General features: G+C 37.7%; 2 protein-coding genes and 2 long non-coding RNA genes across 6 annotated transcripts; 1 reads left to right on the forward strand and 3 right to left on the reverse strand.

Moving 5' to 3' along the window:
• Nucleotides 1-7,501: 7,501 nt before the first annotated feature.
• Nucleotides 7,502-10,120, reverse strand: LOC110915800 (low-temperature-induced cysteine proteinase). The gene is made up of 5 exons (XM_022160552.2): nt 9,580-10,120; nt 8,618-8,853; nt 8,392-8,532; nt 7,838-8,287; nt 7,502-7,738 (listed from the first exon to the last, which is right to left on the reverse strand). The coding sequence occupies exons 1-5, from the start codon at nt 10,052-10,054 to the stop codon at nt 7,664-7,666; spliced, it is 1,377 nt and encodes a 458-aa protein (XP_022016244.1). The 5' UTR covers nt 10,055-10,120; the 3' UTR covers nt 7,502-7,663.
• A 23,082-nt stretch (nt 10,121-33,202) lies between these two features.
• On the reverse strand, nt 33,203-34,727 carry LOC118488110 (protein ALP1-like). Its single transcript, XM_035985244.1, has 2 exons — nt 34,222-34,727; nt 33,203-34,125 (listed from the first exon to the last, which is right to left on the reverse strand). Exons 1-2 carry the CDS (start codon nt 34,721-34,723, stop codon nt 33,257-33,259), a joined length of 1,371 nt encoding a protein of 456 aa, XP_035841137.1. The 5' UTR covers nt 34,724-34,727; the 3' UTR covers nt 33,203-33,256.
• An 8,662-nt stretch (nt 34,728-43,389) lies between these two features.
• Nucleotides 43,390-46,459, reverse strand: LOC110917802. Of its 3 annotated transcripts, none has more exons than XR_002580864.1 (5): nt 46,310-46,459; nt 45,483-45,553; nt 45,103-45,194; nt 43,848-44,003; nt 43,390-43,637 (listed from the first exon to the last, which is right to left on the reverse strand). It is a non-coding gene; the product is annotated as an uncharacterized LOC110917802 (long non-coding RNA). The 3 variants fall into 3 exon arrangements; XR_002580863.1 differs by having other exon boundaries at nt 45,483-45,573; XR_002580862.2 differs by lacking the exons at nt 45,483-45,553; nt 46,310-46,459 and having other exon boundaries at nt 45,103-45,398.
• A 19,574-nt stretch (nt 46,460-66,033) lies between these two features.
• Nucleotides 66,034-67,885, forward strand: LOC118488111. The gene is made up of 3 exons (XR_004883768.1): nt 66,034-66,359; nt 66,875-66,941; nt 67,740-67,885. It is a non-coding gene; the product is annotated as an uncharacterized LOC118488111 (long non-coding RNA).
• The last annotated feature ends 4,204 nt before the right edge of the window (nt 67,886-72,089 follow it).

Here is a 72,089-nt window from a genome sequence, read left to right on the forward strand (position 1 = left end):
AACCTAAACCTTACACTTCAAGGATTCAACAAAGAGTTAACAAGAAAATGGGTTACGGTTGTGGTTATAATTTCCAAAAGAAACTAAACCATAATTGTAATCTCAAAAAGAAAGGTCTTGGTTTTAGTTCATCAGAAAATTATAAAAATCAGAAAATTTATAAACCAAAAACAAAATTTGTTTTAGGAGGAAGCTCAGAGGATGAACAGAAGAAACCATTCTGGAAGCAGTCAAATCAAGAGTTTCTTGCTGAAGTGAAGAAGAATGTGAGAAAGTTTGCTGAAAGAGTTGACAGAAGAACCTGTTTCAAATGTCAAGAAATTGGTCACATAGCTTGGAATTGCCCCAAGACCAATTACCAAAAACAGGGAGTTTCTTCTAACTCTAATTTGAAAAAGATTTGTATTGATAGAAAAGAACAATTGGTGAAAAATGGTAATTTGTTTGAAAATTCAAGTTCTGAAAAAGGTGAAAGTTCAAAACGTTTTTACAAAAGAAGAGGTGATTTGAGTAAACAAAAATGGATTGTAAAAACAGAAAGTAGTTCTGACAATGAATCTGATTCCATAAAATCAGAGGAGTCAACGGTTGAGAAAAGAGTTGTGGTTTCCGTTCCAGAAGTGAACGATGAGAATTTTCCTCCATTGTCAAAGGAAAATTTGATGAAGAAAGTGGGAAAAGTAGAGATCTCAAATCAATTCTTCGCTGATAAGGGAGAATTTGATGTTGAGAAAGCTTTCAACGGAAAAGTCAAGCACATTTTCGGGAAGATGGTTGATAGGAAGGTTAAGGGTGCTAAAGAGTTTTATAAATGAAAGTGTTGGTGGGACAGATGTGTTCCAAAATCACCCAAGGCTAGTCAGGCTTGGGTGGATGTTATGTTTGATTAAACACCTGACTTGCCGGAGATCCCAAGTTTGTAATCATGGATCAGGAATCGGCATCTTTCATGTTTAAAGAGGTTGTTTGAAAGTTGTTGATAGTGTTAAAATTTTACAGGTTGAAGGACTATGCCGGAGCTTCCAGGTTGGTAAGTGCGAAGCAGGAATAGGCATCCTGATTGGTAAAATGGTTGTGTAGATGTGATATTCCTACAATTGGTAGTGTGTTTTCTTCAAGTGGTACAGAGGTTGTTTAATTGCAAATGGTAAATCAGGGACATTAAATTGTACTTGATTTACTATACATGATAGATAGATGAACAAGATGATGAACCATATCCCCGTGCTTAACAAGTGGTAAACCTACAAATGGTAAAAACAAACTCATTTTCCGGAAAAATCATTTTGATTAAAACAAACTTAAGTGTTTTGAAATCTAAATGAGAAAATGGTTTGCTGTGAGGGGGAGTTCTGATTGTTTATGCAAAGTGGATGGCGATTTGAAGTGATTTGAAATCAGTTGTTACTTTATTTGTACAGTTTGTTTTTGATTTTGTTTCTTCAAGTGAGTCAAGAGTTTAGATAGTTTTCAAATTTTTCGTTAATGTGTTTGCATTTTAGGGGAAGTAAAAATTTTCAGAAAATCCAAAAAACATTAGAAAATTTGAAAAAGCCAAAAACATGATAAAATCAAAAATGAGTTTTGTTGTCTAAAAGAGGAAATGATAGTACATCAGTGGACGATCACAGCATGCTAAAGAATTGGAAAATTAAAATAGTGATAAACGGTCTCACTGATGATGTGTCAGTAGGTTTTTGCACATTTAATAGACTGTGACGAGATATAAACCTAAACTTCAAACTTGCTTAATTCGTGGGTAACATCTCTCGGATATATGGGTAACCCCCGAAATCTAGTTTGAAAGGTCCCTTATTCTGAGATACTAGGTCTTTATGCTTAGTGATATCTGGGGTATTATCCCGGGACTTCTGCTGTATGGAAGTACTGACCTAGTCCCCGGATAATACTTTCTGCAAATGCTTGAAAAAGCGCCGCCCTCAGCAAATCGATGAGACAATAAAATTGATAGTCATTGCTGTTGTAAAAAAGATCATCTAAAGGGGACCCACCAAAAGTCGAGCCGTCATCTCTCTGTTGAACGGAAGTTCTGACCTGAGCTCTCACGGTTTCGCACCTAACCCCTTACAGATATCATCTAGGTATACTCACCTGTAAGACTGAATATTGGGATCTGGATACGGGAGTATATTCTGAGGTGGGACATGTGATTAAGTTTAAGTGTTTAAGACATTAATCTCGTATCTCGAAACAGTTGAACTTTGTGTGAAAATTTAAAGTGGACCAGTATACTGACAATCTAAGTGAATCGTTTAAAACTTAAAATGTTTAAAGCTTAACGGTGTTGATGATTTATCTCAAAAACTGATATGATCCTCTTACACAGACTCACAAAATATTGTTTGTAAATATTTCATTTCTGTTTTCTTCTGATTCTACAAGTGGTGTCTTTTACTTTCTTTCATAAAATTCCAAAAAGATTTTCAGTGTGTTTTAGCATAAAATTTTGAAAAATCCAAAAAGATTTTTGACAACTGATATTGAAGAGCTGATTTTCAAAATTCCAAGTGCTGAACATGATGAACAGGTTTGGGAGAATTTGATTGAAAAGTTTTTAGGTAAAAAGAAATTTGTTAAATGATCAATGTTAAATATCTGATTGTATATTGATTGTAGAGGAGTCTGTGTTGGTGCATGAAATTTGATAATTTGTTAAATATCATATTCTTGTGAATCTTATGTTTTGGGTAGAGAATGTGTAGGATTTCTTAAGCTGGATAAGAGTTATGTTCTAATACCTGAGGACTATGTAAAGCCAGGTTGCCATTCTGATGTTGTAAAAGTCAGACTTTGATCCCAGCATGTTTTTAGGGGGAGTCTGTTAGAGAAAGAATTTGAAGATGCAAGAGATAGATAGAGACTCTGGATGCCCGAAGACTGATCAAGACTGAAGATGTGAAGACTCGACACTTAAGACTCGTCAACATCTGAGGGGGAGTCTGTTGGTGCATACATCTGTCGACTTCGTCTTGTATCGAGTCTTAGTCTTAGAATGTTAGATTAGGGCACGTTGTACGAGAAAATACATTGTAATAGGTCTGATTTCGCTCGTAATGACAATATGTCATTTGGAGCGAAATCACAAGGTTGTGATTTCGCCCGAAATGACATAAGGTCATTAGGAGAGAAACCCTCTCACCTATATATACCCCATGAGCGAAATCAGTTATAGAGAGATCTTGTTTCCAGTAACGAACTGCTGCCGAAGTGCCGTTTGACTTGTAATCAGTGTGAAATCAATATACAAAGCAAGATTTAGTAGAACGTGCTGTTTTTCAAGTTTGTTTCTTGTTATTCCGCACCTAAAACGGATTAGAACACCTCCGATTGACTCATTCGGGTCAGCACGCGATCCTACAGTTTGGCACCCTCACACCGTACCGGGGAGGACGATTGTGAACTAATGACCCAGTCGGGCCCAGTGTTTTGATAGGAGCACTGGGGAACGGGCAAAACATACATCAGGAGCCTTCTTGTTCAGTATCGAGATATTATCAATATTACTTTTGCATTTGTTAATGAACTGGAATAAACACTTGGTAACAAACGTTTTCATAAACTGTGAACTCGCCAGCTTTGTCTGATACACTTGTTGCACGCTCGCAGGTTGTTAGGTTTCATGGATTGGGATACTTGCTGTCTGGAGTAGTAGAAGTGATCATGGGTCGTTTGGAGTGATTGATGTGATTGAATTCTTGATACTATACTTTGTTTTAAACAGTTTAACTTTGGTTCATTATTTGCTTCCATTGAACATATTGGTTTTCGTATAAACTTATTGATGGTGGTTTATTAATGATTGAGAACTTTATTTTGAAACTTGTATGGGTTCAATATAATTAGTGGCTCTTTGTCGGTACGTCACACGCCTATCAGGGACACTCCCTAGGTGGTATTTTGGGGGTGTGACAGGCGCCGTAGTAACTGACAAGCGATTACACGCGCGCGTCTACCAAGACCAATCAAGCATTTTTTCATAACTAGCACTTTTCTTTAAGTCCAGAGCTCCAACCACTTACTCCGCGCATGGTGCAGCACTGGACTGGGGGACTTGAAGGGGTATGGTCCCAAAAAGCCGCGCAAGCCGTCTAAAAGGTCGCGCGCGGGACCATACTCCTAATTTGACAAGCGGTTCAATTTCAGACTCGCGCGGGTTACTTCACCAAAGATTGACCCCGCGCGACGTCCAAACAAGAAAGAGCACCAACTTCAACACTTAGCATTCTGAATAAGAGCCTTCAACCACCCATACCCTGTGCGGGCTAGTTACGTGTTCAGCAAGGTTCGCGCAGGACTATGGCGCAGGGCCACTTCAGAAGGCACACAAAGGTACAAGTGGCAGAAGAAAGGGGCTGATCAGCGTCCTCTAGGCTCTGCTCAATCGTGCTCCACGATCGTCTGACGTGCAGGGGTCAGAGAGTACACAAGGACGCCTACATGGCACCAATCACAGGGCAGAGACAACTACCCCACGATCTCCACTAACCTGCTGATGGCAGAGGGACAACAAGGCCGACAACAGTGACACGTGGCTCCACTCATGGTGTGCCAGCACCGGAGAACTTCTAGAAGCCACTAACGGTCGACACCAGTAAGACAAGGAGCATATCCTCTATGTTGTCACCTTCCGGCCCAAGGCCCATCAGCCCACATCCTCTTACACCTCTCCGGCTATAAATAGAGACCTCAGTTCACAGGTTAAACATCCTATATCCTCTACTCTCACTCTTTACACACTTTAATCTCCTCAAAGCAGATACTTATTCTCACGCCGGAGTCTGGTTAAGAGGGAAACCCCCATATTCCCCTCTTAACGAGCTAACGGTGTTTTGTTTTACAGGATTAGTGGATCATTAAGAAGCTCAGAAAGTGATAAGAAGAATTAACCCATATGGTAGAAACATAAACCAAACTAATTAACTACCAAATTAGTTCTGTGTTTCTTCAGTATGTTATTCGTGGTTTTAAATTTGTGCTTTTGATTATGGGAACGCTGGTCGGAGAAGGCAGTGAGGGTACATAATTTAGATGGTAGTGTTTGTTAGAGGTTGAGATTGTGGTGTTGGTCAGCAAAGACGGATGAAAGGGAGGGTGATGGTCGAATGATGTTGTGAGCGACGATGGGAAGGGGAGGTTGATGGTCGAGTGATGTTGTGAGCGACGATGGGAAGGGGAGGGTGATAGTCGAAAAGTGATGCAGTCATGGTGTAGAATTGTCGATATTGGTTATTGAATTTGGTGGTGGTATGCTTTCTTGAAACAAGCCAACTTCTATATAAATATAGAAACAAACAGGCCAGCCAGATGTTGGAAACCCATACAAAACACCTTATACAATAATGTCTCGGATGTTAAACTCACACCACCGACCTCAATCTAAGCTCTTATACATAGATATGCTATTCACCCACATGTGATGGTGGAATATTTAGACCATGCGTAGTGGGCAAGATCCTGGGCGTTTCCCCCCCCCCCCCCCCCAATCACGCCTGAAAACGCCCTCCCCCGACCCCCTCCGGCATGATCCGGCGTTTTTTCGCAAAAAAAAAAAAAAAAAAAACCTTACCGGCGTGCTTTGAATCACGCTAAAATGGCAAATTTTTGGCCAATCAGATAAGACCATGTGGGTTTAAAGAGATAGAGATGGAGATAGCTGGATTTTTTGCCGGAATGGGCCGAATTCGAGTCGGAATGAGTCTTGTGGTTAGCCGGAATTGTTGCCGGAAAATCTGTATAAAAAACGAAGAAGAAGATGAAATGAAGAAAAGGTTTTAAAAGTTTTGAGTTTTGAGAACTTTCGTCCCTGTGGTTTAGATATGGTTTTAAATTTAACTTTTGAACTTTTGAATTTTGTTCCTTGTGGTTTAGATATGTAATGTTTTCTATTTAACTTTTGAATTTTTTTTTAAGAATGTAATGTTTTTTATTTAAATGAAATTTAATTAGTTTTAATTTAAAATTTTAATAATTGTGTAATGATTGACGGGGCATTATTGGGCATTATCCCACTACGCCTTTTTTGTAAAAACGCCCAATAATGCTCCGTTGCTGACTGGACTGTCACATGACGGAAAACGCCCAAGGGTAGAGGCATTATTCACTAAATCACTACGCATGGTTTTAGGAAACTACAAAATAGGGGCGAGGCGAAGAAAACGAAAGGGGTTGAGATAATTATTAATTTTAATAGTTTGTTTAGATAGATTTAAGGTATTTTTTACCGAATAAGACATATCTAGAAATGACAAGACACTATTCCTTTCGAAACTCCATGGTTAACAAAGCGTGTACAATACTATTACAAAAGATATTTTAAAACTAAACACTATTACTATATGATACAATCCATTTAACTTCAAATGAAGGAGACAGGTGATAAAGACCCCTCTCTTCCTAATCTGAAGAAGGTAACATGAGAGAATGAAATTCCTTTCTCGACGACTTCAATTTGAAGAAACATAAACGTGCGTTATAACAACTTGCCAACCATTAACACCTCATTGACCCGCTTATTAGGCCTTTGGATATACTTTAACCCATCTTAACTAGGGCTGGCATATCGTGTCAAACCGACCTGTTCCCGAACACGATAAGACACGAACACGACTCGAAATCTTATCGTGTCAAATTTTTTAAACACGAACCTGATAATAAACAGGCTACAAACGACCTGTTAAGACACGAAACATTTACCAACGTATCATACAACCTGTTAAGACACGAACACGGCCTGTTACTACATGTTTGATGTTTAGCCATTAACAGGTCTTAACATGTATTGTATAATGGTCTTAAGTCTTAACAGGTCATATCGTGTTTGACATGACCTGTTAAGACACCAACACGACCTCTTAATACACGAACACGAAATAGGTAAACACGAACACGACACGAAATTAAACAAGTTTTATCGTGTCGACCTGTTATAGACACGAAACCTGTTAACTTCGTGTAGGCTCGTGTCGTGTTATCGTGTTCGTGTCAGAATTGTCAGCTCTAATCTTAACTCCACCTAAGTGTCACGTCAACATTTCTTCCTCATTGCACTCTGCCTCACTCCAAGGAAAATGTTTAATCCAAGTAACTTCAATTAACCCTATTTTTTAGTGGTTTTTGGTTTAGAGGAAAAAAAAAGAATAATTAATTCAATTTCCTAACATGAGATAATATGTAAACATATAACCCCTTTAATGTCCCTTAACAGAAGGAAGAAGTGAGTTAACATGTCATATCAATGTTAATTGTTAACACCTCAAATGTACTATACTATAGTCATACAACCCACAACCCATTTAACTCGAGTTCAATAAAGGGATCACAAGGATCATGTTCTGGTTACACAGTTTTGAACGTATCCGTATAGAGATGATGTGAGCGACACATAAATATATGGGTCGTGGTCAAGTTCATCAATTCAAGTGTCGTGGTCAAGTTCATCAATTCAACTTGTCAACCGAAGAGGATTGCAACCGACCCAATAGGATTGCAACACACCAAATTTATAAAATTAGAGATCTTTAATTAACGTGTTCAAATGAAATACTGGAATTCAAATGCAAATGCAACAGTATTTACAAATAACAAATCTGATAAGCAAAAGTATCCATCAGATTTGGAGTAAATCATCAAATGTGTTTCCCTCTTAGTTCCTCTTCAACTTTGTCGGTGTCGCAAGAATCCTCTTGGTTGCACTAATCTCCAATGGGCTGTTCCTACTCTGTAACATCCATAAAAAAAACAAAACAGTAAACATCAAATCAAACCGCATATACATCAAACACGCCCTCAACGTGAAAACAAAGCATCACAAACTCACCTTCGAGCAGGTACCACGGCGCACATTGCAGATTGGATAATCATGTGGGCAGCAACTGTAATGATCATCACAGCAAGAAGCACCCTCTAACGGACAACATCCCCAAGCGAAACAGTAGCCATAGTACTCATAGATGCAGCAGCAGGTTGTGCTTTCAGGGCAGGTGCTGTATTCATCACACACCACTTCGGGTGCAGCCGGGGACGGTGGAGTTGGACCAGGGTTTGGTGGGTTATCGCCGTTCTTAATAGGGTACGATGCCTCCATCGCGATACCACATTTCCCTGATTTGTCAGCAATGTTTCTTTCCATCTTCAAGTAACCGCCTTCTCCCCATTCCGCTCCCCATGAGTTCTTCACAAGCCAGTAATCTTTACCGTCTTCCGTCCCGTATCCTGCAGCTAACACCCCATGGTCCAAAGCTGTTCCACATGAACCGGTGAAAATACCCTGCAACAATTCAAAATAATTCAAAATAAATCAAAATAATCAAAAACTAGCTCGGATTCTCAATTCGTTTATAATGATATGAAACATGTAAACGAGTGTATTACCGAAGTGTAGAACTGGAAATCCCTGCCACCGGCTTCAATCGCAACGGCTACAGGTTGGTTTGAAACCGCCTTTTTAAGCGATGATTCGTCGTTGACTGGAACATCTTCGTAACTATCGATGGTAACAACCTTTGCGTTTTTCTGCACAAACCAAACAGATATAAGAACTGTACAATAAAACGAATCGAAAAGAATCGAAAATTGGTACAAACTACAAAGTACAAACCTTGTTTTTATCGCACTTGCCGTCTTTGCCTGTATACGGGTAGTCTTCTTCGGTGTCGATACCACCGTTTTTGATGATGAACTCAAAAGCATAGTCCATAAGACCTCCATTGCACCCTTGGTTGTAAGATGTATCACAGTTCACAAGCTCCTGTTCAGAGACAGAGATCAGGTCTCCGGTCACAATCTTGTTGACCCCTTCTACAGATCCTGTGGTTGAGAATGCCCAACAACTTCCTGCAATTCAAAATCCAGTTAATCACACAAATCTCACCTCGTGAGCTATTTGAGATCGACTCACTAAAGACCGATCGGGTGATGCGGGAGTCAACCCTAAATTATTTTGTTTTATTCTTTTAAATAATATATTAAATAAATGGATAAAAAGACTAAAATACCCTTGGGTGACAAGATTTAACAAGAAAATCTAACTGGATTAAGCCTAAAGGACAAAACGTGCAACAAAATTCCTTGTAAAGGACAAAACTTGTCAAAATTCGTTAAAAAGAACACGTCTAATAAATGGTATCAAGACAGAGGACAAAACTTGTAATTTTTCCAAAAAATTATAAGGTTTTCTCTCTACAAATTTTTTTCCCATATATTTTCTTTCTCGTCCACACACTCACACCTTAAAACTCTCTCACATATTTTTTGGGTTTTTATTGTGAATGCTCTTACACCGATAACCAATGTTTTAGAAACCGGTTCAAACCAGCCAGTCAACTTCAACTGAACCACTCGATACACCTAATTAAACTGTTTCTAAACCAAATCCAATAAGGTATAAAAACCGGATTTTAAAACATTACCGTAACTAAATCTTACCCTATCAAATATCAGATTTGAAAGACACGCAGTCCGTACTAATAGGAAAATTAGTTATATACAGATATATTTTTCCATCACTAAAAACACAATAAAAACAAATAAATAAATAAATAATAAAACCAAACAACTTACCGCAGCTTCCTTGATCTTTAACATCTGTTACCGCACCTTGTTCTCTCCAATCAACAAACTCCGGCAACGCATCACCCGATCGGTAAGCGTACCGATCACTTTTCATCTTCGACAACTTCTTCTTATCATCAATCGTCTTAATACCCGTATACGTCATCCGGTATTCTTCATTCGTCAGATCTGCAAACTTATTCAGCCCAAGCTTATACGTATGGTCACCCGAGTTATGTTCATCGATGAACCTAAGGTTATCTTTAAAGATCTGAAACCTCCGGTCCTTTTCGCCGAGAGCGTTGTAGGTTTTACCGTGTTTCACGAGCCATGACTCGTATAGAGCGTTGACTTCGTCGTCGGTGCGCAACGGGGCGGAGGAGGTCATGTGGGTGGCGTCGTAGTTGATGATGGACATATCCATGGCGGATATGATGGAAATGAGAGCGAAGAAGGATAGGATAGCCATGGGAATGAGCTTCATGGTTGCAGATGGGGGTGGGAGAGAAGAAGGGGTGAGTGGAAATGGTGGGGGAATAGATTGATTTATAAAGGGAAAATGGAAAGGGGTGTTGGGATATTTTTTAATTTGATATTGAAAAAGGAGTATGATTGGATAGATTTATATATTTTTTTAATCTTTAAAGTTTAAATTTAAATATCTCTTTGAGATTTTTATTTTTTATTGTTATATGTTGGCTGCTTAGAATCTTTTCAATCGATAGTGTTCACATAAGGTTTAGATAACTTTCGTTGCGGATGTCATGAATTTTTTTTTTTTATTATTGTAACGTTTATTCCTTGACAAATAAAGTTTTTTTTTATTATTATTATTTGAACTTATGTGGATATATATATTTTTATATACTAATTATTTGTTACTTAACAATGTTTATAACTTTAATAAAGTCTTTGTACATTTGATTATAGATATTTATACCATTTTTTGTTTTTTCATAGATGAAATTCAAAGTGTATTTTCATTTGTTGTTCATGATTATATCATCAATAAGGCTGGAGAGTCTAGTATAAAGTCTCACGCCACATCAGCGTCACATTACACAGAGGGCTTTGAAGTTCCTTACTTAACTTGTATTCAATAGTTTAAAGCCCATATTATCATTACTTAATTATTTATTTTTATTTAAATTAAAACATTATTTAATTTTGATATATTAATTTAGAACTCATAACTTAAATAAAAAATAAAATGCCATAATTTAAATAAAAAAATATAATGTCATAATTTAAATAAAAAAATACAATGTAACTTAAAAAATCACTCGTCGTCTTCGTCGTCTCCTCCTTGTTCACGATAAAACAATAGGTGCTAGGTTAGATCAGCTCGAAGGTTATGGTGTGTGTCTCTGTCACGTATCCTCGTTCGGATAACTTCTTTTTCAAAGTATGTAAGTAGTGGGTTCGTCGGTTGGTTACTTTCATCATAACTTTCTACACAAAACGCTCTGCCCAAGTCCTTAAATATCATGTTATGCAAGATGATGCACGTATACATGACGTTTCTCATTTTATTTTTTTCAAGTATCATCGACGGTTGGGCAATGATAGACCATCTCTTTTTTAACACACCAAAAGCCCGTTCGATATCTTTTCCTGCTGACTCTTGTTTCTTCTTGTAATACAGTCTTTTCTCGTCATCTGGACACGAAAGAGTTTTCACAAACGTCGTCTACTCCGGATAAATATCGTCTGTGAGATAGTACTCATACTTATACTCCATGTCGTTTGCATAGAATGAAGTATCTGGTGCAACACCATATATGACATAGTCTAAAAGATTCGAAGATTGTAAAACTGTGATGTCATTGTTCGTACCGGCCATGCCAAAGTACGCATGCCAAATCTATAAATCTTGAGACGTGACCGCTTGTAATATTAGGGTAGGACCATTGTGGTCACCACGATGGTTTTGCCCTTTCCAAGCGGTTGGACATGTCACCCACTCCCAGTGCGTGCAATCAAGACTACCCAACATCTCAGGAAACCCGTGTATCCGCTGATGGGCCTCGTATAAAAGTGGAACGTCAGCAGTGGTTAGCATCCTCAAATATCACCTCCCGTACAGAAACATAACACCTAATAAAATAGTGTTAATGAAAAAATAATAATAAAAACAATAATAATAATAATAATAATAATAATAATAATAATAAACTGTAAATAAAAATAATAATAATAATAACAATAGTAATAATAAACTATAAATAAAAAAATAATAATAATAAAAATAAATAAAAAATACCTTCACAAAAATTTTCAAGACACTCACGACAACTTCTGGCCGACATCCTTAAATATTCATCCCACGACGCTAGTTGCCTAATTGCGGCAGTACACTTTTGTATTTTAGAGAAACCAATTTTACGACTAGAACTTTCTCTTTGTGTGAAAAAAAGGGATTGTGTGTTTTTTGTTTTTGTTTTTTTAATTTTTGACCGTTCAACGGTATTATTGTTTTTTAATCTTTACCCCATTATAAATACACACATATCAAACCATTTTTCTAACAAATACCCAACCATACATACACTCTCAAATACTTTCAAAAAATGGCAAGACGACCATGGAACGTAGATGAAGAGTAGCCTTGGTCAACTCTTGAATCCACTTGACTGATACCATTCGAGGAAACGTTCGATTTAGTATAGCCTTGTTTGAAGTATTTTGTCAATATGTAGGTGAAACCAATCACACATTGGACCAAGTTAACTCAAAGTGGCATGTTTTTCAAGGAGGTTTGCAAATTTCATCAAGTCTACAACATGATGATGACCAAAGGTCACAGCTTAACGGAGGTACAAAGTGTAAGATTAAATATATTATGTTTACTATTTAATCTATAGCCATTATAATCATTTACATAATATAGATCAAAATATATAATAACCTATTAAATAATTAGTTGGTAATTGTTGATGGACCATATTACCCTTATTAACTAATTAGGTTTCCTCTTGGGTGCTTATATAAGGAGAATTATGTAGAGGTCAAAAGGTTACACATTGAGATAGATAACCTAATAACCGTAACATCATCATCATCGACCTCCCTCTCCCATAATCGATCCCTTTTGTCGGTTTTCTTAGTCACCATCATTAGTCAGCACCCTAAGGAGGAACTAGATCACACTGACAACTATGTCGAACTCGATGTCATCTTCTCTGACTGGATTCTCCACTGCACTATCTGCTGTAACAGGTATGTTTTCATGTTTTCCATTATGATTAAACAGAACTGATCCGACATGTGGTATCAGAGCATATGTTGATTAGTCAGTTCTGTTTTCTATCCATAAATCCGGGTTAAAACTGGAAACAGGTTTTAAAACGATAATTAAATTCGTTTTCTACCATTCGAAATCATTAACTGTTCGATTTCTGTCATCCGGAATGGCATCTCGGATGACATGTTCATTCTTATGTTACTGTCCGAAATCATAATGTTCAAGTATTGTTTAAATGATTGATAAATTCCCAGATTTCGGATATAGAATTAAGGTTAATTTTATTTAGGGTTCATCAAATTCTTAGTTAAAATTCGAAATTTCCTTTATGTTTTGGAATATGATTTGAATTGTGGAATGTTTTCCTATTTTTGATCAAATTTTATCTAATAAGGTTTTCGAAATCTGTTAATAGGATAAACAGATTATGATTTTCGAAATTTTCTGACAAAACTAGATCAATGATAAAATAGGAAACTCTATCACAATTCCTAAGATTTTGAATTTTCTGTTATGTTTTCACATTAACAGCTGTAACAGCTTGAAGAACACATTACGGATGATCATTCCGGATGAACACTGTTCGCCCATTACGGATCAGCAACCGTCTGATCATTCCGGATGAACATTGTTCGCCCATTACGGATCAGCAACCGTCTGATCATTCCGGATGAACATTGTTCGCCCATTACGGATCAGCAACTGACCATTTCGGACTAAGCATCACGGATGATCAAAGAACTGACCATTTCGGATGAATCTCGGACTAAGCATTACCATCCGAAATCCATCACGGATCATCAAGAACTGACCATTTCGAATGAATCTCGGACTAAGTATCATCATCCGAAATAACTCGACTTACGCGTCTTGGACACATCTGAAATCATTCGAAATCATCCATTTCGGATAGTCTGAAATGATTCGAAATTAGTCATTTCGGATGAATCCAAGACATGATTCATCCGAAATCATGAGTGTTCATAAAATTTGGCAGTTAATGTGAACTAAAATTTGGCTCGGGGCTCCGCCCCGAACCCCGTGCGGGGGCACGCTGTCCCCCTGCAACCCCCAGCGAACTCACCGTGGAGTTCGATCCGCGCTAACAGGTGGTTTGCTATTAAATAATTGGTTTTGTAATTACTTAGTTAATTAATCAGAATCAGATAATGTTTTACAAAAACAAAATGGCTTAACTTGAATGAGCTTTTGATGTATCATCTCTGGCCAAAGCTGACTTGATACATCTACTTATCATCCAAGAAAGCTATGTTAAGTGTGCATCATAAACATGAATGTCTTAATATCTGGCCAAAGCTGATTTAATTCTTTCATAGATGGCATACTTAACAAGTGCATAACTAAAGTGATTGTCTCAATTTCTGGCCAAAGCTGATTTGTTACAACCACTTTGCGCATATGCTTAAATGATTACACTTCTGGCCAAAGCTGATTTGTCTTCGTTTAAGTATAATTTTAATTAAGTCTGTTATTTTGATGTTAGTAATAGACAATATCACAGCTTCATAATTAAAATGGTCATTATTTATGATGTGCCCTTAGATCACATTAGGACTTCTTCCTTAGTATCATAACTTGCTCATCTTATTTCCACTATCAGCACCCAATTGCGGGATTCCACCTTTGACTGGTGATAACTTTGCTGCATGGAAGGATGCTCTTATGCTAACTCTTGGGCTGCTGGATTTCGATTATGCCTTAAGAGGGGGGGATAGTGCACGGTCCTCCCAACCGCCGGAGTGATCTCACTCCGGGAGTCGCTACCCGACCAAGCTAGCTCCGCGGTGACTTCCCCATGCCGAGTTCTTACCCTGGGCGACATATGCCACTCCCAAGACTCGAACCCAGTACCTCTGGGAAGAGGTGGGTGTCGGTGGCCAACTGGGCTACCCCATTTGGTTATTATGCCTTAAGAGAGAATAAGCCAGCGGACCTTACTACTCAAAGTACTGCTGCTGAGCAGTTAACTCATGAAAAGTGGACTAGGTGTAACCGCATGTCTCTCATGTTTATGAAGCAGTCCATCAGCAATGCAATCAGAGGAGCTATTCCTGATTCTGAAGATGCTAAAACCTACTTGGAACATGTGGAGGCGCAGTTCAAAGGGACCTCTAAAGCACACGCTAGTACCCTTATCCTCAAGCTGGTGACAACTAAGTATGATGGGAGGAGCAGCATTCGCGAGCACATCATGATGATGAATGACATGGTCAATAAGCTGAAGGGGCTGGAAATGGAGATCAGTGATGGTTTCCTTGTTCATTTTATCATCACTTCGCTTCCTTCATCCTTTGAAGCATTCAAGATCAATTACAACACTCAGAAGGACAAATTGTGACAACCCTCACCAAATCAGGTATCCGTACGAATTAATTAATATTTAATTAATGCTTAATTACTGTGCTTGCTTACAATTGCGGTTAAACTGCTACGTGATTTCTGATACATACATATACATGCATCATACTTTATTGATGTCACTCCATTTATTACACACAAAACTATAGTGACAAACTTGATGCACAAAAGCACAGTAGCACAATGAGCGGATAACCAGTAAACATGCTAACATTACCAGCACTAGACAGATACTATCTCTGAGGCCATTATGAGCCGGGAATAGATTACTACACTAGTGGTGAGTGTAGGGAGATGAGGATTGTAAAACTGCGTCACTAGGTGGTAGTTATAGTGCTGGGAAGTGCCTAAAACATATTTTAACTGCAAATTTCTGCACTTTTAAATAGAATTCAGCATTTAAATATGTTAGTATAGTGCAAAACGGGGTAAAATAATACTAGACACTTTCCAAAGTGTCGGGAATTTATTGTGTCACTAAAAACACTATTAAAGACACTTTAAACGCTTATTTAGCACTTTAACGGATCAATATCCAACCGAACAACCAGACTTTACTCGGAACATAAAAATAGTGTCAATGACATTATTTATCCTTTTCTGAGCTAGTTAGGGTCCCCCGAACACCCTCACACCCGTTATAATACACTACCCACTAATAACTTATTTAAATTCCTAACTAAACTAACTAAGATCTAACTATATCATCCAAATCCAACTATAAACCCCCCCCCCTCTAGTCCGATCGGTTTCCCATGAGGGGACACACCTCTAATTCTTTGATTATTTTATTAAGCTTGCTTAGTATCTAGTAGACATATTGGATGGTGGACAAAGATTAGAGATGGGTTATAAATAAGTTCACTAGTTTACCACTCTCTTTCATCTAAGCATCAACAACAACCATCTTCCTCTCTCCCTTTGCCTATCTTCAGCCGAAACCATCCACCATCATCCACCCACCATTCAAGTCTTGTTCACTCATTTTCCATACATACAAAGGTGCAAGTGATCATACAACGAAGCGTGGTGTGTTCGGAAGCTCAAGGACCTCTCTCGTTTTCTTTTAACCACCACATTTCTTCACTCGAACTCTCCTAGCTTTGTGCTAGTGGTAAGTCTCTTAGATCCATTCATTTTACATGCTATGAAGGTGGTTAATAGTTAAAGTATGATGAAAATCTATGAACACTAAGAGATCTTACACTTAAATCTCAAACATGAAGCTTTACATAAAGATCACAAGATAAGAGATGATGGTACATGGTAAATCTGAATTAAATGAACAATAATCTGCTATAAATAACCTGTGTTATGAGATAAATCGTATTAGAAAGGATGACGATCGTATGTGTGCGTTTTAGTAACATTTAACCTTGAAACAGCATGCTAATTTGCACATTCAGCCGACTTTAACTGGCTGTAAACAAGACATAAATTAACGAAAAATGTGTTTTCTGAAGTCTGGGTTTATGTACTATGAAATATGGTTCTAATGGTACTGGAATCATAATTTTTGGACTTCGTTTACTATTTTTAAAGCGTCGATTTGTAACAGCAGCTAAAGCTGCATTTTTACAGCAGTAAATGAGAGTCATATTTTCAGTCATAACTTGAATTCTGTGTAGAGTTAGATCATAAAATTTATACTGTAGATGGTCACTGTTGTCTCCGTGATCCTCCAACTGGAATTTCGTAAATCGGACTCTCGGTGAATTTTAAATAAAATATTCCGTGAACTACAGTCAGAAAAAGGTAAATCTGGATGCAGTCCAGAAAATTGATTTCTACAAAATATTGGTGATGATTTGGACCACGATGTTTTTACACAATAATATATGGGTCATAGCAGACATTCTGTAAAAATTTGAGAATTTACGGAATAAGGTAACTATTTTATTAAAATAACCGAAAACAACCCAGTTTTGTGTTTTAAAACTGAGTCGATATAAGTAGTATTTTGCATGCCTAAATGTCGGGTTGGTTATTCGAAAGCGATCTAGCAGGTTATATGTTAAAGAAAATGATACGCTCGTAAGCATGGACACCTCCAGTTACAGAAGAAACTCTGGCGAAACTTTTCTAGAAATATAACACTTAAAAATATTTTTGGTGACAAGTGTTTATAAATATATTTTCAACTTGTTTTCAAAATATAAATTTCGTCATGGTTTTTATTACAAAATAACCAAGTGTCGGAGGTGGATTTTTGTAAAGGAAACTTGTTAAATATATATTGAGAATATATATTTCATAATAAAACGCTTGTGTGGTTTTATGATTATTTGTGAACTATATATATATATATATATATATATATATATATTATTTTTAGAGTAAAAATAATATAACTTGAATACACTACGAAGTTACGACTCCAAAATAATACTAACACCTTTACAAATAAATATCTAAGTTACACCGGTATTATTATTACCACCCGAACTTTAAATGTAACTTATGTATTTTCGGAAAAATATTATTAAATGTGTATTTTGATAAAAGTATTATTTTAGAAATTGTATGGAATGAAATATAATATTTTTGGGAAAAATATGCATATTTTGGAGATGGAATATTTTAGACAAATGAATTAAAATATATTTTACTAAGTGAGACCTAATAATATATTTTTTTGGAATTATAAGAACGCACATGTATAAATACTCCCGTCCTTGGGAAGGAAATACGCATATACGATACTTGAGAAGTATAACTCTAAAATGGTTGTCTAACTACTATTCCAGAACTAAATACAATTATTATAAGTTGGAATAATACCAGAATCGTAACTCAAAAACACGAATACTAAGACAAGGCACTACCCGTTCGTCTGATAGACAATAGACCATTGTAGGTAGTCGGGATTGCCGTGGAGATTTGGGTTACGAGTACGAAGACGCAATACTGTGAGTTCATGTCCCCCCCCCCCTTTTCTCTTAACTGTTTTCAGTTTTTATACTTCGGGGGTGAAATACATGTTACTATGATTAAGAATACTTTTTACATGGTATGGTTAGCGTAAGGAAGGTTACTATTTAGATCATGTGAGTGGGTAGGCGGGAACTGAAGGCCATTAATCCTCAGTGTAGGACCGAGGGTCATTAGCGGTAGATCTATCTGGGTGTAGCGAGCCCAACCCCTGAGTTCGCTGAATGAGCCAGGTGGTGACTTTGAGCCCGACGCAAAAATCTGCTAGGTTTGAGTCTTCCTACTGCACTTCACACATATCATTGGCTTTGCAACCCAATGGTGATCTCATTTTTCCTTATTTGCTACATATAAGGGATTTTTATACATACAGACATTTTTACAAAGGGTTATACATACCCACCTACACATGAACTCGCTCAACTTTACGTTGACTTTTCAAACTACATGTATTTCAGGGAACTAATGGATCTGGCACGGTATGCACGTATTTTCAAGCTGCATTTGAATAAAGAAGTCATCCAGGGTTTAGAAGGTGTAACCTCTTCCTGGACGGGTTACATATCTCTAAACCTAGTATTGTTTAAAGTCTTTTGCTAAGTTTTTACGAACTCATTAAATCAAGTCAAGGTTTGTAACTTGTTTTGTGATTGATGTATTAAGACGAGTATAAAGTGGGATTTTTCTAAACTTTATTAATGGACGAATATCTCATGTTTTATCATATAGAATTGTTATGATTGTTGCTATGGTATTAAGAAGTCATACCAAATAACCCACGCTTCCGCAAAGCCAGGGTGTGACACAAATGGACGATAAATGAGCTGGTCACTATGTGCGTACAGGAGGAAGAGCGTATGAGGATAGATCGCCCTATTGATGTTGCAAACTTCACCACCTCCAACTCTAAGAAAAGGAAGAACAATCATCAGAGAAAGGATGCTTCAAAAGTCCAAAGGCCTAATCCTAATACAAGTGCACCCTCCAGCTCTAAGAATTCCTTAGGCAGAATACGCTGCAAGTTCTGTAAAAAGGCAGGACATACGTAGAAGGAATGCCCTGACTTTAAGGAGTGGCTGGCTAAGAAAGGTAATGATTATTTTATGATACTTGAGTCCTATAATTTAAGTCTTCCTGCTAACTCTTGGTGGTTTGATTCTGGTTCTATGGTTCATGTTACCAATTCAACTCAGGGATTCCTTTCAATCCGAAAGCTGGAAAGAAACCAAAGAACGCTTAAGGTTGGGGATGATCGAGAATTAGAAGTGAAGGCCATTGGAACATTACAATTAGTTATGAAAACTGGTTTATGTATTAAACTTTATGATACCTTATATGTTCCTGAGGTAACTCAGAACCTTGTATCAGGACCAAAGTTAGACATGGACGGTTTTATTGTTTCCCATGGTCATCGCAAACTCTCTATCCTCTATGATTCTGTTCTTTATGGTACTAGTGTTCTGGATGGTGGTCTCTATAGATTAGAACTAGATGATGGTTTTTCCAAATCTTTGTTGTCATATAACATAAATGAATCACTCACAAAGATGAAAGAGAAACGAGACTTAGAGACTTCATCCATGTTGTGGCATCAACGTTTAGGCCACATCTCAAAAGAACGATTAAATCATCTTGTAAAGGATGAAGTCTTACCTCCTCTCGATTTCTCTGATTTTGGAACATGTGTCAAATATCTTAAAGGTAAAATGACATTAGCGAATAAGAAAGGTGCCACTAGGAGCTCTAATTTATTAGAACTCATTCATACTGATATTAGTGGTCCCGACCAAATCGCTGGCATAACAGGACATACTTCATTTATCACCTTCCTTGATGATTATTCTCGTTACATGTACTTGTATCTTTTTAAGGAGAAATATGAATCTCTAACAACTTTTAAAGATTATAAGGCTGAAGTTGAAAAGCAATTAGATCATCAGATTAAAGTTGTGAGATCAGATAGAGGCGGTGAATATTATGGAAGATATACTGATGTGGGTCAAGCTCCTGGTCCATTTTATGAGTTTTGTAAGGGCCAGGGGATTGTGAACCAATACACCATGCCTGGTACACCTCAGCAGAACGGTGTCGCTGAACGAAGAAACCGTACCCTTATGAACATGGTGCGCAGTATGTTAGCCAACACTAATTTACCATTATTCCTCTGGACTGAAGCGTTAAAAGCAGCTGTTCATATACTCAATAGAGTTCCTTCTAAGTCTGTCCCTAAAACTCCTTATGAACTTTGGACAGGAAGGAAACCGAGTCTTAAATATATGAAAGTATGGGGTTGCATTGCTGAAGCAAAACTTTACAATCCTTTCCTATGGAAACTTGACCCTAAAACAGTTACCTGTTTCTTTATCGGGTATCCTGATAATTCAAAGGGTTATCGTTTCTATTGTCCTTCCCATGTCACCCGTATTGTTGAAACCAAGCGTGCTGGCGTTCCTGGAGGATTTCAAGGTCAGTGGGAGCAGTACCAAACCTTACGAAGAATTGCAAGAAGTACAAGACGCGGGGGGAGAGACTCGTCGCTTACCATTACTCCGATTACTCCTCTTGTACCCAATGCAACTACTGCACCTGAAGCTACTGCACCAACTCCAAATTCACCGCTACAGTCAGAACCCATTATACCTCATGACGAAGGCACATCAAACGCTCAACACCAACACAACGCTGAACCCGATAATCCACTCAGGAGGTCATCTAGATAAAGAAGGCCTACTAATTGGGATGATTATGTTACCTACCTGACTGAAATGGATCCCGGAAAGCTCAATGATCCTATCTCTTACAATGAAGCCATTAGCAGTGATCAGTCTTCTGAATGGAATAAAGCAATGATTGATGAGCTTGAATCCATGAAGAAAAAAGACGTTTGGGATTCGGTAGAATTACCCAACGGTGTCAAACCAGTAGGATGTAAATGGGTGTTCAAACCAAAACTGGATCCGAATGGGAACGTTGAATGCTACAAAGCGAGATTGGTTGCAAAGGGCTACACTCAGAAAGAGGGAGATTATCAAGAGACGTTTTCACCTGTCTCTCATAAAGATTCAATAAGGATCGTCATGGCCCTAGTAGCTCATTTTGATTTAGAGTTGCATCAGATGGACGTTAAGACTGCTTTCCTTAACGGAGACTTAGACGAAGATGTTTACATGAAACAACCTGAAGGTCAGGAGCATCTAGTCTGTAAGTTGAAGAAATCCATTTACGGGTTAAAACAAGCATCACATCAGTGGTACCTCAAGTTTGATGAAGTCATGAAGAAACAAGGTTTTATGAAGAATCAAGTGGATCAATGCACCTACCTCAAGATGAGTGGGAGCAACTTTACTATACTTGTCCTTGTCCTTTACGTAGATGATATTCTATTGGCAAGTAATAGTTTAGACATGTTGCATGAGTCGAAGCATTTACTCTCGCATAACTTCGACATGAAGGATCTCGGAGATGCTTCTTACGTCATTGGCATCGAAATCCACTGAGATAGACACAAAGGGATCTTAGGATTGTCTCAAAAGGCTTACATAGATTGTGTCCTTACACATTACAACATGCAACAGTGCAAACCCTCCGTCGCTTCAGTAGTTAAAGGAGATGTTTTCGGTTCATTCCAGTGTCCGAAAACAGAGGTTGAGAAGGAGTAAATGAGCCAGATACCTTACGCGTCAGTAGTCGGGAGCCTGATGTATGCTCAAGTCTATACTCGCCCAGATATCGCTTATATTGCTGGAATGCAAGGCCATTATCAGACTAATCCTGGCCTAGATCACTGGAAAGCAGCTAAGAAGGTACTTCGATATCTGCAAGGGACAAAAGACTATAAACTAACTTATAGAAGAAGTGATCATTTAGAAGTGGTGGGCTATTCTGATTCTGACTTTGCCAAATGCAAAGATGACAAGAAATCCACTTCGGGCTATATCTTTATGTTAGTAGGCGACCCTATCTCATGGAAGAGTCATAAACAACAGTTGACCACAACTTCCACACTGATGGCAGAGTACATTGCTATTTATAACGCAACATGTCATGGAATGTTGCTTACAAATCTGATCACTGGACTCAAAACCATTAATTCCATTTCTAGACCATTGAAGCTTTACTGTGATAATTCAGCTGCCGTTAGCTTCTCGAACAGTAACAGTTCGACTGGAGCTGGTTTATATCTCGATACAAAATATCTGTTTGTACGTGAACGAGTTGAGGAAAATAATCTTTGTATCGAGTATATTAGTACTAAAGATATGCTTGCGGATCCGATGACTAAAGGTCTCCCTCCTAAGGTTTACGAAGAACATGTTCGGAATATGGGATTTAGTAAAGACCTTATTTAAGCATATTGTACTAGCTTTATGATTAATGAAATTTCCTCAGTTTGATTTTGTATGTCTCTTAGAATATGTTCAACCGGTATAATGGCATATAAGCAAATAAAGTTACAAATCAAACAAAGGGCTTATGCGCATTTTGATCATAACGATTAGGTTTTAAATTAAGGCTATAGTATAACTAATGGGGGTCCTGAGTCGCATAATGATTCAACGGCTGTATTTCTCTGCTATAGTACTTGTTTAATGCTAAAATGAGTGTTAACTCCTGATCAGGCTTATCTAATACTCATAGTAAATGATTACTCGGCTAAGTGGGAGAATGTAAGATTAAATATATTATGTTTAATATTTAATCTATAGCCATTATCATGGTTGTAAAACAAGGTTTCCAAGCCCGAGTACTCCCCGAGTAGTCGCTACAAGGCAGGCTGCCGAGGCGACTTTCTTTAACTCCGCTTGATTATTCGGAGTCGGTCAAACGAGATCAACCTCAGCCAGAATTGGATCTACTAGGTCAACTCGGGCCTAGTTTGACTTAAATAATAATATAACATAATTTCTATGCCTATCAAATTAAAGAATTAAAGAATGAATATCATTTTCACGTATTTTGTTATAAATATTAGTAAAATTTATATTATTTGACATATATTTAATCTCCAAAAAGTAATTTCTTTATAATTTAACATGTCCGAGTACTCCCCGAGTACTCTCCGCGTAGACCGAGTACTCTCAACTCCCCGGTCGACCGACTACGGAGCGCCTAGCGACTTTTGCAACCATGGCTATTATAATCATTTACATAATATAGATCAAAATATATAATAACCTATTAAATAATTAGTTGGTAATCGTTGATGGGCCATATTACCCTTATTAACTAATTAGGTTTCCTCTTGGGTACTTATATAAGGAGAATTATGTAGAGGTCAAAAGGTTACACACTGAGATAGATAACCTAATAACCGTAACATCATCATCATCGACCTCCCTCTCCCATAATCGATCCCCTTGTCGGTTTTCTTAGTCACCATCATTAGTCAGCACCCTAAGGAGGAACCAGATCACACTGACAACTATGTCGAACTCGATGTCATCTTCTCTGACTGGATTCTCCACTGCACTATCTGCTGTAACAAGTATGTTTTCATGTTTTCCGTTATGATTAAACAGAACTGATCCAACACAAAGGATTACCCAAGCCCGTCATGAATACCATATTAGATTTAACAGAATATTTGCTTACATCGAACCTTGGCGATCACTAAGAAACCATCCATGTATGCCAGAACCACATGTGTATCCGGATCTCGACTCCGACGGTTCTTCAGGCGTTGATGATTAGTTTATTTAGTTTGTTTACGTTTATTTCTCTACGTTGTTTACGTTTAATTAGTTAGTATGTTTAAGTTTAACTATTTATCTTGTATCCATTTAATTATGTAGGAGAAATAAAACAAGACAAAGTTTAACGAATGAAGAATATAGGGAGACCATCCAGACAGATGGAGAATTGTCCATCCGGACGGATGGAGCTAGTGAGCTAAAGGAGCTTTCATTAAGTGTTCCCTATAAATAGCACTTGTTATGTTTCATTTACAACTTTTTTGCCACTTTGTATCTTGAAGAGCTTTGAAGTCTAGAGAGAGAAAGTAGCAAACAAAGGTGATTCAAGGTGTAAATATTGTCAAATCATCGAATAGAATCATTGTTAATTACGTTCTTGTGTTCGATCCACACACGTGCACGGTTTTCGCACGTCGTACGTGTTCTTTGCAATCGTTCGGGAGTTCAAATCGATCCTAAAACGCGTTCACAAGTGGTATCAGAGCAGGAGATCGATTGCACAGATCTGAGATGCAAGAATCTACGTGATTTCATCAGATTCGGAGTTGAAATTGGATCAGATTTGTCAAAATTTCTCTTCATCTCATTTTTCTTCACTTTTGAACTTAAAACTCAGATACAAAGAGATTCATGGTTAAAAATTGCTAGATTTTTTTATATTATATGCGAAATACATAAGTTTTCAACCTTACAAATTTTCATAACAAAATTCAAAGTTTTTAAGGTTCAAGTTGATCAAAAATTGTTCAGAAAAAAAGGTTGTTCGTCATAGTTACTATTCATTCGGGCGATTGAAGGTCTCCATCTGGACCAAATTACTCATCCGGGCCCAAGTGCTTTAACTCACCCGCTCGGATAGGGTTTTCTCTTAGTCCATCCGCTAGTTGTTTAGGTCCATCCAGGATATTTTTATTGCTTAAAGTTCATTTGATGAAAAAGATGGTCCAATAAGATACTATGTTCATTCGGTGAGAATATATAGTGGGCCAACCAGAACAAGTATTGTCATTATTTGTATATTCAAGCCCATCTGAAAGAATAAGAAAATAGTCCATCCGCTCATATGAAAGAAAGTTCATCCGATAAGGTGTTGAGTCCATCCGGGTCCAGTCCTTGATACGTCAGCTCATCGGACTGAAGTGGTTTAGTACATCCGCCCGTATAGATATAACAGGCCCATCCGGATACAAGAGTGTCCATTCGGGCCTTGAAAGCCCATCCGCCCGGTTGAAAATTCACAGCCAATAAAGACTCACTAGTCCATCCGGATCAGGAAAGTTTGTTATTCATTTGCTTTGTAAACTCATCCGGGGTAACAGGTCTGGACCAAGGCCCATTCGAACATCAGTTTACACGAGTCCATCCGGGTAACAAGTCTTTTAGCTAAATTTGGCCATTCGGACTCACATAACCATCCGGAAGCCCACTCAAAACTTATAAAGTCCATTTGTCCATCCGGGAAGTTTAAGAATCCATCCGTGAGGCCCAAGTCCATTAGGAATTTTTGAGTCCATCCGTGTTTGAAAGTCCATTTGAACCCAAATAGAGTTCATCCGTATCAGAGGGTTGTTATTAAATTCCATCAGTGTATAACATTCAAGTTCATTTGGGAATTATCAAAGTTCATCCAGATCACATAAGTTGCTTTTGTCAAACAGGTTCATTCAAGAAATTATTAATTTGTTAAAATCAAGTATTCATCAGGGTCATTTTGTGGAGTCCATACATATTCTTGGGAATTCACAATTGTCCATCATTCACACGCTTCAAGTGGTTTAAGTGTTTGTTTTAAAAAAAATCTTCGCTTAAACGTTTTCTTTGTTTGTTTGTAGGTGAAAATCAAGGTGAATAATCAAGGAACGATAATCAAGGCGTGATTCGAAAATGTCGAGCATGGACGAAGAATTTTACAACACGTTTTACAACGCGTTTACATCCGAAACAGCAACTGAAGCAACACGCGGAACAAAAACTGTGTCGAGCGTTATTTATAAGAGTCTGAAGTATGACAACGTGTACGGAAATCATCAACGACCACCAAAACTAATGAATATTGAAGATTACCATTGGTGGAGTATCAGATTTGAAAACTGGGTGCAGGCTTATGCTTACGAAAGCTGGGTTATGTTAATTTTTGGATATGAAAAACCATTAAACGATAAAAATGAATTGCTTGAAGTTAAACAATTTTCTGAAAAAGATAAAACAAATCACTCTAACGAACTAAAAATGGTAACATTATTACAACAATCTGTTAGAGAGGATATCTTGTTTTCTCTTCAACATGGTGAAACCTCCAAATCAATGTGGGAAGCACTGAAGCTAAAAGCTAAAGGCGGTAAAGACATCAAGAAAAACAAATTTCTCTGTTGAAAAAAGAATTTGATCTGTTCGGATGCATGAAAGGAGAAAATGTCAAACAAATGATTGAAAGATTTTGTCATCTGAAGGTCGAGTTAGAAAGGTTTGGAATCAAGAAGGACAGAGAAGAAATTATTGATAAACTCGTCGAGGCATTACCACAAGTTGATGACTGGAAAACGTTTGTGATTGTTCTGAGGAATGATGCAAAGTTTGATGAATAACATTGGATGGTTTAATTGAAAAACTTGAGGGACATGATCTGGTGTTACAAAAACAAAACAAAATGTCCAGTTCAAGTTATGAGCAGAATGTTGATCTGTATTACCGGGGAAGCATGTTGCTGAACAATCAATCACTAAAGGTTGGTACAGCCTTCAGTACCGACAATGCTGGTGAATCATCAAACAACAAATCTCCAAGCTATGATTCTGGATATCATTCATCTTCTTCTTCATCAGCCAAATCCAATCAAAACCAGAATTGGAAAGATTCTCTGCATTTGAATACTAATTTCGCTAAACAGCACATGAGTTTCTTAGCTTCTGTTCTGGAGTCTTATGAAGGTTTAATCGCAGGAAAGAACGGAAATCCAAATATGACAAAGGAGGATTACGATCAAGTAGATCTGGAAGAGATGCGGCTCATGGATATTCGCTGGTGTATGGCGAGCGTAATCAGGAGAGCACAACATTTCATGGAGATTACTGGGAGAAAGTGTCTGGAAGCTCCCGATATGAAACTGGGATTCGACAAAGCAAAAGTCGCTTGCTTCAAGTGCAAACAGAAGGGACACTTCAAAAGAGAATGCACAAACCGTCAAGCTGATGATAATGTGAATCCTTTTCATGAAGATTACTACAAAAAGGCCATCTATCATCGCAATAATGAGCAACCATCAAGAACAAATCAAAAGCAGATTGAAGAAGGGTCGTCATCAAAAGAGAAGAAACAAGCTTATGTGACGATTCAGGATGACGAAAAAGAAGGGTTTGACTGGAGTAAATATATAAAAGAAGAGAAAAGAGCGAAAAAGGCATTGGTTGCGAAGAAGAAAATCATGCTCGAATGTATTTGATCGATGTGTATAAGGCTTACACAGAAGCACAACGGGCAAATAGATGGAGTGAGGAGAAAGAATGTTTTGTTGATCCTAAAAGAAACCCAACAGTTGATCCTGACAAAGTAGATTTTGAAGCACTTGTTGCTGCTATTCCAACTGTGGGTGTTTAGTGCAAAGGGCTTCAAGAGATTCCGAATTACAGACAGAAGGTAGATGGAGGACATAAAGAAGGTGATATATGCCAGTCTAGAGAAGAAGAAGAAGACGGTAGTGGAGATTGTTGATGAAAGCAGGAAGCTGAAAGAAGAAATTCTGAAGAAGACGACTAACAACACACCAGAAGAAGATCACATTGAGGTAACAATTCAAACTGAAACTACTAAGTCGTCTGATAATGCTGAATCAATTGATAAAATTGATGAAATTGAAGAAAAAACTGATCAACAGTGCAAGAAATGCATGGAAACGTGCAGGGCTTGTACTGAAAAGGATAAAAATCTAAGATCCAGAGACATTTAGTTTACTAAAATTGAAAAGATTTTTAAAGAAAAATGTAATAAAATGCTTGAAAATGAAAGTTTTTTGAAAGAAAAAGAAAAAGAGCTAACACAGAAATGTGAAAATCTTGATAAAGAAAACAAAACTTTGAAACAAAAGTGTTTAGTTGATTGCAACAAATGTGTTTAAAAAGATAAAACTATTCAAGAGTTGCAAAAAAATATGATGGAATGAAATTGTCATATCACACGGTAAAAGAAGCTTATGAAACTTTGAAAAGTAACGCCAAAAGTCTGGATGATAGATTGTCGGCTTGTCAGAAAACAACTAAATTTCTTGAAGCCAGGTATGAAGGTAAACAAATGGTTCTAAATTAATATATTGATGATGTCGCTAAACTTAAACAAGAACTGGCTGAAAAAGAGAAATTGGTTAATAAACTTCAAAGTTATCATGCTTCTTCATACATTTTTGAACGTGTTTTCAACATCACACCCGATGGAAAAGAGTCTGAAAAGAACAAAAAGGGAATTGGGTCAGAATACCATCAGGTTCCACCACAGTTGAAGAATAACTATACATTCTTTGATGGCGAAAAGGTGGAAAAAGCGATAAACATGGTTGACCAATTACCTAACAACATCAATGTGACTTACACCAAATCTGATAATCTTGGTGATTCAGAGGTGGTAAGTAAGGTTGTTGAAAGTGTTCTGAAAGAGGAGTCTACCAAAACAGATAATTCTGAATCACATGATGAAAATGAGGGAAGTTTTCATGAAAGTTATCTTAAAAATTCAAAATCTGAGAAAAATGCGAATGATGATATGATAGGATTGGCTTATACCATGATTGGATCGGACAAGTTATTCTCAGATATTGAAGTTCCAATCCATAATGTGATTTCGGAAAAGATTGACAAAGTTTTCAAATTGGTAGAATAGAGAAGTCTGAAATTGCAAAATTTGCTGGAAAGAGCAAGAAGTCTTTTTATAACAAACCTAGTTACAAAAAGAAAAACATGAAGGCTGTGTTGGGTTATAAAAATAAACAAAATAAAAGGAAACAATTTGGAAAGACAAATCTTCATAAACATACGAACTTTATTCACGGAACAAGTTCAGAAGAAGAGAAAGAACTCCAATTTAGGCGACAGTCTAATGAAGAGTTATATGCTCAAAAGAAACAACAACAACATGTTAAAGATGTTTCCAGGAGAACATGCTTTAAGTGTGATCAAATTGGACATCTTGGTCGCAAGTGTTCAAATCCGAAACCTGTTGATGTTGACAAGAAAAGGAAAGATGAGACATAGAAGTCAAACAAGTTTGGATCAAAATAAACTTGGAAACCGAAACCAATGACACCCAAAGTTGTGCCACAACAGATTAGGAAACAGAAAGTAAATGTTTCAGAACCAAAACAAATCTGGAAACCAAAAATTGATTTATCAAAACAAAACATTCAAAATGATTCAAGATTTTATCGAAGGAATGTTTCTAAAGGGCAAATTTGGGTGGTCAAGCAACAACAGGTTTTTGATGATGAGAAAATTAAAGAGAATGTTTTTGAGAAAAATGAACGAAATTTTCCAGTTCTACTTGGGAAAATATATGTTCAGCTACCTGAGTTAAAGCAGGCTTGGGTTGCTTTGTTCAAGTAATTGCATTGTTTGAATGTGCTGGTGCTCCTAAAGACAGACGAATGTCAAATCGGAGAAAAGAGCAGCCTGGCACAGGAGGCTGCAGGTCCCTGCAAGTGAAAAACAGGGAGTGTGTTTGATTTTGTACATATATAAACCATAAATCAAAAACCCTAAAAATAGAAAAATTTAAAAACCAAAAATATGTTTTTATTTTGTCAAAAATTGAAAAAATGAAAAAAAAATGTGTGTTTTCAAATTTTGTTAAAAATCTAAAATTTAAAAAAAAATGTTGATTGAATATGCCGAAACCCTCACGGCTGAACAAACATGATTATTTCACAAATGATTAAATGGTTTTAACATTGTTAAGAATCAATGTGTTGTAAATCATGGGGGTAATTTCTGCACAACAGAGCATGAAAAGCAGAAATGGATGACGAGATGAAGCTATCTGCATCGAGTTGTCAAATTTTCTTTAAATGTTTTGAATTTTAGGGGGAGTAAAATTATTGAAAATACAAAAACATTTGAAAATTTGAAAAAGCCAAAAACATGATAAAATTCAAAAAAAATTTGTGTAAAAAGAGGAAATGATAGTACATCAGTAGACAATCACAGCATGCTAAATATGGAAAGTCAAAAGTGATAAATGGACTCACTGATGGTGTGCCAGTATGTTTTTACACACTTAGTAGATTGATTTCGAGATATAAACCTAAATATCAATAACTTTCTTATTTCGTGGGGAACATCTCTCGGATATATGGGTAACCCCCCGAAATCTCGTTTGAAAGATTGCCTAATTCTGAGATACAAGGTCTTTATACTGTTTGATATCTGGGATATTATACCTAGTCTTCTGATTTTGCGTTAGCAATGGCCTAGACCTCGTATGATACTTTACGTGCTTTAAAAGCTTTCCCTCTGCATAAAAATTGAAAAAATATCGAAAGATATGAATCAAGTGCAGTTGTAAAGAAGATCCCTAAGTGAGACATACCTCAAAGTCGAGCCTTCATCTCTTTGACTGCACGGTAGTTCATACCTGAGCTCTCAAGGCCTCGCGTTAACCCAGAGTACATATATCAATATAGTATATTCACATGTAAGACTGAATCTAGGGATCTTGATACAGGAGTATATTCTGAGGTGGGACACGCGAATGAGTTAAGTTCTTAAAACACTAAATCTCATATCTTGGAACAATTGAACTTTGTATGAAAATTTAAGTGGATCAGTATACTGACAATCTAAGTGAATCGTTTAGAACTTACAGTGTTTATAGCTCAACGGTGCTAGTGATTTGTCATAAACTGATATGATCCTCTGACACAAACTCAAACAAAAATATTGTCTGTAAATATTTCTTTACTGCTTTACTTTAAAAGAAAAATCACAAAAAGATTTTCAGTATATTTTAGCATAAACTTTGAAAAATTCAAAAAGATTTTGTTTCTACTTTATTTTCGACAACCGACGTCCAAAAGCTGAGTTTCAAGATCTAAGTATGCTGATCTTGTTTCTGAAAATAAACAAGTTCATTAATTTGAAACTTGAAATTTTACATGAAAATAAAAAACAGGTTGTGAAATCTCCAAGGTCATTAAGTTGGACTCGGATGTTTATTTGATAAAAGTTTTGGATACTTTTAACTGTTATATTTGATGCTTAGAGTCAGGGTTTCAATCTTAGTATACTTTGAGCCAGGTCATCAATTCTGTATAAAATACAGATTTCTGTAAACAAACGATGTCCTGTGCAATCATATATTTGAAATGCTCCAGCTTATCCATGTTAAATGTTTAGAGCTAGATTTTCGATTTCTGAACTTAAATTGTCAAATATCTTACAAACAGTTTGAGATGTGCAGATATTAAGCCAGATTACAATCTCGATAGCTGAGGCTAAGGGGGAGTCTGAAGACGAGCTCGAAGCAAGGGGGAGCTTGTAACCAAAGAACTAGGTGTCGATCCTGAAAAGCATGGAAGCTTAACGAAAGTGGGAGCCTGGAGAAATAGTCAACCGAAAGGGGGAGCGGGTTCAGAACGCAGATCAAGAGGAGCTTGAAGAGAGAGTCTGTGGTGCTGAAGATGTCAAAGCTTCCAAAAGACTCAGAAATAGAGAAAAGACAGAAAGATACGAGATTGACTGCAGTAATATCCAATGGGGAGTCTGTGAGTGCATAATGTCTATCACTTCCGTCAATCGTGCATCGTAGAAGAAACACGAGAAGACAAAGTTTAACGAATGAAGAATATAGGGAGAAGTCCTCCGGACGGATAGAGAATTGTCCATCCGGACGGATGGAGCTAGTGAGCTAAAGGAGCTTTCATTAAGTGTTCCCTATAAATAACACTTGTTATGTTTCATTTACAACTTTTTTGCCACTTTGTATCTTGAAGAGCTTTGAAGTCTAGAGAGAGAAAGTAGCAAACAAAGGTGATTCAAGGTGTAAACTTTGTCAAATCATTGAATAGAATCATTGTTAATTACGTTCTTGTCTTCGATCCACACACGTGCACGGTTTCCGCACGTCGTACGTGTTCTTTGCAATCGTTCGGGAGTTCAAATCGATCCTAAAACGCGTTCACAAAAACTATGATAGTGTTTTATTTTACCTGGTTGACTCATTGTAGTTTTTATTCGCGCCAAGCAGCTGCCTAGCACTCGCTCACCGATCCTGACAAATTATTGTTTTACCCCCAACTCTAAATTGAATGCTTGCCATCGTGTTAGTTGTTTTTTAAAACAAAACTATGGTAGTGTTTTGGTTTAATTGATTGACTCGATGTAACTTTTTTTGAGATCGTGTTATAAGTAGCATGTACAAATTTCTGAAATAAAGACGCCATGTTACAAACAAAGAAATATTCGGTTAGCGCCCCAGAACGCGAGCGACGCATAACACTAGTTAAAAACATAAGAAAAGTGGTTTTTATATAAAAAAAGGTTCAAGTAATTTTAGTAGGAAAATTTCAAAAGTAGCTAAAAAGAAATTATACAAGAATATAAAACTAATACACTAGTTTAATTCGCAATGGAAATTAAATTAGGGTATTAGTTTTATATTCTTGTATAATTTTCTTTAGAAAATTTCACCTAACAACAGCTACTTTTGAATTTTTTCTACTAAAACTAGTTGAACCTTTTTTATATAAAAACCACTCAACTTTCCTTATGATTTTTAACCAGTGTTATGCGCAATGGAAAGGCCAATGAGGTGGTGGTAGAGTGATATGCAATCCCCATTATTTTCTGTGGCACCTGGTGATGATGGGAGACTAGGCGAATAGGTGAAGATCGCTAGTTCGATCCTTGAACTGAGCGGGTTTTACCTCACCGCACTGTCGTGCCTTCGATCGAGTGTTCACGGGCTTCGGTCCTAGGTGACGGTTTTCCTGATACGGAAGCAAATGTATCCCGATATAATGAATTTCGACAACAGTCTACTTGAAGAATTCATTAGCCGTTAAAAAAAATTCGCAATGGAAAAAAATATTTTACCTAAAGTGGAGATAGTTGATTGGGATGAGAGGAGATAGATTGATTGGTGGGCAGAAAAGTAGTTTGAGCCAATGAACACGAGGGAAAGATTCACGCCCCTTTCTGCACGTTCCCAACTTTATCTTTAAGACCATGTGTAGTGGTAACACCTTATAATGCCCCCACCATGGGGCATTATCCGACACGTGGCGTCCTAGTCAACAAGGGGGCATTATAGCAAAAGTGGCGTAGTGGGGCATTATGCCAAATGCCAATAATCCCCATTCAAGCATTTCCCATTTTTTTTAAACTTAAATACTTCATTAAATAAATAAAAAATACAATACTAGAAATAAAAAAAAAACATCCGATTAAATTAAAAAAAAACACTAGTTTTCGTCTTCGCTTTCTTCACCCTCGCCAACTTCGTCTTCCTCGTCCTCCGTTTCTTCCTCTCCCTCAGGTGATACGTGCCGAACCGACCATGCGTGGTGTACCAAATCAACCATTAACTGGGAATGGTACGGTTCGTAACGCAACTCTCGCGCATTATTCACTCTTTCTTCCATTGACGCCTGTGGATGCTCCTGTTGAACGGCTTCTGGCACATAATTCTGGCATATCGCCTTTCCTTCGTCTTCCAAAATCATGTTGTGCATGATTATACAAGCGTACATAGCATCTCTCATTTTTTGCTTGCTCCATGCACGACAAGGATTTCTCAAGTATTGCCAGCGTTGTTTAAGAACCCCAAAACATCTCTCAATGTCTTTTCGTGAAGACTCTTGAACCTTTTTAAAGTATGCTCTTTTGTCATCAATAGGATCACTAAACGTCTTCACGAAAATCGAATACCTAGGATAAATTCCGTCGCTCAAATAATATCCATGGGGGTAGTAGTTTCCATTTGCGTAAAACGACGCTTTTGGAGCTTTGCCAGAAATCCACTCCTCTAACAACGGCGATTGTTCAAAAACATTGATATCATTGCATGACCCGACCACGCCAAAGTAAGCCGACCAAACCCAAAGGTCCTGTGAAGCAACCGCCTGAAGAATAATAGTGGGTCCTTTTTGGTCACCACGTGTGTGTTGGCCTCGCCATGCAGTCGGGCAGTTATCCCAACGCCAATGCATGCAATCTATGCTCCCGATCATACCAGGCAAACCATGCTCGGCATTATGTACCTCGTAGATCTTTTGAAGGTCCTCCCATGTAGGCGTTCTAAGATAACGCGCACCGTACACATCAATTATACCTTTATAAAAAATATAGATAAACATAAGATTCAAAAAAAAAATTCTAAGCATACTCGTCGTTTAAAAAAAATAAAAGTAAAGTATAAGAATTGTACCGCGACAAAAATGTTCCAAGCTATCTCGTGTTGTTTTCTCCGCCATTTTTAGATACTCGTCGTTGATGTCGGTAGTGTTACCATAAGCAAGGATTCGTAATGCCGACGTACACTTTTGGATACCGGTAAATCCAAGTGCCCCTCTCGCATCCGGTTTTTGTTTAAAATAATCGTAGTTGGCTTCCAAGTCGTTGACTATGCGTAGAAACAACCGCTTACTCATTCGGAAACGACGCCTAAAAAATTCGTTTGAAAATGTCGGCGCCTCGTCAAAATAGTCTTTCATCAAACGATCGTGTGCCGCGCGTCGGTCTCGTTCAACATAGCCTCTTTTATTTTTTTGTGCTTGGGGCCGACGAGAATGCTTGACATATCGCACCGCTAGTTGACATGCACTCGTAACCGCCTCTTGCTCAAGCTCCTCATCGGTCGAACCATCGCCATCCGCAAAATACTCGTTGTAGTAAAAATTTACCATGGATGAAGAACTAGGAGAATCCATCAAGTTTTTTAAAAAATGGTGGGATTTTTTAGAGAGGTTTTGAGATTGTTTTTGTTGAAAATGAAGGAGTGTTGGTTGTGTGTATATATATATATATATATATAATAGTTTAAAAAAAAATTAAATCAACTAGCCGTTGAGAAAACTAGCCGTTGATTGGTTGGTTCAAGTTTGAAGGAGCGTTTTAATTTAAACGTCGGGGGCAATTTTTTTCGAAAATCACGCCCTATAACGCTTACCGTAATGGTAGGCGGGGCGTTATAGGGCGTTATAAAGCAAAAATTAAAAAAAAAAACGCCCCAGTACGGGCGGTCTAATTACGAAGTGTTTTAAACACTTGTTAGAGTATTTACATTTCACGTTTATCTTTATCTATATAATAACACTAAAAATATACATTTCTTTAAAATTTGTTTATTTCTCAAAACCTTACACACTTAACTCTTTATCTCTATCTTTATCATACTCATAAACACTTATTTTATTAGCTTTTTTTTTCTTTCCTACACACTCACGACAAACATATAGAAAGTTAAATGTAAGCCTCTAATATAGATGTGTACTTTAGTTTCTATATATTTTTCTCTTTTTTAGATATTCCAACGTAATTGTGTTTTTGTTGCTACCGCTTTTTCCCCTCTATATTATATAGAATGTATGTATATAAAGACTCTAATGTGAATGTTCTTATGAACTCTAAGGGGCGTTTGGTTCGCAGGAATTCAATTGAAATTAAGGGAATTGGAATTTGAATTCTATATCTTAATATGTTTGGTTGACAAAATTTTATGGAATTGGAGTCCCGATTCCAATCTTCATGTGTTTGGTTGACAATGGAATTGGAATTGGAATCAGGCATGAATTCCTTCAAATTCCTTTAACTAAAGGAATTCAAAATCCTTCCTATATGTGAAGGAATTAAAGTAAATTCATTGGAATCTTCGACCGATTCGACCCGCACCATTTCAACCCGTACCGTTTCGATCTGAACCGTTTCGACCCGTACCGTTTCGACACGAACGGTTTCGACCCGTACCGCTTCGACGCGGACGGTTTCGACCCGTACCGCTTCGACGCGAACGGTCTCAACGTGAACCGTTTCAATGCGAACCGTTTCGACCCGTACTGTTTCGAACCGTACCTTTTCGACCCGAACTGGTGGTTGTGGGTGCCGGGGTGATGGATTCCAATTCATTTGACAATCAAACACAACAAAAATGGAATTGGGATTCCAATTCCAACAATTTCCAATTCCAATTGAATTATTTAAATTCCAAATTCAATTCCTTCAAATTCTAATTTCTATACAAATTCCAATTCCAAATCATTCCGCAAACCAAACGCCCCCTAAAGTCTTTTCTTGAAAATAAATTTTCAAAACTAATGTGTTTTTTTTTTTTCCACTGAGTATACGGTAACCAGACGCTTACCCGGTATTAACCTCTCAAAATGATTAAAAGTGACACAATCAGTCATGACTGTATTAGAGAAGTCAAGGAAAAAATATCGAGAGTTAGGCATCTCAAGTTCACAAATTGTCAGCCAGAAACGAGAGTTACTGGGTTTTAAACCTTGTCACTTTCATTCGTGTCCATTTGTTTTCTAGTGGATAAGGGTTCGAGTAGGCAAGTCGAATTCTAATATATTCGCACCATTTAGCATTATATGTCATCAATATCTCATATTTACATAAGAATTTACACTTTTTTTTCTTTTTATCTCTTACCATCTTTCACTGTACCTGATATACTTACTACATTATATTCTCCCATATCGTTATGACTCCAAACCATCAACTTAAATTAATCGTCCATTGTCTAAATTTATTGGGAGGTAATATTTAATACGTCAATAGAGTTTGTTACGAGCGATGAATTAACAAAATCTCTTCAATTGTTGTTTGACATGGAATGTAATACTAAGCATCCATTGATTTGGTTTATATTTATGTTGGAGTTAACAAAAACAATCGCCTAAGTTGAGTTTGTCATTGTATCATTAGTTTCAGTAGACATACAATGTTTTAGATATGTTGGGTGACCACAGCTTAGACTGGAGGGTATGGAGAGCCTCATCCTTAAGGGGATGGGCCGCCACATCACCGCCACGTAGGAGGGGCTTGAAGGGGATGGACCTGGGGGGTAGGGGATGAACCCCTTTATATATATATATATATATATATATATATATATATATATATATATATATATATATATATATATATAGGGGAGGGTTTAAATGAAAACGCTAAATATTGTGAGAACCGTGAGAACAAATGAAAAAACCATGAGAACTTGGTCAAAAATAATTCAAATTCAAAATTTTTTTCTACACGAATATAATGTTAGAAATTCAATTTACACGTTAAATTTACATGAATTCATAAATAAAGAAAATTTACACATGTGTAAGTTTGCCATTTACACATGTGTAAATCTGCTATATTTACACATGTGTAAAAAATCTAAAAAGAATGATTTTGAAATGAGAAATGAATTATTTGATGTTATAAATTCTTGTTTTGATGTTGTATCTTAATTACAATGAGGTTTGTATAAAAAAAATTGGTTTTGATTGGTTATTTCATTCGTTCTCACGGTTCTCGCAATATTTAGCGTTCTCAAGATAACCCTCCCCTATATATATATATATATATAGGGGACCGCTAAAATGAAAACCACCTCCAGTTGTAAGAACCGTGGGAACCACTTTCTGGCCATTAGATCAAGTAGATGGATGGATGAGATTGAAAGTATTAAAAAATAATATTAAGTATTTTTTGTCTTATTATGTTTTTAATATTTTATTCTTAAAGGGTATATAAGTAAAATTGTCTTTTTTGTCTTTTTGTATATATTAATTTTAAATTACTTTTTTTTGTCATATTCATTAATTACATTTTTTACTTAATTGTTTTTTATTTTATAAACTGATTTTTTTTTTGTTAAACAAATTTTTTGAAATCAAATTTTCAGTATATTTTTTTTAAATATTTGTTTAAAAAAAACGTTTTGAAGATCCGTTTTTTTTACGCCTTGGTTTTTTTCGTTAACGTTTTTTTACATTTTACGCACCAATTTTTACGTTAACGTTATTTTACGTTTTAGACGTCGGTTTTTTACGTTTTACGCCCCGGTTTTTTACGTTTTACGCGTCGGTTTTTTACGTTTTACGCGTCGGTTTTTTACGTCTTACGCCCCGGTTTTTTACGTTAACGTTTTTTTACATTTTACGCGCCAATTTTTACGTTAATGTTATTTTACGTTTTACACGTCGGTTTTTTACGTTTTATGCCCCGGTTTTTTATGTTTTACGCCCCAGTTTTTTACGTTTTACACGTCGGTTTTTTTACGTTTTACACCCCGGTTTTTTACGTTTTACGCGTCGGTTTTTTACGTTTTACACCCCGGTTTTTTTCTTTAACATTTTTTTTTCGTTTTGCGTTTTACGTAAAACATTTTACGTTTTACGTTAAACTTTTAATGTTTTTAAATTTTACGTTTTATGTAAAACTTTTTACGTTTTAAGTTTTACGTTAAACTTTTTACGTTTTACGTAAAAGTTTACGGTTAAACTTTTTTACACGAAAACTTGTTTACGCAAGACGAACGCACTCATAAATCGTAAAGCCGGTAGGTGTCTCAGATAGATTTTTATCGTCATCGACGGGGGAAAAGAATATAAAAAAACAACAACAAAACAAAAGTGTATCTCGAAAAAAAATGAAGTTTTGGCTCAGATTTTCCGATAAATCAGAGCTGCAAAGTGGGGTTGCGGGTTAAAAAAACCCTACCCTCCGCCATCCTTGCCGCGCCATCGTCAGTTTTTTTTTCATCATCACAGCCGATTCAAATAAGGCACCATATTCAAACGATTTGAACATTCAAAACGAAACAAGAACAACATTCAAACATATTTCAAACCCAGATTCACCATGAAACCCAGATTCAACATCAAACCCATATTCAAACATCAAACCCATATTCAATAAGGCAACAGAATCAAAGAGGTCCCCAAAAACATCATTCAAAATAGGCACCATATTCAACCGATTGAAACATTCAAAAGGAACAAGAACAATATTTAAAACATATTCAACACAGCTTCAAAAAAAATCAACAGAATCAATCCCACAAAAAGATTCAAACCCACAAGACAAAACCCACAAATATTCAAACCCAGATTCAAACCTAGATTCAAACCCAGATTAAACAAACCCAGATTCAAACCCACATAGTTCATCAGACCCACATACCAAATCAACATCCCCAAAATATCAAAACATAGATCAAAAAAATACCAGAGAAATCAACATAACAGGCCAAGGAACAAGTCGGGAGGATACCGGGACCTCCGCCGCTTACGGCGGCGCTGCCGCCGGTTCACCACCCAGCCACCGCCACGCCACCGCCACACCACCAAACCCACCGCCACACCACCCAAACCACCGCAAATCAGAGTCGCCGGAGAAACAAGGGGGCACCAGCGTCGCCGGAGAAACGAGGGGGCATCAGCTTCGCCGGAGAACGTGGGGTGGGTGACCAGCCGGAGGTGATAGGGGTATGGGTGTGGTTTCAGGACCACCGACCAACCACCATCACCTCCATTAACCTCCCTGCTGCGAGTGAATCTCCCACCACCGACCAACCACCATCACCTCCATTAACCTCCGCCCCCACCATCACCCACCTCCCCCCTGTCTTCCGACCAACCACCTCCCGTCACCGCCCCCACCGACCCCGCCACCGCCCCCACCGACCCCGCCGCCGCCGTTGATGCCTATAAGTTGGACCTCCGACGACCGGTGTGGGTAGATTTGTTCACCTGAAGATATGAAGATGATGGTCTCTTCATCAAAGATGAAGATGATAATATGAAGAGAGATGCACAGACTTTGAAAAATGAAATTAAGAGAGAGAATGAGATGCTCATATTATAGTGTTCGTGACCTTTAAAAAAGACAAAGGAGAGAGGAGATGGTTTTAAAAAAGGTAGAGAGAGAAAAGAGTTCTGACATTATAAATGAGGAGAGAGGTAAGGAAATGACATTTGGTGGTAAATGACTAAAATACCCTTTTGAGTGGCAGAATCTGATTGGTCGAAAGTGGTTCTCGCGGTTCTTACAACTGGAGGTGGTTCCTATTTTAGCGGCTCCCTATATATATATATATATATATGTATGTATAGGTATATGTGAGAGAAGGGAGGCACGGCAAGACCGGCGAGTGGGAGCCGCTTGGGACTAGCCGATCCAAAGGGGGCGGTGTGGGGGACTGGCGCCGGGCCTCAGCCGGCCCCCATACCATCTGGTCTTAGAAAATATTGTGTTTAATGACGGGGGTGTTTGTGTCAAACTCACTTCCCGTCCTATAATAGTGCAAGGAAATAAAAAACTAATCTACACAACATTACACAAGGAGGAGACATCCTTTGTTACTAGGTAAATAGGCACAAAGCCAATAAAGCAATGCATTTCCAGAAATGAATAAGGAGAGGCCATCTCTTTGTCGGCAAAGCAACAACTAAGAGGTGCGAAGATCGAGGTAGGCCAGAAGTCTCATAAGACTATCTCCAATGCTAGGAGAGCCCTTAGGCATCCTTACCCGTCCAGTCAGCCGCCACATCATATCCTTACAAATCCATAAAAATCCTTACAAATCCTTAAAACCTATCAATTTCACCTCCAACCATACAAACATCCTCACATATCCTTACATTTTCCATCTCATCATCCATTTTTTTCTTTAAACTTAATTACTTAAGTTATTAAAATGTATTTAAATATTAAATGGTCAAATAATTAATTTAAGTAAATAAATAATATCAAATAATAATATCTAAAAAACATAACAAGATAAATTTTGCATTACATAAAAAACAAGGCACCGTTGAAAAAGAAAATAAAATAAAAGGAATGCATATAGAAATAACACAATTTAATACTCCAGTTTAATAATGAGCATTACATAAATTTGTGTAATTAACAAAGTTGGTATACAATTAAATGATTAATTAATAGCCACCGCTCAAGAAAAAAAAAGAAAGGAAATGAAAATGCACAATAACCTAGAAAAACTAGGTCCTTAAGTTTGGGCGGCTGACAACAAACATCAATAGACGGTGGCCTTTCAACGCTGCCTTTAGTTTCAGACGACTCCAACGTGGCTCGGACACGGTGATTTCAAACGCATTGGAGTTAGTCTAAGTCAAGACAAAAGACTAAACAAAAGACCTATTAATGTGACACAAGGAAAGGGATGAGCATTTGGTACCGGTACCGGTACCAAGCTCATCCCTACCCAAGGAGACAATTCTAGATCCATCACTATCAGTAGGAGTGGAGTCAAAGGATTATCCAATATGGTATGGAAGAGAAGAACAAAGATCCGGAACAAAGGAAAGAACCCTGCTACAGTTCCTCTCCTGGAACTGTCACGGGTCCACTTAAGAACAAGGAAAGGCCCTTGATCGCCTATGACACCAAGTCAGGGAGACATTGAAATACACTATGGATGCAAGACTTGACCTCTAGGTCTGTAAACCGTTCGATACTTTACTTCTTTTTTGTATTTATACCACTTAGCTTTGACTCTCCCAAGAATAAGTCACATTATATCAATAATACACACTTTATTACCGCACTTTAATCATTATAGCAACGGTATTATTTAGCAGCAACAGACTAACGTTATTAGGATTTCGTTCATGTTAAATGAGTGCCAATAATATCGTTACAACTAACCAATTATTAATATGGATCCCCTCCCTACTATTATTTATCAAAGGCATCACAACAAACAATCCACTAGTTTGATAATATTGGGTTGGGCAATCCAGAGATAATGAGGTACATTGGGAAGACGATCATGCATATTTACGGATGAACCACAAACAAAATACATGATATGGTATTTGTTTCAAAATATATATCGTTTCTGTATTATTAAATATAATGTTTTATGTATATTAATTTGCTAAAATACGAGGATGTCAAATTATATAAATAAAATACTATAAACTAGATAGAAAAACTTCACATTACTATATGATAAAATGAAAATTGATAGTATTTCATTCAGTGATTTTAGTGTTTTTTTTTAATTCTTTATTTATTATCTGATTTTTGTTTTTTATATTGAGCAATACCTTATATTTATTTATTAGACTATGAGATATGAGACGAGAGTTGGGGCGTGGTTTGGGTACAAATGCCCAAGTCACCACCCCAGGTAGGTTTGAGTTTCGGCGTGGCCCCTTGGGCGGGAGTTTCAGCCCGGGCGTTGGGCATGCCTAGCGGTCCTCCGTGGCCGGCTCTCATTGGCTGGGTTGGCTAGGCCATAGTGGCTAGGTTTAAATTTTAAAAAATAACCGTTTGGCTTTTTAGTGATTTTTTTTAATTCTTTATTTATTATCTGATTTTTTTTTTTATATTGAGCAATACCTTATATTCATTTATTAGACTATGAGATATAGGGCGAGAGTTGGGGCGTGGTTTGGGTACAAATGCCCAAGTCACCACCCCGGGTGGGTTTGAGTTTCGGCGTGGCCCCTTGGGCGGGAGTTTCAGCCCGGGCGTTGGGCATGCCTAGCGGTCCTCCGTGGCCGGCTCTCATTGGCTGGGTTGGCTAGGCCATAGCGGCTAGGTTTAAATTTTAAAAAATAACCGTTTGGCCAAGCCAAACGGTTCACAAGTCACTATAAAACCCCCCAACCCCACCGCCTGTCCACATCGCTACCCCAACCCTTCACTCCATCTACCCGAACCCGCTACCCACACTTGATACCGTCACAACGCGATGAAGGGCCGCCAACCCGGTGAGACCCGTTACTGGCCGGAAGCTTTCGCTAGCTACCGGCACAACGTGGGGAACGATCGGCACAATTTAAACGCGTGCCAACTCAAGTGGCGCGAGCTACGACTGAAGCTCGACCGTTTTAAAGCCTACTACGATAGCGTCCCGGGTGGTGATATAAGTCACGAAAACCGGGTGGCGGTGGCCAACATCGAGTTCCGGGGCAAGGAGTGGAAGCCGTTTGACAAGCTCGCCCTGTTCGAAATCTACCTAACGCTTTAGGCTTTTTTTTTCTTAACCGATCCAACACGTCACTCACCAGCGGGGAGGCTCGAAGTCCACGTGTCAACCCATGCCCCAAATATGAATCCTGTAATTTTTACAGTGATTAAGTGGTGAAACAAGAGTTAGGGTCTACGTTCAGTCTTTGCAAGAAGTGAAACAGTTAAAAGAAGAGTTGCAGGATGATGTCGGTCGAAAACACCAATGCCTTTCGCGCAACGCGCGTCATTGAAAAACACTAGTTTAATATGAAACTTCAAACTTGATATGTAACACCCCGCACTTTCATGCGTTGTTACTACTCGTTATACTCGTTACGCCTAGCACCAGAGATTCGGATCATAATGTAACTATATCAGATACATCGCTAAATCGAAGTATAATCGAATAATTACGCATGTTCTATCGCTATTATAAGCTATTTTTCGTAAATAATAACACTCACGACGATGTTGAGTGAGGAGCTATTCCGCCCTCCTCAATGGCCGTGGGGTGTCGAAACGTAAACAATCAACGCTAACAAAGACTATCGGGTGAGTACCATGCCTCCAGCCATCGTGACGATGACGACAATACGAGCAAGTAGTACCCCGATGTAACACCAGTTCTTATAAATCAAGGTTTAACGTATATTTTGCGAAAACATTCATGTAATTAATGATTACATACATTGGAAATACGGGATTAAAGAAAACTTTTACAAATTATAGTAACACCACATAAAGTGGTTTAATTCGCCGTTTTAAAATAATGACGAAACAACATAGCGGAAGCTTTATTTAACGCGTGTTCGGTTCTGGCTCGATGCTTGATCTTTATCCGGGACTCTTGACATTCACCTGTGATCAAAACCAACTTAAAAGTTAGTTTTGATAATTAAACGATTAGTGCAACAAGGATGATTGAGTCGAATAATCGAATTAAACAAGGAAATCGAGAAATTCCAACATGGATGTCTTGATCCAAAAACAAAGATATAAAACTGGCCTCCACCGTAACTTACGATGGCACCGTAAGTTACGGTGGCCCCTGGTATAAAGTGCCCCTACCGTAATTCAGTAGGAAGCTACCGTAAAGCTTTCAGCTCCACCGTAACTTACGGTGGCACCGTAAGTTACGGTGGCCCCTGCATTCCAGCTTTCCTATTTTGCCGTTTATTTGCACGAAAACTTTCGTATCTTTCAAACCGCTTATCCCATCTTCACCTACGGTCAAAACCATGTAAATAATTAGTTTTGACACTTTAATAATCGAGTATAAACAAGTTCCATGCTTAACGTAACAAAACAAGAAATTATTTTTGTTTTGTTTTCAGCCCCTTCACCCGGCCGTGTCAAAAAGTCACCCGGCCATGTCAGTTAACATATATTTTTCACAGCCCAGCCACCCGGCCGTGTCAAAAAGTCACCCGCCCGTGTCAACTCTGCACGTCTATTTTTCATTAGTTCTTACCGAAACGGACATAACTCTCTCGTTTTTAATCCGTTTTACACGATTCTTTTTCCTACGCGTCCGTAATTTAATTCTCCATCATATGGAGTTAAAATCCGACATCTGGATTAACAAAAATTTAAGACTTTTAAGTCTTCGGCTTATTACCATTTTTACCAAATTTTGACCCGTTCGCGATTTTATCACACAAACATGTTTACTTGATCCATAAACTCATGGAATCATAATTTCAATATTTCCTATCAAATAATTCATAGATCATGGGTTTCTTACTTAGTTAGAACCCGTTTACGTTCAAGTGCTTATTTTGACCCGTTAAGGGTATTTAAGCACTTTAAAGCTTAAAGTCGCTTTCATTCATTTCTAGCGTTATATACAACATTCTTATCAAGTAATCTTCCACCACAACTATAATTGTGGTGGACTTAATGAGATGATCTATATAATCCGAGTTTTTCTCGTCCGATTGCTAATTTACGGCAAAGACTCATATAGAGTTATTTGACCGAAAGTTTACATCTTTCGCTTCTTGCACTTATTTCAATTATTTATTTGATCATAAAACTCGTTTCAAAACTACCTTTAAAGGTTGTTTATTCGAATTAGCCAACTAGGGCGTTCTAGTCAATTTTAGTCATTCTTTTACGACGAAGGACTATTAGTGCTTGTTTGAACCCCAAATCCGACCTTTTAACCATATTCTTGTTTAGAAACCAATATGTTTCTAAAACACCTTAATCATAACTCAACTTATTCGGTTTACCTAAAAGATAACCGGATATCTTATTTTAACCTCGTCTAACTATTATAAAACTCCAAGCTCTACATGATGAGTTGTATTATTATACATACCTGGCTCGGATCAATATATTGACCCGTTTCAATACATTTCCTTAGTGGCTGCTAAGCGATAGCGATGTAAGCATCCATGTGCTATTTATTTCCTAAAATCATGCATCTTGACAACCCATTAGTCGATATCGTCAAAGGGTGATAATTTCACCTTTTGACCTGTTTGGCCGAATTGACCGATTATATTAGCGAGATGATATTTATTACCACCTCGTAAATATATATATGACTCGCTCCGATTTACACCGTGTGGTCACTTACTTAAAATTCCATTTCTTAACAATTTTTAGCCTATTATGGCTTACGTCATAAATTATCTTTTTTTCGTAATACGACAAAAGGATATTATGAAATATATGACTCGTGTAAGATATACTTACCTCGTGTCCGAACTATGCTTTTTTCCTTTCCTTCTTGATTCGTTTGACCCGCTCCCTCATCAAGCTTCCACCTAGCTTGTTACGCGTTAAACTATCATCATTGTTTTCAAGGTGGTTAGTTTAATCACAATTTAATACGATTATTCCACCTTACGCATTTCATACCAAAGATTACCATTTATCGGATTATAGGTCAGTTTGACTTTTAAAAAGTCAAATGCCCATTAGTATACTAATTGCATATTCGAGTTCATCAACTAGTTTTAGCATTCTTTAATTACCCGGTAGGCGTTATCTTTAGACCACCGTTTTAACCAAAGTTCTAACCACGTTCATCATATTTAGAACTATTTTTAATCACATTTGTATAATAGCCAAAACATCACAATTAAGTGTTTTAACTACAAAATTCTAGTTTCGAGCCTTCTTTGAGGCATTTCATCAAACACCTTAAGGGCAGAATTTTACATGTTTATTTATCATGTCTCTAGCTTATCTCTTAGCCCAAATTTCACATAAATCAACCGTCTTACAAAGTGGTTAACTTCTACAATTTCTGAATTCACTTCAAAATTGTCAATTTACACTAGATTAACAATCTATTTCCTAATGTTCATCAAATTTAACATAACTCACTAATCACCTACAATGGTGATCATGATTTTCACTAAAAATTCACATGATTTCAGCTTGTGTTTGTCTAGGGTTTGTCCCTAAACACTATAGTAGTTCCTAAATCATCATAACATACACATGCAACTAGAATCTCAGATTATTCAAAATTCATGAGAATTTCAAGATGAAAGATTTCTCAAAATTTTACATACCTTGTAATCCCCTTGTGATGAGGATCAGGAATCTATGTTTAGAATTCGATTTGGACTTGAATTGAACCTTCAATTTGCAAGATTTGTTGAGTTCTAGGGTTTTCACCCTCCTGGTCGCTCCTGGAGATCGATCCACACACTTAGTGTGTGTGGTGTGTTATTATTTTTTTTTATTAAATAAAACTTGTTTCCTTTTTCACGGTTTTGGTCCCTCAAGTTTAGATATTCATAAATGAAACTATAACTCATAGTTTATTATTTAATTACCTATTACTAACTAGGTTAATCTTACCTAGTTAACTTAGTGGGTTCCGGGAGTTAAAAACCCGTTGTATTTTAAGTCCCGTTGACTCGGGCTCTTATAAACTTAATTCTTAAATTATTTGATTCGCTTGCATTTAATTATTAGGATTTCTTATTTAAATCCAAATAGTTAACGGGTTATTTTTACTACTAACGGTACTTTACCCGTCTTTTAGTATGAACAGAGATTGATTACCAAACCCGTTTTCGGGGTGTTACACCCGATAATCATTGTGGCACATCACATTGAAGAACGCACTCGAAGGCACGCGTAACTCGATCATCGCACCGAATATTGAATATATAGATACGTATATACGACCCTTTTGTGATAAATTATAATAAATAAATAAATAATAATATAAATATATGGAAATGTGGCCCAAACTATCGCAACGCACCAAAAACGAGGATCGAAAGGCCTCCGTACGGATGGGCCAGCCGATCGGACAGGCCAGCTGAACGGCTGGGCCGGCCGATCGGACAGGCCAGCCGGACGGCTGGGCCGGCCGATCGAACGGGCCGTCCGATCCAGGCCAATCTGCCCTCCTTTTCCTTCCTCCTTGCCTATAAATACCCCTCATTCACCTCAAACACACTTGTTGTCACTGTTGCTGCTCGACCAGAAGTTCCAACCCCTTATCTCTCGATTTCTCGCGATTCTTGTAAGTTTTCAACCCAAATCTTGTACTTCCTTGATCTATATGCATTCCTCCACCTTCCTATCTTTCGAATCTCAACTTTTAACCTTGAAATCTCTGGATTTTGGGCATTCTAGGGTGATGTCACCATGGAATTCTTATGAACTTCAAGAGTGATGTCATCCCATGAAGAACGACCCGGATCCGAGTGGTTTCCATACGCTTTTACATAAATCTCGTCTAACCTATGTTTTCTAAACAAGAAGTTATGTGATTTCTATGGATTTGAGATGTTTCAAGGATAATGTCATCATGAGTTCACATGAACTTCGAAGAATGGACTCATTTTTACCCTAAACAACTCGAATCTAAGTGACTTCACTCGTCTTATAATAAATCTCACCTAGATCTACGTAACTTAGCCAAGGTGCGTGCTTATTCGGGATAAACATGAGAGAAACCATCAAGAACGGCCAGATCTGATGGAATGGGGTGGTTCCCGGCCGTTAGAACGGGTCGGATTTGATGGGACTTCAGTGGTTTAACACGATGACACGACACCTCATTCTTATCACCTGAAATCTTTTCAAAACCCATTAAGTGTGACATGACCAGGACGATGGAACGAATTGCCGTTCGATCAGACTGCTGTCCGATCGAACTGCAACCAAGGTTCAACCGATCGGACAATGTGTTAACCGAACGGACCACATGTTAACCGATCGGCTAGCACGTTAACCAATCAGATAACATGCTAACCGATCAGCCAACATGCTAACCGATCGGCCAGCATGCTAACCGATTGGCCAGCATGTTAACCGATCGGACAACATGCTAACCGATCGGCCAGCATGCCAACCGACCGGACAGCATGGTAATCGATCGACCCACATGTCCAGCCGACCGAACGAGCCCAAGCATCAATGTCCGAACCAATTTTGGTTCTCTCGCCGCTATTTAACGCGTTATTCATCGCTTAACAATCTGTAAACCAGGATAACTCAGACGCACTCTCAACCGATCCAAATCAAGTTGTGTTTACTTTCCAAATACGTACTGTGAGTATACTTGATCCCTTTTTATCGAATTTTGGGTGTAACATACGTTCCTTATAAATCGAACCTATCAAACGAATGATTCAATTAGTAAACTTTTCACTTGCGAGTAACTGTTTGCATAGATATACGTGATGCTAGATGCATGTATGCTAGGACTTATACTCGTGACATCCCACCACGACTAGTATAGTACTATTACGCCCGACGGGGTCTAGTTATGCCATCGAAGAATCGAGCATCGAGGACTTAGCTGGTAGTATCAGTTTTGTGAGTATATATGTCGTGTATTACGTTTATGCATGTGGGAATTCGCAGCACTTTTAAATCTATTACGCTATTACATATCAAACCTGTATACTCGCCAATACTTTTTTATTGACATTATTTTAACGTATGTTGCAGGTTTAGTTGAAGTCTACATCAAATCAAGCTAGGAAGTCTAGAAACTCACCTAAAATCTAGGTTGTCGGATTTGAATTCTTCGGGAGGACAAGAAATCTGTAATAACTTATGTGATTGTATTGTTTGTTAGTATGGGATAACAAATGTAATGAATATTATCGCAATATAGTTGTTATGGATTCTCTTGAGCAATCTGATTCGCCTAGTGCCGCGCCCCGATGATTCCGCCATCGGTTGGGGTGTCACAGATTGGTATCAGAGCCATAACTATAGGGAATTAGGCAAGACTCGACCTAGTCCGGGTCGACGTCTTAGAAATAGACCTAGTCTATAGTCCAAGCACCCACAGGCTGACTCGTACGAACCCAGTAGGGTTTGTATTGCGCCTACCTGATGCTTTCGATCGAAATAGCAAAAACTACGACTTTGTGTGAACCCCGCATACTACAAATTCACACAAAGAAGCCTTTCCTAAGGCTGAAATACTACTTAGCCTTTCCTAAGGCTGACACAATACACATGTTTTCGAAAATACTCGCATCTCACAACCGAGCGATCCAGTCGAGACCAGGTGTGAAAACCAATAACTCTCGATAGGATTGCTCACTCAGCGCATTTTTCTAGCACGAGAATCTTCCGTTGAGCTAGGAGTGACATCCGTACCTCGATGAAAGCCTCCATTTCGAAATTCTAGTGGAGCTCTCGGATTCATTCGATGAGCGTAACCACAATTAGGAACGAAACTATTAAGTCAGGGGTGAAACCCGTACCTAATCAGCCGTTCCACTCTCTAAAATAGTTTCGAAAAGCTCTCACCAAGGACTCGACCATAACAATGACTCGAGCCACGCGATGACTAGGAAGACGAATGCCACGAGCTGCATCCCAGTGGAAGCATAAGTCTTCTAGGTCAACGCACATGCACGAACTTGTTGGGTATAGTTGGGTTACCCTGGGTAGTCGACGCCTAAACACCTGAGGCACTCTGAGTACTTTATCAAGCCTACGACTCTCCGGATTTTACGATTTGATAAACTTAGCTACGTTTTATGCGTTTAGTTACGACTATCAATTTTCGCCCCCTATTTTACAAAACGCACAACTCGCACAACCATCGCAATCCAAAACAAAGACTGAATGTTCGCAACAAAATTAATGTCTAATTGCCCGTTTTTCTTAACGCGTCCTCGCGTGTTCTGCAAACGATATGTGTGTATGTATAAGTGTAAACTATGACTATTTACATCTAAGTACAACCAAATCATTGTGTGAGAATCTAGGATGTCTTGTGTCTCCTATGTGGCTCCTATATGAAATCTATTTATATTGCACGATACAAGTTTCGATCGCGCTCAATCGCATCGTAAACTCAAAATCATTATGATCGAATCTCATTCCAAAATGTCTCTCTGTCTAGATGCCTTCCAACAACTCTATCTCAAGACGAACAACTAGGAGAAGAGCCAAACGAAGCGCCGATAAGAGGATTGCCTCGCTTGTGACCAAGGAAGTGGTCAAGCTCATTCCTCAAATTGTCGCTCAAGTGCTCTCTCTCAGCAACTCTCGAGCCTCGAAGGACTCTAAGACGGAAGCGCCGCAATCTACTTTTCTCTACAAACACTTCAAAGCCTGTGATCCAATGGAATTCACGGGTGAAGGAGGCGTTCCCCAACTACTCCAGCGGTTCGATTCTATCGAAGTTACCCTTCGTCAAAGTGGGTGTCCCGATAGTTTCCGTACCACTTGCGCTACCGGAGTATTTCAATCGCGAGCACTCGACTGGTGGACCGCCGAACGCAACAAACGTGGGATCTCCGCAGCTTATGCCCTCTCTTGGGACGGGCTGAAGGAACTCATGAAGAAAGAATACTGTCCTCCTCACGAAGTCCAGAAGATAGAAAACCAATTTTGGGAAATCAAGCAAACCGAAGGTGACAATCCTGGCTATACCACAAGGTTCAAGCAACTTAGTACAATCTGCCCAAGTCAAGTCAACACTTCAGAAAAAGCCATCCCAAAGTACATCCGCGGCTTGCCTGAGTGTGTGGGTGATTTTGTCGAAGCTGCAAGACCTGCTACCATCGAAGAAGCCTACCGTTTAGCCACATAGATCAACAGCAAACGAGTCCTGCATGGATTTTTCTCTAAGAAGCCTGTTAAACAAGCTCATCAAGCAATCATCATCAACTCTTCTGACGATTCTTCCAGCGAATCTACCGATGAGCCTTCCGAAGATTCCCCTGACGACGTCTCCGGCGAATCATCAGACGAATCCGCCGATGACACTGTATCACCACAGGAAGCACAACCTAGCTGCAAACGAAAGACCGTGAGCCCAGACTCTTCAACAACTGGACTGTCGCAACCCAAACCCCTCCGAGCAGTCCCAGTTCAACTGAAGTGCGCCTACAACGGAGCTCATCCCCTGTGTTTCACGTGCACGTATCATCACCCGCCAGAAGCAAACTGTCGCTATTGCACAAATTGCAACTGGTATGGTCATCATACACAGCACTGCCGCGCAGGACCACAACCATGAGGAGTTTCAGCAAGCAACCGCAGCTTCCGCATAAGTCCCCTACAACAACGCTACTATATTTCTAATGTTGTTGTAATAATACGACTCATCGCCGTCAATTTCCTTTATGTGTGAAACTTGTTGATAAAAAATGCATTGTGATGGACAAAATACCTCTTTCTAGTTATATTTAGGTTGATAAGAATATCATATCATAAATAAACAAAATATAATAAAATATCTACTTTTATGTAATTTAAATAAGATATCTCGAGAGAAAACACATTGTTTTTATGTAATTTAAATAAGATATTTCGAGGAAAAAAAATATTAAATCTATCTATAGTTTCTATAAAAGGAGAAAATTAAGTGAGATAAGAAAAGGTGAGGTGGCAGCCATAGAGGCTGTCTAACAAGACTTTTCTTATGTCATTATCGCATCATAATCCTTAATATATAAAATCATTTTAATTTTCAAAGGTCTGGCTCACATCTAGAAAATCACTTTAAAATCACTTTAAACATCTGCCCACATCTACAAATGGTCAGCTGTTTATAAAACCGCTTCAAACCTCTGCCCATATTCAAAATTTAAAATCCTGGCTGCAAATTCAAAATTCAAACCAGATATGAATCTGGCTCCCTATAAATAACATATATGAATTTGGCTCTACATTCAAATTTCAATTTATCTCTCTCCTTTATATTTGCGATCATATATCTCTTACTCAAATGCATAGCTCTCATGATTGAGCCGGTTAATCTTCGATTACAGTTCTTTGTTCGAACAGTTGTAGGCTCTGTTTACACATTATCCTTTTAATATCATTGTTCCAACATCGTTGTTTCATACACCAACGTTTCACCTCGGCTTTACTTATGTCACTTGGTTTTCTCTTTTTATAGAAAGTATAGATAGATTGTTACAGGATGCAGAATTTGCATATTCAGTCTGTTCATCTGCGATTACAGCTTTTTGTACTTCACGTAATTTTTCCAACATTATTGTTGCAACATCGTTGAGGGTATGTTTTTTTCTCTGATTTTGAATCTTAAAATTTGAACTGATCTATTCTAATTCTCGCTTTATACTTCAGCCTAACCAGAGTTGTTTAAAATTCAAACAACCAGTTTCGGGTTATTTTAGGTTTGTGGATTCTTTTAAACTGTTGATAATATTTATTTTAAGGTGTTGATATATTTCAGCTTTGTTTTTTCCGAGCGAGCAGTAGGGAGTTCTTCTACACTGTTTTTGAAGTCTTAAGTGCAGAAAGTGGAGTACTTCATTAAGCGCCAATACTGTTCTAGGTTTTCTTGTATTTATTATCACTGATGATGTCCATTTTATATATTAGCTCTTCAATCAGCCTAATTATCAGCCTTTTATAGTGTTTAAAATACATCTTTATGATAAATGAAGAAGTTAATGGTAATTATGAGAGCCTGTTTTTTTATTTTTATTTTTGTTCTTTCGGTTTCTTAATATTTAACTTTTTAGTTTTCCTATGAAAACTTTTTTGAGAGGCTTTGCATTGAATGGCTGCTGTTTTGTATTAAATGTACACGTTTTTGCCTCCTGGATTAGTTTAATGGTGCGGTGAAATTAAGTCTGACCTTTGCGCTGTTAGCTATTTCACTATATAGTATGATTGTTAGTTCAGAAGCTTTTCATCACGTTTTACTACCATTATATCCTTCTTTTACATCAGACTTGAAGAAATATACAAGTTAAAAATGTCATCATACCCTTCTGTAGGTTCTTATGATTTAAAGTATCGCTTTATCAAGCAACTTGAGGATCAAGTATATGAGGATAGGGCTACTGTTCAAGAGCTGAAGAGGTGTTTTGATGGACTACATTTTGGTCTGTTTACGAGAGATCAAGTGTCCAGAAACCTGATGGTGATGTCTTTCTGCACTTCAAACTTCAAAAACAGTGCAGAAGCTTTTCATCACGTTTTACTACCATTATATCCTTCTTTTACATCAGACTTGAAGAAATATACAAGTTAAAAATGTCATCATACCCTTCTGTAGGTTCTTATGATTTAAAGTATCACTTTATCAAGCAAGTTGGGGATCAAGTATATGAGGATAGGGCTATTGTTCAAGAGCTGAAGAGGTGTTTTGATGGACTGCATCTTGAAATCAGTGTCTTTAGATTATTAAATTTCGTTGTTCAGTTCTCAATGTAATTGTTGATCTATCGTCATATGTGATATGTAAATTTTAATTCTATTAATCTTTGTAGAGCATTTTATTTTTACTAATTTGAGCATCAACAGTTGCTAGAGTTGATACTTGCTATTGTAAATGTTGAGTTGCTACCGTTGCCAACATCTGTTATTCCCAACAGCAGTTTCCAAAGAATTGTCAACCATTAATACAATAGAAGTTCTGAACATTCTTAAAAAATAGGTATTTTGAAAAAAATTGACAAAAATCTTTAAAAGTCTGTTGAAAACAGCTGTTTTTAAAACATATGTTTGGCAAAAGATTCATCCACTGTTTAAAGGTATTGTCTGTTCTCATAATTTCTGTTTTTTGTAACGACTGTTGAGTTGCTACTGGTGCCAACATCTGTTATTCTCAACAGTAGTTTCCAAAGAATTTTCAACGATTAACATAATAGAAGTTCTGAACATCTGTTATTGCTCAACAAATCTTTGTAAAATGTCTTCAGAAATTATGAAAACTCCATTCTTAAAAAGTAGCTATTATTTAAATACTGGAAAAACTCTTAAAAATAACTATTTTTTTAAATATTGGAAAACTCCATCAACAATGCTTTTTTAGGTTATTATTGCATCATAATCATAAGTCTTAATAAATAAAATCAATTTAAAACTGATTATCAGTGTTTTCATAGCATTTGCTGATGTTTTGAATCAACTTCTATTTGGATAAAAATTCATTCACTGCTGAAAGGTATTGTATGTTTTAATAAGTGTTGTTTATCCTAGCGACTGTTGATTTACTACTGTTTACCACATTTGTGTCCGATGAAGTGGTAGTAGCCTTTGTTTGCCATGTAGATTATTGTTGGTGTTTAAATGAAGAGGTTTTTTTTTTTAATTTTTTATGGCGGAGTTTTAAAATTTGTCCTTTCAGTTTCTTGATATTTAATTTTATAGTTTTCCCATAAAAATTTATTTTTTAAATGTTTTGCATTAAATGGCTGCTAATATTTAATATCAATTTATTTGTTTATATTAAAAGTCTGTTGAAAACAACTGTTTTCCAAACCTGTGTTTGACTAAGGACTGCTGACTTACTATTGTTGCATAAGATCTGTTGTTGGCCAACAGTGGTTTCCAAACACTGCTGAAGGGTATTGTCTGTTCTCATAGGTTCTGTTTAATCTAAGGACTGCTGAGTTACTAATGTTGCCTAACATCTGTTGTTGGCCAACAGTGGTTTACAAATAACTGTCATCCATTATCAGAGCAGAGGTTCTGACGTGGACAGATGTTAGCCATCAGATCTTTGTAACTTCTGACACGTCAGCATTCACTTTTTCACTTTATAAACCCCTTTTTCATCCCCAAATAGAGGTTTTACTTTCGTCTCGAGTTTAAAATTCATTAGAGCGGTTTCCACCTTCTTCTTCAACACTTCTTCTTCAAACTCTCGCAACTTTCAATTCCGATCATGGCTTTGATGATGAAAAATCCGCATAACTACCTGGCTATTTTGAGAAAACCGAGAACAATACTCTCTATCATTCAATGATTGGTGTTCTTACATCATCAAAATATAAGGTCATTCTTACCGCCAACACACCCATTTACCAAGAGACGCTCCGCGATTTTTGGGCAAATGCGAATATTGAAGAACAAAACAATGTGGCCGTAAGTATAACTTCAAAAGTCGGAGGTGAACCGGTTGCTATTACCCCCAGTACCATATCAACAACATTTAAGGTAAACGACTTGGTAGGTAAGACATATTTGCCGAAAAATGAGATTCAAACATACTTGATTGGGAGGGGATATGATGGACAGTTGAATCAGGCAACTATGTTTAAAGGTAATTTTCCACCACCAATGAAATTCCTGTTCCATACTCTCTTAATCTGTCTCTCAAATAAAACTACTTCTTTTAATGAAATACCTTTGAAAATTCAGTCATTGGGGTATGCAATTTTGACAAATACTGATTTTAACTACTCCCAGACACTGTTTGTTGATTTGGTTGCAAATTTAAAAAACACTAAAAAGGGGAAAACTGCTGCTATTAAAAGGGGAAAACTGCTGGTTTTCTTATGTCTCCTAGACTATTAAGCTACTACATGCAAAAACATGTTTCTCAAAAAGCTTTTGAAAAAGGTAAAGCTATTAAAATGAATAGTCTAACATCTGAAACTTTTACTCGTCTTATGGCTAAAGAGTTAGATGTTTCCAAAACTGAAGCAGAGGGGAATGAGGAAATTTTAGATGAGTCCACAACTGCTCCTCAAACCTCTGTTGCTGAGCCCACTGCTCTTGGTGATCACAACACTACAACCACTGCTGTGAAACCCCCACCAACAAAACTCAAAAAGACCAAAACAAAATCCAAAAAGCCCACCGAAACTAGCAAAACGGGTCCCCTGGAAGATGAGATCCCAGAGGTTAACCCTGTGACAACACAGATGTCACTACAACCACTGTTGCTACTTCCTCACAACATGTGGAAAGATCTCAACCCATAAACCAAACTCCTCATGATTCCTCACAAAAGGAACATGTTGTATTCACAGGGACACCACAATATGATGTCATACCCTCATATGAGAGTATACTTAAAAGCCCTTCTCCCGGGGCAATGTCTCTTTCGACAGCAATCCTTTCATCTTCTATTCCACCAAAGTTTGTAACACTGCTTCAAGCTATTGACATTTAGACTGATAGCAATCCCTCCCACAAACACTTTACTGAGAGCTTAACTTCAACAATAGCTATGTCTGAACCTTTTCAATTACCTAACCCAGAAATAGTTGAGGAGGATACACCTCTTGAATTTCAGCAAATTCTTGATGGTATTTCAAGTGGAGCAGCTACTACAAATGTCAAATCCACTGATTTACATTTGGACAGTAGTTTCATCAGTCAGACTCCCTTGAAGGCAACCAATGCTGTGTCTATCAAGGTATCCACTGGTGAGTTCAAGTTAACCACGGGTGAGATCACTAAGGTAACCACTGATGCAGAGGGAAGTCCCCAGAACCAAGAACAAGGGGCATCTGCAAATGAAAATTTGGAGATACCTCCTCTTTTAAAAGCATATTCAACCACCTCTGGTGGGAATTCAGATGATCCTATTAAGTTAGGTGATGGATTAAAATACCAGGATTTGACGGACAGGATATCTAACTTGGAAACAAGTGTTGCTGATATGAAAGATCAATTGAAGCAGTTAGTGGATGCTTTCAAAAGTCGACCTTCTCATCAGCAGTTATGCCAAGAGCTTTGGAATTTGGTACAACCCTTTCTTGCAGCTCAAAGGGAACTGGCTGAGATTCAACTTAATTCCCACATGAAGCTAATTAGAGTTTTGGTTGAAGCAAGATACAAAGACACACAGGCTGACATCAAGGGCATAAAAGAATGCATTACAAAGTTAACAGGTACTACCCCTGCACCTGTGTTTGAAAAAGACGATGAAGATGATGCTGAAAAGAGGGAAAAGGATTCCATGAAAAACTTTGGCAAACCAACACCAAGGAATCAGCTAAGACAAAATCCAAAGCCTGCCAAGCAAACTTCTGCAAAATCTACTGGAAAACCTGATACTGGTAAGAAAAATGGAATTGATGATACCGTTTACAAACAGACAGATAAGGAGATTGAACGAAAGCAGAAGAGGAAACATACAAAAGAGGAAGATGAAGTGCTCAACATTGGAACTTTAAATAGAAGAAAATCACACAAACACAACGAATCTCCTATTGTCATATCTCCTAAACCAATATCACCACCAGAAAAACCAACCACTGCTGTGAAACTTAAAACCACCGCTGAACCTAAGAAGCCAGATTCTGATACACCTAAAACAAAACTCTCACCAGAAAAACCACCTGTCAAAAAGCAGAATACAAAATCCTCATCACCACTACCAACCTCCACTGAAACAATTGTTGATGCAACAAATGTTTCAACACATGTTAAGACAACAGTGGTTGAGACACCAATTGTTTCAACAGTTGTTAGTCAATCCACTGATTCTACCCAATTTCAATTCCCATCATAATCAACCCTTACACTCATAGCACCTTTTTCTTCCCTAACTCCTCCTTCTCCAAAATCTGTTTACACAAGAAAGAGAAAATTCATGGTGCATGAAGAAGAGAAGGAAGAAAAACATATACCTGCACCAATTCCGTTATCAGCTACTCCATTCATTCAAACTTCTCCCAAACCATTCGTCCCACCTCCATCAACAAAGATCAACCCATTGGTAGTAACTTTCCCTCTGGAACTGCTTGCAGTTCAAGATGAAATGACTCAATTTTACACAGAGGATGATCCATCCAAAAGAACCTTCCCATCTCTTCATGGATTCGAAACTCCAAAGAATATTTATGAATATCTGAAGCTAAAGGGCAAGCAAGCAGAAGATAAGGCAAAAGAAGAGTGTAAAGGCTAGGAGACATTAAATTTTCAGCTCGCATGCAACATTGGCTTGGTGTAGTCCAGAAGTTGGAAGATTTTGTTAGAGACTTGAGTAAGAATATGTCAAATCTGTCACCAAATGATGAGCTACAAAAGACATTAAGGAATGATTTCTTGAACACTATCATGGATACCAAGCCCTACGAAGCCTACAGGTCTGATTTCAAAGACTAGCCCCTTGAAGCTCTTAATGAGGAAGTTAATAGAATTGAAAAGATGAATAAAGATCCTCAAATGCAAAAATCTGCTCCCAACTGGAAACAATACAAAAAGGTTGAAGTGGATGAAGTGTTGAAGTACAAGAGAATGAAGGCAGAACTTGTAGCAGCTAAGTTTGGGACTGCTAGACAAATTGGAAAATGGTCTAGGCAGTATATTGATCGAGCTTACAATAAGTTAGAAGAACGAAGAAAGACAGATCCATCTTTTCCTAAAAAGCCAGTATACAAAGATGAAACCACTGTTAGACGTCGGCAGACCGTTACATCTAAAATTTGTTCTCATCAGTAGATGTGTCCATCGCTGCCTTGAACCAAAGAAAAAGACAACAACTGATGGATGAGGAAGATGAAAATAGGTATGCTGAGTACAGAAAAGAGTCTATCAGAAATCAGTTACGATATGGATTGGATGATGCTTCGTTGCAATTACAAGCTCAAGTTGCTCAAGCACTTCAGAAGTTGGCAAGCAGGCCTCAATCGCCAAACTCCTCTCAAATGAAACTTCTCCCAAGAAACCCATCAGATCCAAAAATACTAAAGTGGAAGTCTGACAAACAGACCCATGAATTGACTTTGATCAAGTCTGATGGTAGTGTTGAAAAGATATCAAGGGAGAATGCACTTGGTTTGAATCCAGTTGACCTCTAAGATCTTTTTAACCTTCAGCTTGATAGGGATGAAGATGATACTGATTCCTTGGATTTTGAGCTCCAATTCAAAGGGCAAATTCAGGAAAGGTTGATGAGAGAATAAAGATCAGCTGATTTTTAAAGTCTGCTGATTCCTTGATTTAGTTTTGCTGAAAGTTGTTGAGGCAGGTGATTGTGTGTTTGTAGTTAACGTTTGTTGAACCTAAAGTTGTATTCAAATTCTATTAAGTACCTATGTCTATAAACAGTTTATATTGTCTTTTTGGGTAAACAGTTAAATTATATGTATCTGATATATTATCCGATAATCTATGTTTATAGTTGTCTTTTAGCTATAATAGATAACACATTTTGGTACAATATTTATACACGTATCTATACGTTATATTAATATGTGTTATGCATGGTTTTCTAAGAAACGACCCGTGTTTGCACACGGGTCTTACCGCTAGTCTACTATTGTAACACCCCTAAAATATAAATCTTTATATTAAAATTTAAAAGTAAAAATAAACAAGAGTCAACCAACTAGGAATTTTAACCTAGTTAATTACAAGCCTTGAAATAACTCATAATAGGGTTAAAACACTCAAACTTAAGGATAAATCAAAGTTGAGGGTTTAAACTTGTCAAAACTGAAACTTAAGTTACTAATAGTAACCAAAACAAAACCAAACACCCCAAAATTTGGTGTCTGGTCGATCAAGAGAGAAGGGCGACCAGGGGATTCACTTCAAACCCTAGTTCGTCACAAAAAGCTCAAATTGGAAGCCTAAATCAAGTTCAAATCGAATTCTAAACACAAATTAGTAATCACCTCGTCATAGGGATCAAAAGGTATGCATAATTTTGATGATTTGATTCACCATGAATTCTAGGTTAATGGTGAAAAGCTGAAATTGAGCCTAGATATGTTATGTATGAATGAATCTTGAAGTAATATGATGTTTAGGGTTAAAGCCTAGATGATTATTTGTGAAAATCATTGCATGATACTTGAAGAAATTACAATCACCATTGTAGGTGATTTATGATATTGTAAAGACTAGACAAACACTAGGATTATGAATTTTTAATCTAGTGAAAAGCTGAATTGTATGATGAAATTCAGTAATTTGAATGTTTAAGTGTGTACAATTTGCTTAATTGAAGTGAATTTAGATGTAGATAACAAGCCATGAACTTGGTAATGACTATGTAAAAAATCCGACCCGCTAGGTGTTTGTTGAAATGCCTAAGTGGGGATTTGAATGTTAAATTTTGGATGAAAACGCAGATTTGATGAATGTTTATAATAATGCGTTAATACTCATGTAAAGAGTTCTAAACCAGTTGTAAACTAAATTTTCTAGGCAAAGAGTCCAGATTATCAAGCGGACAAGCCGAAGGGAATTCACGGGGGAAAGGCGTGCTCTAAAGGTACGAAATTACCGTTTCGCTACATTAAGATTATTTATTTGTTTTATGTCTTAGTTTAAAGCATGGTAAACAAGATAGACCAATACGTCACGAAAGTGTTTTTGCGACTCAAACAAGTAAAAACGGGTCAAAACATGTGTTAGAAAAGGATTCTTGAAATACCTCGATTGGCGCCTAAATTCCGGCATCCAAACGGGTCAAAACAAGTTTGAGAGTAAACAAGACGAATGGTTATAAACCAAGCGTAAGCCGGATAGCGGACACGCTAAGCTAGTTGAGAAACTTAACTCCTAATACAAGAGTTAAGGTTCTGATTTGGTAAACATGTCAAGTAGTGTAGTTTGACAAACACGAAGCTTGGATTTAAACATGTAGATTATTGCGTAAGCAACCCCTCATGGGGAAAGCGAAACATGATAGAGGGTAATAATCAGAACATGAGTATCCTAACCTTGGTTAGGTGATAATCATGTTCAAGATTAAATTATTGCAAAATGGGAATAGAATGACAACACCAACAAAGCAAGAAAACATGTACAGTGACTACCGTAAGTTACGGTGATACCGTAACTTACGGTAGCAAACAAGTTGCTACGGTAGGATCCTACTACCTTACGGCAGGTCACAAACTTCCAGGAGCCACCGTAACTTACGGTGACTACCGTAAGTTACGGTAGCACCCAGTTCCAAAAATTGAATTTCATTATTCTTGGTTACGTTAATTGGTCTTCAAACACCGTTTTGATTATATTATTATCCAAAGACCTTAATACTAACATTGGTTTAAAAATGTTCAGTTTTTCAGGTTTTCTAGTAGAAGGGTGATGATCAAGCATAAGTATTTGAACCGAACACTCAAACAAACGCTTCCGCACTTGATCTTTTGTTTTAAAACTATGTAACAATTGTAGATTCTATCTTGAATATGGTTTCGTAGGATATTATCGTGAATGTTATGTATAGTTATGGTTTTCAAGTCTTGAAAGTTTTTGTAAACTTCAAATTTGCTATGAAAGGCAAGGTTTTATGTTATTAAATCTAGTGTTATAAACTGGGTCTTACAAGTTGGTAATCAGAGCTCAAGGTTGTCAATAAGTGTTCGGTTCAAGCTTGATCAAACATCCGGTAAGAATTAATTATTTAAGTAAAATTAGATGAATATAGAAATAAATCATGAACAAATATGCATGAAAAAGAGTGTTTAAGCACACTCAAACACAAGAAATGCATGAAACAAGAACGATTGAATCAAGTTATGAACTTGATTGAATCAAAACAAGTAAAGCATGTGTTATAAATGGAATGTTTAACAATATATGTAAACATTTCAGTATTAAAGATGTCGGACGGAGGTGATGATGATGCGGTGCCAAGAGTCACCGAACAAATGAGGGTAGTGATTGCCGAAGAGGTTGGAAAGGCGATCGAAAACAGTTTGTCGGATTTCATTGATAAAATTGAAAACACTGTTTTATCAATAGTAGACGAGAGAATCAAGAAGCTAGAGGATAATTCAAATCTAGCAAAGGAAAAACCTGGAGGACGAAAGCCTTGTTCATACAAGGAATTCATGGCATGTAAACCACCCATATATAATGGAGAGGTTGATCCAATTGTGTGCCAACGATGGCTAAGTGATATCGAAGGAGTATTCGAGAGAACTCATTGTGATGAAAATGACTACGTAGCCTATGGTACGGGTCAATTAAGAGGTCAAGCGAAAGACTGGTGGGATAACAAAAAGAAAGAAATTGGGAGTGAAGCGGCTAAGGCCATGACATGGGAGGAGTTTAAGACGTCGTTTCTTAAACACCATAGTCCCAAAGCGGTCATAAATAGAATCAAGGAAGAATTCATGCAACTCAGACACAAGGGTGAATCCATAGACAAGATCACGGGGATGTTTATGGACAAGATGAAATTCTGTGATGATTTGGTGACGAATGAAGAATAAAAGGTCTACTACTACCATAACATGCTGAGTGCGGAATATAGAGAGTTCATAACCCCTTCAAAATACGAGACCCTTACCGAGATCATTAATGCTGCTCGGGAAAGGGAGATCGAACTGAAAAAGAGCATAGAACGGGGTGAACGGAGGGCACAAGATGTAAATCCAAGCCCTACCAAGAAAGCACGAACGAGTGACACAGCGAAGAAATCGGATACAAAGGGTAGTACACCAAGTTGCAAAATTTGTGGGAAGAGTCATAAAGGCGAATGTCATTTCAAAGATAAGCCTTGTCCCATATGTCGAAAAACGGGACACATGGCTATATCATGTCCGGAGAAAGTGACTGTTTGTTACAACTATTACCGCACGGGTCACAAAAGATCAGAATGCCCGGAATTGGTTGGAAAGAAAGATGGGCAAGACTCGAAAGGCGAAGCCCCGAAAGCAAAAGCCAGATCTTTCCAATTGACTGCCGCTGAAGCAAAAGTTGAACCTGATGTGGTCTCAGGTATATTTACTATAAATTCGATTCCCGCACATGTGTTATTTGATACGGGTGCGAATAAATCCTTTATTTCATATGGATTTATTCGACATCCTTCATTTGTTCTAACAAAATTACCTATGCCTTTAGAAGTAGAGATAGGTAATAACAAGAGCTTTATTGTTTGTGATGTATGTGAAAACTGTAAAATGAGCATTGATGACGAAGAATACACAATAGATTTGATTCCGATGTCGATGGGAGAATTCCAAGTGAACGTGGGGATGGATTGGTTATCCCGATACCACGCGAAGGTGGTTTGTTTCCGAAAGGAAATAAAGCTGACGTCTCCTAGCGGAAATCAAGTTACGATATACGGTGAAAAAGGAGGTAGCCCGGTGCTATGCTCAATGCTAGAAGCCCATAAACTTATGAAACATGGATGCAAGGCTTATATGATATACGCAAGCGAATCGGAAAAAGAATCCCTCAAAATTGGAGATGTACTGGTGGTACGTGATTATGAAGATGTGTTCCCGGAAGAACTACCGGGGATACCACCAGAACGGGAGGTAGAGTTCGGAATCGAGTTGATTCCGGGCGCCAAACCCGTGGCCACGGCGCCGTATCGACTTGCGCCGCTGGAATTACAAGAATTGATGTCTCAAATCCAAGAATTGCTCGACAAGGGGTTTATCCGACCGAGTGTGTCCCCGTGGGGCGCACCAGTTTTATTCGTGAAAAAGAAGGACGGCAGTATGCGCATGTGTATCGATTACCGAGTGTTAAACAAACTCACGGTGAAGAATCGATACCCACTTCCAAGAATTGATGATTTGTTTGACCAACTACAAGGAGCAAGTTGGTTCTCCAAGATTGATCTCCGATCTGGTTATCACCAATTGAAAGTCAAGGAGGAAGACGTACCGAAGACGGCCTTTCGTACACGGTACGGGCATTATGAGTTCCTTGTAATGCCTTCGGGTTGACCAATGCACCCGCAACTTTCATGGACCTCATGAACCGGGTTTGCAAACCTATGCTAGATAAGTCGGTAATTGTATTTATCGATGACATTTTGGTATACTCGAAGAATGAAGCTGAGCACGTGTGTCATTTCCGGGAAGTATTAGACACACTCAGACGAGAAAAGTTGTATGCAAAATTCTCAAAGTGCGCTTTCTGGCTACGAGAGGTGCAGTTTCTTGGGCATATCATTAGTGCTGATGGAGTACTAGTGGATCCGTCAAAGATAGAAGCTATGTCAAAATGGAACCCTCCAAGAAATCCCTCAGAAATCCGAAGCTTTTTAGGGCTTGCGGGATATTATCGGAGATTCATACAGGATTTCTCCAAAATTGCCTTGCCATTGACCAAATTGACTCGCAAGGAGGAAAAGTTCGTGTGGGGCATCGAACAGGACGAGGCCTTCCAAACGCTCAAGGAAAAGTTAACTCACGCTCCGGTGTTAACAATACCGGAAGGAGTCGACGACATGGTAGTTTACACAGATGCGTCGCATTCGGGACTCGGGTGTGTTTTAATGCAACGAGGCAAGGTCATCGCCTACGCCTCGAGGCAATTGAAGATCGATGAAAAGAAATACCCGGTCCACGACTTGGAATTGGCGGCGGTGGTGTTTGCCTTAAAGATATGGAGGCATTACTTGTATGGGGTAAAGTTTGCGATCTTTACCGACCATAAAAGTTTAAAGTATTTCTTCAATCAGAAGGAATTAAACATGAGACAAAGGCGGTGGCTGGAAACGGTCAAGGATTTCGACTGTGAAATACATTACCACCCCGGGAAGGCCAATGTAGTGGCTGATGCGTTGAGCCGAAAAGCAGATTATACCCCGATACGGGTACGATCATTGCAGCTCATTGTGACCTCGGGCTTACTAGAACGAATCCGAGAAGCACAAGATGAAGCAGTAAAGACGGAAAACTGGAGAAAGGAAAGGATTGTTAGCCAAGTTAAAGATCTCGAGGTAGGCAGTCACGGCTTGAAGACACGTTTCAATAGAATTTGGGTCCCTAACGCATGTGGAGTTAAAAAGCTCATATTTGATGAAGCTCACAAGTCCCGTTATTCCATTCATTCGGGAGCGACCAAGATGTATAACGATTTAAAACAAAACTACTGGTGGCCCGGAATGAAAAAGAGACGCCGTGAAATACGTTGAAAAATGTTTAACATGTCTACAAGTCAAGGCGGAGCACCAAAAGCCATATGGTAAACTCCAACCGTTAGAAATCCGGGTTTGGAAATGGGAACAAATTACAATGGACCTATTGACTAAACTGCCCAAAACAAGCCGTGGTTTTGATGCTATATGGGTAGTTGTAGATAGAATGACTAAAAGTGCTCACTTCATCCCGATTCGTGAGACTTATACATCTGAAAAGATGTCAGAGGTGTATACAAATGAAATCGTGGCACGCCACGGAGTACCGATATCCATTATGTCTGACAGAGATACCCGGTTTACTTCAGACTTTTGGCGTAAGTTCCAAGAGCAATTGGGAACTAAGCTATTCTTTAGCATTGCATACCATCCTAAAACGGATGGGCAAAGTGAAAGAACAATATAAACGTTAGAAGACATGTTACGGGCTTGCATCATCGACTTCGGGGGTAGTTGGGATGTCCATTTACCCTTAGTCGAATTTTCATATAACAACAGCTACCACGCGAGCATTAGAATGGCCCCATATGAATTGTTATATGGAAGAAAGTGTCGAACCCCGATATGTTGGGGAGAAGTGGGCCCACGTGGACTAGCACCCACGGATATGATCCGAATTACGAATGAGAAAATTGACATGGTCCGAACTCACTTAAAAGCAGCTCAAGACCGACAAAAGTCGTACGCTGATAAACGGAGAAGGCCAATTGAATTTCAAGTCGGTGACAAAGTCATGCTCAAGGTGTCCCCATGGAAGGGAGTTATCCGGTTAAGAAAGAAAGGGAAATTGAGCCCAAGATTTATCGGACCGTTTATGGTTATCGAACGGATAGGAAAAGTAGCTTATCGTCTTGATCTACCGGAGGAACTAAGCAGAATTCATAGCACATTTCACGTGTCACATCTTCGAAAATGTCTAGCAGATGAGACAACTTATATTCACTACGATGATATCGAGGTGGATGACAGGTTAAACTATGTGGTAAAACCTGTTGCGATTCTGGATCGTAAGGTGAAAACCTTAAGGAATAAAGAGATCAATCAAGTACGGGTCAAATGGGAACACAAGAAGGGTGCTGATACCACATGGGAATCCGAAGAAGAAATGCAACGGCTATACCCTACTTTATTTGGTACGTAATTCGGTTTCGGGGACGGAACCCTTTTTAAGGGGGGTGGACTTGTAACACTCCTAAAATATAAATCTTTATATTAAAATTTAAAAGTAAAAATAAACAAGAGTCAACCAACTAGGAATTTTAACCTAGTTAATTACAAGCCTTGAAATAACTCATAATAGGGTTAAAACACTCAAACTTAAGGATAAATCAAAGTTGAGGGTTTAAACTTGTCAAAACTGAAACTTAAGTTACTAATAGTAACCAAAACAAAACCAAACACCCCAAAATTTGGTGTCTGGTCGATCAAGAGAGAAGGGCGACCAGGGGATTCACTTCAAACCCTAGTTCGTCACAAAAAGCTCAAATTGGAAGCCTAAATCAAGTTCAAATCGAATTCTAAACACAAATTAGTAATCACCTCGTCATAGGGATCAAAAGGTATGTATAATTTTGATGATTTGATTCACCATGAATTCTAGGTTAATGGTGAAAAACTGAAATTGAGCCTAGATATGTTATGTATGAATGAATCTTGAAGTAATATGATGTTTAGGGTTAAAGCCTAGATGATTATTTGTGAAAATCATTGCATGATACTTGAAGAAATTACAATCACCATTGTAGGTGATTTATGATATTGTAAAGACTAGACAAACACTAGGATTATGAATTTTTAATCTAGTGAAAAGCTGAATTGTATGATGAAATTCAGTAATTTGAATGTTTAAGTGTGTACAATTTGCTTAATTGAAGTGAATTTAGATGTAGATAACAAGCCATGAACTTGGTAATGACTATGTAAAAAATCCGACCCGCTAGGTGTTTGTTGAAATGCCTAAGTGGGGATTTGAATGTTAAATTTTGGATGAAAACGCAGATTTGATGAATGTTTATAATAATGCGTTAATACTCATGTAAAGAGTTCTAAACCAGTTGTAAACTGAATTTTCTAGGCAAAGAGTCCGGATCATCAAGCGGACAAGCCGAAGGGAATTCACGGGGGAAAGGCGTGCTCTAAAGGTACGAAATTACCGTTTCGCTACATTAAGATTATTTATTTGTTTTATGTCTTAGTTTAAAGCATGGTAAACAAGATAGACCAATACGCCACGAAAGTGTCTTTGTGACTCAAACAAGTAAAAACGGGTCAAAACATGTGTTAGAAAAGGATTCTTGAAATACCTCAATTGGCGCCTAAATTCCGGCATCCAAACGGGTCAAAACAAGTTTGAGAGTAAACAAGACGAATGGTTATAAACCAAGCGTAAGCCAGATAGCGGACACGCTAAGCTAGTTGAGAAACTTAACTCCTAATACAAGAGTTAAGGTTCTGATTTGGTAAACATGTCAAGTAGTGTAGTTTGACAAACACGAAGCCTTGGATTTAAACATGTAGATTATTGCGTAAGCGACCCCTCATGGGGAAAGCAAAACATGATAGCGGGTAATAATCAGAACATGAGTATCCTAACCTTGGTTAGGTGATAATCATGTTCAAGATTAAATTACTGCAAAATGGGAATAGAATGACAACACCAACAAAGCAAGAAAACATGTACAGTGACTACCGTAAGTTACGGTGATACCGTAACTTACGGTAGCAAACAAGTTGCTACGGTAGGATCCTACTGCCTTACGGCAGGTCACAAACTTCCAGGAGCCACCGTAACTTACGGTGACTACCGTAAGTTACGGTAGCACCCAGTTCCAAAAATTGAATTTCATTATTCTTGGTTACGTTAATTGGTCTTCAAACACCGTTTTGATTATATTATTATCCAAAGACCTTAATACTAACATTGGTTTAAAAATGTTCAGTTTTTCAGGTTTTCTAGTAGAAGGGTGATGATCAAGCATAAGTATTTGAACCGAACACTCAAACAAACGCTTCCGCACTTGATCTTTTGTTTTAAAACTATGTAACAATTGTAGATTCTATCTTGAATATGGTTTCGTAGGATATTATCGTGAATGTTATATATAGTTATGGTTTCAAGTCTTGAAAGTTTTTGTAAACTTCAAATTTGCTATGAAAGGCAAGGTTTTATGTTATTAAATCTAGTGTTATAAACTCGGTCTTACAACTATAATAAAAGAAACCAACTTTTGGACACGTGTCATTTATTGAAGGTATCCTCAAATCTATACTTATCTTATATTAACTAAATAAATAATAAATTAGTATTAAATCTTATCATACTTTAATATTCAACACGTGTAATACACGGAGTTTTTTAAGGATATAATTTTTTTTATTATTTGGTAGATTTTTCAACCCGACTGTACACGGGTTTTTTAAAGATACGACGTTTTTAGTATATATTATACAAAATTACATTTATTTAATCTGTGTAATACACATGGTTTTTAAAGATATAACTCTTTTTTAGATCTATTCAACACGTGTAATATACGAGGTTTTTAAGGATGTAGTTTTTTTTTATTATTTTTTAGATTTATTCAACTAGATTATACACGGGTTTTTTAAAAATACGACGTTTTTAGTATTTAGTATACAAAATTACATTTATTTAATCTGTGTAATACATATGGTTTTTAAAGATATAACTTTTTTTATTATTTGATATATAAAATTATATTTATTTAACCCGTACAATATACGGGGTTCATAAAGATATAACTTTTTATTATTTAATATATAAAATTACATTTATTCAACCCGTGTAATACACGAGGTTCTAACCTAGTTGTCTGATAAATCGATAATGCTCATACGCCACAATTGTGTGCCATTTAATTAAAAGATTTAGTTTTGTTTTTTTTTAAAAAATCGGTAGCGTCGCAACTTGTTGCCTGCTTACCTTCTATCTTGATGTAATTTCCATTCCTCTTTGGATAACTTAAAGAAAGTTATAGGTTTTTACTTATAATGATATATTTTATACTATTCAACAATGATACCTTTTATATTATTCAACAGTTTCACTTTTGCTATTTCTCTTAAGGCGAGAACCCACATGAGTCATGACAATTAAGTGTATTAGATCAATTCTAGGGAAACCTTTTAATGAGCTAGGCCTACCCACATATCTCAAGTTAGATGCGTTTTCAACCATTTAATTTATCTCGTATATATACTAATGAAAACCCAAAAGGCCAAAACTGATTTCAACTATCATTTTCCATTTTATTGCAAAGCTTTTAAGGGACATTTTCAAACCTTTTTTTTTATTTTTTATGGATTTTTGGGTTTTCTATTTTTTTTAAATACTAACTAAATTATGCTAAAACACTAACTAAGGCACTAGTTTCCCCTCTCCACACTTGAAATCTACAATGTCCTCAATATGGTAAGAAACTACGACTCAAAATAAAAAAATATAAGAATGTATAAAAGACTGGAACAGACTCCCACTGGTTAAAGCATCAAGATCCTTGTGAATATTCCATGTGACCGTATAACATTTCCTTCACGGTTGCACTTGATATGGGATGCCTTTCTCAAATAGCGCTCAGATCCTCCTCGTCCAAATGGAGATTGAGTATGGATAGATCGATCAAAACCTGCAAAACTATCCTCAAAGCAAACCCATAAAACCAACAAACTCAAACATATTAAAAATAAACGAGCATTAAAAAGACTCACTACTCAATATACAAAAATCAGGAAACGTACCTGATCAGCGTTGGATATGATGGATGGAATGATTAAATGGTTGCGCGGTAGGTGAAAATGATTGCGAAGAAAGATAAAATGGATAGCGGAGAAGACTGGGTGAAAATCATTTTTTTAATTCCAAACCTACCCCTTTCCTGCGTGTCGCAACGAAGACAGACAACTCCCCCTGCGTGGCGCGAGGAAATGGGTTGACCCAGTGGTGAAGCTTGAGATTTCCCAAAACATATATACCCAAATATTTATGAAGAACTGGGGGGTCGAAAATGTATATACCCAAAAATTTATATACGAAAGCTACATACATAACACTACTGTGCGAAAAGTTCGGGGGGTCGGACGCCCCCCTCCCCCGACCCCTTCTAACCTGCGCCCCTGGGTTGACCGACAGTTGACTTATGGATCTCACACGTGTCGCGATAACAATCACCAACTCCCTCGCGTGGCGTGGGGAAGCCATATCTCCAGCAGGTTTGGTTAGTTTTTCACTATTTTGCCTTAGAAAAATTTTGATATTCTAAAAACCAAATTTTAGGACACTTCCTCAAACTTGTTCACATGATAAAATTAACGAGTAAATTACGTTTTTGGCCCCTGTGGTTATATCACTTTTACTATATTAGCTCAAAATAAGATTTTTTAACATATGTGCCCCCATGGTCACTATAACTAATTATTTTGGCCCCTGAGTCTACCTCAACCCAAAACTCTGGTTAATTATTAGTCACATGACATGCACATGATGGGTAAATTGGTAATTTCCACTCCCCATTTTCATCCATATCACACCAAACATCATTCACACACACAGAAACTCACACTCTCTCTACTCCACTCACCCCCTCCTTTTTCTTCTTCATCTTCCTGCAACTTCTCTCTCTCTCTCTACATCTGAAATCAAAAGCCACCATCATCCCTGTCATTCGCCAAATCAAAAGCCACCATCGCCACCAGATCTAGCCAAAAACCACCACCATCTCACTTAAAAAACCCCTTTATTCCCGGTGGTTCCACACCCCATGGCTCGTGGGTATAACAGTTGTTATCGACGAAATTTTAGGTGGATGTGGGTTGGGCGGAAAAGGTTAGGGTTTGTCGTTTGATTTTGGGTTTTTGGTTGCTGGATTGATTTTGGGTTTTTGGTGGTGATTGGTGGTGGTGATGGTTGTGAATAATACTGGAAATGGTGGTGGTCTGAGATGGTGGCTGATATTCGTGGCATTGTGACGGTGGTGGAGGTTGACGACGGTTTAGTGGTGGTTGGGTGTCATCGGAGTTTAGGTGGGTGGTGAAAGGTGATGGTGGTGTACAGAGTTACAGTGTTGGTGTAGTGTGGTGGTTAAACTAGTGTGGTGGAGAGTTGCAGTGATGGGTTTAATTTGCTAACTTTTAGGGAATTAGAACTTAATCGAAGCTGCTTTATTGGGTTGGTGGGGTGATGATGTTCATCATAATGTTCACCGGACCTATTCCGCCGGAGATTGGAAACATCTTTTCGCCTGATTTGTTCTTGTTCATGAAGATCTGAAACTGAAATGTGGGTTTTGGTTAGGGGATGATGATAATGATGGTTGAAGGGGGTCATGTCCTTGAAGATCTGGGTTTGATGATGATGTGTTCTTGAAGATGATGATGTGTTCTTGAAGATTTGGGTTAAGAAGATGATGATGTGCAGGTGATAATTATTCTTTTATTTTTTATGAAGTCAATAAAAGTAAAGGGGAGGGGAAATTACCAATTTACCCATCATGTGCATGTCATGTGACTAATAATTAACCAGGGTTTGGGGTTGAGTTATATTCAGGGGCCAAAATAGTTAGTTATAAATACCATGGGGCACATATGGTAAAAAATCTTATTTTCTTATTTTAGGCTAATATAGTAAAGTGATATAACCACAGGGGTAAAAAACGTAATTTACTCTAAAAGTAACCCAAATTTTAGGAAACTTCCTCAAACTTGTTCACGTGATAAAATGAACAAAAATCCATACCTGGAACTCTGTTTGTGTGTATTTTCCTTCACCGCATCATCCTCGAATCCTTGAAAAACTCCTCAAACAAACCAAAAAACACCGAAAATTGTACAAAAATTGATGCGCGTGTGGTGTTATAGATTTTTATGTATATTTTTAGCCCTTTTTACACGTTAGTCAATTTTAATTTTATAAAACACGATATTTTACTAACACCAAACACACATATGGGCAAGTGCACCCATCGTGAACGTAGTATAGTGTTGGTAAGATACCGAGGTCGTCCAAGGACACAAGAACTTTTAATACCGGTTTATCCTCAACGTCTAACCAAATCAAAAATTTAGAAAAAGATGTTTAAACTAGAAAATAAAAAAACTAAAAATGCTGAAAAATAAAAATAAAAACAGATAGACAAGATGAATAAAAATGCTGAAAAATAAAAATAAAAACAGATAGACAAGATGAATCACTTGGATCCGACTCGTGCTTAGTGTAACCTTTGATTATTTTCGCACTTTTGCACTTTTTAAGAGATTATCTTAGTTATAGTAGT

The sequence above is a fragment of the Helianthus annuus genome, chromosome 16 (assembly GCF_002127325.2).
Source record: "Helianthus annuus cultivar XRQ/B chromosome 16, HanXRQr2.0-SUNRISE, whole genome shotgun sequence".
In the NCBI taxonomy this organism is placed as follows: Eukaryota; Viridiplantae; Streptophyta; class Magnoliopsida; order Asterales; family Asteraceae; genus Helianthus; species Helianthus annuus.

Coding starts and splice junctions, on each gene's coding strand:
- LOC110915800 (XM_022160552.2), bottom strand. CDS start 10,054: ATGAAGCTCATTCCCATGGCTATCCTATCCTTCTTCGCTCTCATTTCC. Junction 8,288..8,391: donor ATTTCCAGTTCTACACTTCG/GTAATACACTCG, acceptor GAATTGTTGCAG/GGTATTTTCACCGGTTCATG. Junction 7,739..7,837: donor GCCGTGGTACCTGCTCGAAG/GTGAGTTTGTGA, acceptor TGGATGTTACAG/AGTAGGAACAGCCCATTGGA.
- LOC118488110 (XM_035985244.1), bottom strand. CDS start 34,723: ATGGATTCTCCTAGTTCTTCATCCATGGTAAATTTTTACTACAACGAG. Junction 34,126..34,221: donor CTTGGAACATTTTTGTCGCG/GTACAATTCTTA, acceptor TTTTTTATAAAG/GTATAATTGATGTGTACGGT.